Source organism: Vitis vinifera, chromosome 8 (genome assembly GCF_030704535.1).
Source record: "Vitis vinifera cultivar Pinot Noir 40024 chromosome 8, ASM3070453v1".
NCBI classification, from domain to species: Eukaryota; Viridiplantae; Streptophyta; class Magnoliopsida; order Vitales; family Vitaceae; genus Vitis; species Vitis vinifera.
The window spans coordinates 8,873,809-8,945,897 of NC_081812.1; the positions used below are offsets into that span (position 1 = coordinate 8,873,809).

The 72,089-nt window shown below is 32.8% G+C and overlaps 3 protein-coding genes and 1 non-coding gene across 7 annotated transcripts in view; 3 read left to right on the forward strand and 1 right to left on the reverse strand.

The window, feature by feature from the left end:
- The first annotated feature begins 15,409 nt into the window (after positions 1 to 15,409).
- LOC100252223 (selT-like protein) lies at positions 15,410 to 22,082 on the forward strand. Its single transcript, XM_002264229.5, has 5 exons — positions 15,410 to 16,839; positions 17,403 to 18,213; positions 18,303 to 18,376; positions 20,418 to 20,736; positions 21,688 to 22,082. The coding sequence occupies exons 2-5, from the start codon at positions 18,052 to 18,054 to the stop codon at positions 21,814 to 21,816; spliced, it is 684 nt and encodes a 227-aa protein (XP_002264265.1). The 5' UTR covers positions 15,410 to 16,839; positions 17,403 to 18,051; the 3' UTR covers positions 21,817 to 22,082.
- Positions 22,083 to 22,599: 517 nt separating this feature from the next.
- LOC100257563 (uncharacterized) lies at positions 22,600 to 39,065 on the reverse strand. Of its 3 annotated transcripts, none has more exons than XM_019221691.2 (24): positions 38,825 to 39,065; positions 34,728 to 34,858; positions 33,867 to 33,951; positions 33,519 to 33,572; positions 31,509 to 31,600; positions 31,313 to 31,416; positions 30,040 to 30,115; positions 28,853 to 29,312; positions 27,958 to 28,296; positions 27,630 to 27,836; positions 27,422 to 27,514; positions 27,257 to 27,329; positions 26,344 to 26,471; positions 25,925 to 26,219; positions 25,595 to 25,818; positions 25,388 to 25,512; positions 25,075 to 25,192; positions 24,816 to 24,871; positions 24,631 to 24,724; positions 24,368 to 24,557; positions 24,215 to 24,289; positions 24,034 to 24,137; positions 23,868 to 23,930; positions 22,600 to 23,103 (listed from the first exon to the last, which is right to left on the reverse strand). In XM_019221691.2, exons 1-24 carry the CDS (start codon positions 38,906 to 38,908, stop codon positions 22,996 to 22,998), a joined length of 3,378 nt encoding a protein of 1,125 aa, XP_019077236.1. In that variant the 5' UTR covers positions 38,909 to 39,065; the 3' UTR covers positions 22,600 to 22,995. The 3 variants fall into 3 exon arrangements, with proteins under 3 accessions (XP_019077236.1, XP_010653303.1, XP_059594907.1); XM_010655001.3 differs by having other exon boundaries at positions 27,422 to 27,520; positions 38,825 to 39,064; XM_059738924.1 differs by lacking the exon at positions 34,728 to 34,858 and having other exon boundaries at positions 27,422 to 27,520; positions 38,825 to 39,060.
- An 8,946-nt stretch (positions 39,066 to 48,011) lies between these two features.
- On the forward strand, positions 48,012 to 48,084 carry TRNAA-AGC (transfer RNA alanine (anticodon AGC)). The gene has a single exon. It is a non-coding gene; the product is annotated as a tRNA-Ala (tRNA).
- A 10,645-nt stretch (positions 48,085 to 58,729) lies between these two features.
- The window catches only part of LOC100257352 (acyl-coenzyme A oxidase 4, peroxisomal), an 18,637-nt gene continuing 5,277 nt past the window's right edge, over positions 58,730 to 72,089 (forward strand). The window contains exons 1-9 of one of the 2 annotated variants that reach the window (XM_003632534.4): positions 58,730 to 58,926; positions 59,781 to 59,885; positions 60,180 to 60,286; positions 60,552 to 60,629; positions 60,714 to 60,837; positions 60,939 to 61,012; positions 61,113 to 61,172; positions 61,285 to 61,394; positions 62,874 to 63,033. In XM_003632534.4, the coding sequence (XP_003632582.1) occupies positions 58,899 to 58,926; positions 59,781 to 59,885; positions 60,180 to 60,286; positions 60,552 to 60,629; positions 60,714 to 60,837; positions 60,939 to 61,012; positions 61,113 to 61,172; positions 61,285 to 61,394; positions 62,874 to 63,033 (846 nt within the window). In that variant the 5' untranslated portion in view covers positions 58,730 to 58,898. Of the gene's footprint in view, positions 58,948 to 59,780; positions 59,886 to 60,179; positions 60,287 to 60,551; positions 60,630 to 60,713; positions 60,838 to 60,938; positions 61,013 to 61,112; positions 61,173 to 61,284; positions 61,395 to 62,873; positions 63,034 to 72,089 lie in introns of both variants that reach the window. The other variant, XM_002264050.3, reaches the window with a different exon arrangement.

A 72,089-nucleotide genomic window follows, 5' to 3' on the forward strand; every position in this document is an offset into this window, starting at 1 on the left:
TTGATAGGAGGCCATCTGGATGACCGCGTTTCCTCTCACCTGATCTACCCAATCCAGGTGCCTTCCAAGCTCATGATTTTCATCATTTTGACCTTGTACGATTGTTTTGGCGGTGGACATGCCTATCTCAGTTGGAATAACAACTTTCATTCGATAGGCAAGGGCGAAAGAAGTGGTTCATGTAGGCCGCCCGAGTGTTGTCCGATATGCCCACAGGACTCCAGGCAACTCGTCTACCCACTTTCCTTTGGTCAATTCCAGCCTTTTCTTTAGTGCAGTAAGTAGGGTTTTGTTTGTCACCTCTGTTTGTCCGTTACTCTAAGAATAGCGAGGCGTGGAATATAGATTCTTGATTTTTAGCTTCGAATAAAAGGTTTTGAAGGCAATGTTGTCAAGTTGTGCCCATTATCTGCTATAATTGCTTGCGGGATCTTAAATCGGCAGACGATGTTTTTCCAAACGAACCTGGAGACTTCTTTGTCTTTGATGCTAGCATAGGCTTCTACTTCTACCCATTTGCTAAAGTAGTCAATGACTATGAGCAAAACTTTTTGTGTGTGGTTGCAACGGGCAAGAGACCAACTATATCCATCCCCCATAGTGTGAATGACCAAGGGCTTGTGACCGGATTGAGGACTTCAAATGGCATACGAGGAATTGGAGCGTACCTCTGACACCGATCACACCTCTTGACATAGTTTGCAGCGTCTTGCCTCATAGTGGGCCAATAGTACCCCTATGTGTGAGCAGGGAAGAAAATATCGTCGTTGAAATATCGGTGTGTTGGCGGGTGGCGAAACAATATATAGCATGGGTATATCGGTGGTCAACGGATGGTTAACATGGTCAAAGCTCAAAATTGAGCTTTTCTTTGCTGTTGTTGAAGGGATTCGAACCCCCAACAAAAGGTTCAACATGCATCCCCAGCTCCACTAGGGTAGACTTGCCCTTTGACATATAATATGCACTAAAGAAATATATATAAAAAGTTATGATATAAATAAAATATTAAAAAAACACTTTAAATAACAGATTAATTATAACTATTTTGTAATTGAATGAAAAATTTTCATTTAATTGATTAGTAAAAATATATTATAATTTTATTCATAGTGTTTTTAATATTATTAATATATTAAAAATTTATACATTTATCATCATTTATTTTATAATATATCATAATTTTAATATTAAATAGATTTTAAAATTAAACATATTATAATCACATATCACAATATTATCATAAAATAATATTTAATATAATTTAATAATCAATGTACATGTGGACCCCGCATTTCGACTCATGCGTTTCCCACTCGATGGCGAGCTCGATTTTGATTTGAAAAATGATCTTTATTGATTAAGAAAATGACTTGAAGTCGCTACTTATTTTTGTTTTATTTTTAAAAGGGTAAACAAAATAAGAAAGAAAACCCTAAGTGCGACTCCTAGTTTTGGAAAAGGTGATCTACGAAAAACTGGATCGAGCTCGGGGGTCAAATTACTTATCGGGAAGGTACGGTGAAGACCATAACACCCCTCTAAGTCCCTAAAGTTGGGTCTTTACTAATAAAATGAAGCTGACGTGGCAATTGATGAGTAAGTCAATGAATATCCTGAATGATCATGCACACATAAGAATCGAGACATGCATAGACAACGATTAGAGGGAAAATGGGTACATACCTGGGCAACGAGCCACCATGGCTATCAATAGAGAGGGTTAGTACACCATATAGAGCACAAAACATATCACATGCATCACTAAACAGGGATTAAAATTGTTCGAAGGAAAACTGGATTTTTGAAATTCATTTGAGAATCGGAATCTTAGAGATTATTTGAAAATTGGATTCTTAGGAATTAAATGTAAGAATGAGAACTTTTAGAAATTAAATTTGAAAGAAAATTGGGATTTTGAAGAATTATTTGAAAGTTCGGGATTTTTAAGAAAAATTAAGTTACGAAAATTGGGATTATGGGAGTTAAATTTTGAAAGGGATCAGAATCGTAAGTTATTTGAGACGTAGAAATTATGAAAGTTGATGTATAAAAATTGGAAATCTTAGAAATCATTCGAAGGCATAATTTATAGAAATAATGAATAAGATGATAATGATAATGATAATAATAAGTAGCGGAATAAATACGGGAATTGGAGCATGGGAAACTGAAAATTAAGTTCGGAGATAGGACAATTGGAATTTCAAATAGCTAAATTTAGAAATCGGAAATTTGAAGAATTAGACTTTAATGATTGAAATTTTTAAGAGAAATAAAGGGGTAAGTATGGAATAATGTTACTAATTAATCAAAACGATATTTGGACGGATGAATAGTGAATAGTGAGATTAAAAATTAAATTGGAAAATCGGATTTTGACGAAAGTGATATTTGAACGGATGAAAGTGAATAGTGGGATTTTGAAAATTAAGTTTGAAAGTCGGACCTTTGAATAATTGAACTCTAATTATTGGAATGTTTAGAAGAAAGAAATAAGTAAATGTGGAATTTATAATAATGATAACAAAGATGATATTTAAATGAATAAAAGTGAATGGTGGAATTTTTTTAGTCTAAAGGTTAAATTTGGAAATCCGGTTTTGAAGAGTTGAATTTTAATGATTGAAATAAATAAATAAACAAATATGGAATAATGATACTTATTAACAAAAATAATGTTTAAACGAATAAAATAAATAAATAAAAAAAATAGTGGAATTTTTCTAATTGAAAATTTGAATTAGGGCGTTGGATTTTTAAAGGATTAGGCTTTGAATAAATAAGTAGGTATGAGATTATAATACTAATTAACGAGAATAATATTTAGGCGAATAAAGATGGGTAGTAGAATTTATGGGATTGAAGTTTTAATTCAGAAATTGGATTTTTGAAGAATTGAATCTTATATAAATAAATAGATGTGGAACAAGAATCCTAATTAACAAAAATAAAATTTAGACGAATAATGGAATTTTTGGGATCAAAAGTTGAATTAAGACAGGGGGTTTTCGAAAGATTGGACTTTGAATAGATATGGAATAATGATTCTAATGGGTGAGGATAAAATTTAGACAAATTGTAGAATTTTTAGGATTGAAAAATTAAATCAAGACATGAGATTTTTGAAGAACTAGGTTTTAAATAAATAGATGAATATGGGATAATAATCCGGATCGATGAAAATAAGATTTAAACGAATATTTGAAGAATTAAATTAAAGCATGGGATTTTTGAAGGATTAGACTGATAGTAATTCCTCAAATTCATAGAAAAAGAAAGTCTCATTACAACATCAGAAAGTCAAGTAACACTAAGGTAACACAAAAGAAAATGGGAAATGTGCATGAGATAGATGTCCCAAGAACCATAAGAATAATTGTTATAGATGATCGCTCAGATTTTCGTCGTTTATTGAATCAAAACACAATTTATAACCTAATTCACTATTCTAGAGCAGCTTATACCCGATCAAAAATGGTTTTAGTACAAACTATTGTAGTATAGTTGTTTTTAGGTGTCGTCCACTAGGATGGATTATTTTCGGTAATTAAGGCTTGAATGAGAGGAGAAGAAATGATTGTGATAAAGTGAAATTGATTTGAAAATTCAATTTGAAAAATCAAGGTAACAATGGTCTCAAATTGAGAAGAAAAATAAAATGTAAAATAGAAGAAAATTAATAGGAGATGAAATTCTCGGAGTTAGGATTTTCTAGAAAACAATTTATATGGTGAATAGATGTTGAGATCTAATTTTCATCAAGTTAGATTGACAACCTAAATTTTCATCTAAACCGATTTTTGATTTAGCTTTAGGTCTAGATCTAATTTATCTTCAAATTAGGTCATTTAATCCAAGAGATCAATTCAAATCATATATTCAATTCATCTTAAATTATTTTCCAATGATTCACACAATGCAACTATTCAATCTCATCAAATATAGCTATAAGAATTTGATGAATATACTTAGCTTGCATTGTAGTAATCATCCAAGACAATTTGAAGAGAAAAATCCCCAAATTTCAATTAATCAATCAATTGGATCAAATTACCTTTGCAATTCAAGTTCATTTCTCTAATTCCACCATAGATCTTGCCTCTAGATCCTCCCTCATCCGAGAAAAATGAGATTTAGCCACTCATACTTGGAGATTTAGTCTCACAAGGCATGTTTAGCTAGCGAGAAAATGAGAGAAAATGAAGGAAAGTAAAGAATTTTCTAAAGAGAGGAAATCTGAAAAATTCTACAATTAGAAAATGTCTAAAAGTCTCCCAAAAGAGTAAATCAAGTTTCTATTTATAGGCTAAGGTCAAGTGGACACTTGGCATCATCTAAGAGGTCTTTCGGAGGCTTCCTCACCAAGAAATCTAGAAAAAATGCAATTTCGCATGAGCTCCAACAATTTCGCACGATTGTGCAACGTGGAAAATTCATCAGCACCATTTTCGCCTTCCTGGAGCATTTCGCATGACTGTGTGGGATTTTCGCATGGTGATGCAAAATCAGTTTTCACTTTTCCCCTTTGAGCTGCAGCCAAATTCCCATCTAGTCCATTTCGCACAATTGTGCGAATTTTCCGCATGTTCATGCAAAATTGAAAAACATGGGTTTTCAACTCCTTTTTACCATTTCTTTCTCTTGATTTCACTTCAAACAACTCCAAATCAACTCTAAATCCAGGTCCAAACCAACTGCATTACTTCTTTCATTATGCATTGGATCATCATCAACTTTATTTGTTCTCTTCAATTTGATTCATCTCTTTTATCACCAATTTATCCAAATCATACCTTGAAATGACTCCAAAACTTCATAAAACTTGTTAGTAACTCTTGCAAAGGCAACAACATGTTGATTGAGTATTTTAGGCATAATTACTACTCAAAAGACGTGAAACTCATGAGAATTATTATCTAAAATATGCTCTTTTTGAGTAGTAATCAATAGATGTGGCATGAAAAGGCATTGGACACATACCTGTCATACACTCAAACATTTGGCCAACCTTTTCCAAGCATCAATGAAAGCAAAAAGAAAAGAGATAAAAATGAACTTCACCGATGATGATGGATTAGACCGAAACTACTATGACATTGATTTCTTTGGATATCCTAATGAAAAAAACCAACCATTTAATAAATGATGAAAATACTTGCATTGAGTGATGTTACTTTTGCTAGGAGCCTCGGATTGCTCCATTCCCAAGCCTTGGATCTCATAAAGTACATGCATTTATCCTTAGACATCCCTAAATCTATCGCAATGGAATAAAATGGCAATAAAAACCATTATTAACTATAAACATAGAGATGTAGTACTCATACCTTTGATTCAGATGTTCCTAAATCAAAATTCATCTTGATGATGATGAAACTTGTAATTTGGAAAGGTTTTGTACAAGCAAGATCTTCTACCCGATGACTCGAAGCATGATTTTGGCACTCTAAAGTGTGTGCTTTGGAAGGGTAGAAACCTAAGCTATTTCTTTCTCTTTCTCTGGAGGTGAAAGATGACTATGTGAAGCCATGGAAACCTTAACCCTAACCCCTAAGGGATATTTATAGTGTTTCCTTACTAGGCTTAAGTGACTTAAGCCCACCAAGGCTTGGGTCACTTTATCTAGGCCAAAATGAGTTCTAATTGATTAATTAATCACATAGGGTCATCTAATTAATCAATTAACCTAATCTAGAGACTTTGTTCACTATTCCCTATGCAATCTTACATAATTCCCAAAAATGCCTTTATGCATAAGAGTGAAACTAGAGTCAATCCAACTCTTATAAACCATCTTAGCATGGTATATGAGCTTAAAATAGGGACCACTAAGACCCATAGGAGTATTAGCTCCCTCAAAATCCAATTATGAAGTTGATTCAACATCTCACTATAGAAAATCAACTACACTCTAGTATCCTATGTAAATAACAATGAGATAAGCTTAGGCCTATGATCTACTATTCACTACATATAGACTCTACACAAATTGGTGTTCATAATCTAACAAGGTAATGCTATTAACTATCAAAATTAAAATTTCAATTCTTAAGTTATAAATCTCACTTATTATGTAATCAACTGACATACTTTAGTTTCAAGAAGTATAAGTTAAATTCCACTAAAAAAATTATTGCGACCATAGATTTCATGATCGCATGTCCTTTAGATCACCCAAAGGGACATATTGTCTCAATTCCATAAGATTTCGTGTTACATCTATTGAAAATATCTATTGCTACCAACCTCCATTAACAGTGACCCAATCCATAAGGATATATGACTACTTTAATGTCTCACCCATAGGTTAAAGCCTCTTTTTATTTTTTCACAACCTCAATATCCTCTCAAGATTGAGAGTCCATGTAATATAGTAGCTTAGTGAATCATGACAATCAATAATCTTACTTTATGATTCACCATAGGTCTTATTCAGTGCGCAATAGATATACTAGTGCACTCATCCTGATGACTATAGATCCTCCATTTTGTTCCCTTAGCACATGCTTTATTAGGTGTTCTTTCAATATTTCACAACAGTTCCTTGGTATTTCATTGCTACTCATACAACTTATCTTTTTTAGCCACCTTGGAGACTCCAATTGAGGGATTTATTTGACTCCTTATTATAATCCTTAGCAACCCCGAGTTAGATATAATTTTTTTTTTAGAATAGCTCATTTAGGTATAGCTTTAGGATAACATACTTAGGCATATTCAAGTACACCTATTTTAGGTTACTTAAGCACATTTCTAATCATCCTAGGTCACTTAGGCATATTTCTAGTCACCCTAGGTTTTTTAGGCATTTTTTTTTTCCAAATCACCTCAAGTCACTTAGGCATCTTTCTAATCACCCAAGGTCACTTATACACCTTTTTATCACTCAAGGTCACTTAGACGCCTTTTTGATCACCTTAGACACATTTAGACACTTTTTAGATCACCCTAGGTCACTTAAGCAATTTTTAGGCTTACCTAGGTCCATATAGGCACACCTGATCCATTAAGCACCACCCTAGGCCTACCTAAGTTCACTTTGGTCAACTTAGATTCACTTGGCTCACTTAAGTTCACCTAGGTCCACTTAGGTTCATTTAGGCCTGTTTAGGTTCATCTAAGCCCACTTAGGCACACTTGGCCCATCCAGGTTCACCTTTGTCCACTTAAATTTATATTATCCACTTAGATTCATCTAGGCCCGTTTAGGTTCACCTAGGCACACTGGGCCCAACTAGGTTCACCTTGACCTACTTAGATTCACTGCGGCATACCTTGACCCATTTGTCACCTTTAGGTACCCTGCATAGCTTACATAATTTGCATGATTTGCATTTTTAACACTTGCATGTACTTGATTTCTTATTTATTTATTTATCTATTTATTTAATTAACTAATTTATTTATTTAATTAATTATTTATTATTATTTGTTTAGTTATTTGCTTATTTTTATTTATTTATTTATTTTTAGAAAATTGCATTTTTTTTATGTCTTTATTTTTTTGTTCTTATCGTCTTTTTAAAATTTGCATCAGATTGAAGTTTTTTTTAAATTATGTGAACTAGTATTTTGATTTGTTTTATATAAATGCATACAATTCATTGTTTTTATTTATTTATTTATTTTCATGATTTCTAATTCTAAATTTTCATTTCTTTTTTACATGAGATTCAGGTGGTTTTCAAATGGAAAGAGTGGTTGCATTGGGAAGCAATTTTCTACATGGCAGGGAGAGTAAAGAGAAAAAACCCTCCATATGAGGAAGATATTCACATGATAGAGTTTTTTTTTTTTTTTTGAGTCCACGTCGTTGGAAAATTTGAAAAAAGATGATTCTTTGAGGCACCATTTTTGGATAAGGAAATTGAAAATTTGAAGAAGGGTTGAGATGTAGTTGATTTTTTTATTATTATTTTTTTAAAAAAAAGTCCACATGCATAAGGACATCATTGGAAGGTGTGTACAAGTTGCTGCTTATTTGAGAGAATCCATGCTATTTTGGAGATATTTGGAGATTGACTTTGAGAGTTTTATTTGAGAATATGAGGGACTCCAACACATAGAGGATGTCTCATGAAAATTCTTGTAACTAAGAACCCTATGTGTTAGATATTTTTTTAAGATTTATTCTAAGAACCCTATTGTTCTGGTTGAATACTAAAACTTTTGTATAACACTTACTCTACTCTTTAATCTAGAGTTTTTAGGCATGTCATGACTTGACTTTGACTTGTTTTTCGTAATGTAGACATATTAAGAACACTGTGAGATTTTTCTTGCGAGTAAATAATGTTTATAGTTATATATTTAGGATTTTTCTTGTAAATGTTACAATTCTACCCTTTTGTAGTTTGTTTTGCTTTAGTTTTTAATCTTGGTATTCCTTGTTGTTTTATGCATTAGATTAATCTTAACAATGAATTACATGCATATCTTCTTTGAATAGATGATATTTTCCTTAGACTCGACATTTACTTTATGATATATATACACACATCATCCATGCTAGGATTTAAAATCTCACTATTTTACATTGCTATTTACTCTAACCATCTTTATCTTACTAAAGCACTTTGCAAATTACTTATGCTATCTAGGTACGCCTCTTCACACCATTGATCTTTTAATTCCATAGATATACATAATTCATGTGCGAATACCTCTATGTTGAATGTTGTTATTAGTCAATTTGGTTGTTATTTGATTCTTTTCTAATCTAAATGATAATGCATGTTGAGTGATATGTTATTTGAACTAACTTTGATGTCTTGTGCTAGCGCTTGAGAAGTAGCTTAGGTACGTTTGCTAACTTTGCTTTATGTTTTTTTATTGAGAATGCTTGTATGTTTGTTCAATTTATTATTACAATTTAGGTTAATACCTTAGCCTTTCTTGGTATCCTATCAATTAACTAATTGTCGTACTTCCCTTAATTTAGCCAATAAAGACCTATTTAGTGCTTAGAGGGGTGTTACCTTTTTAAGGTACCTTCCCGATAGGTAACCTGATCCTCTTATCTAAACTAAAGTTTTTCAAAGACACGTTTTTTCCAAAATTTTAAGGAATCATCTTTTCTTAGGGTTTTAGTTTCTTATTTTATTTTCCTTTTAAAAAAATAAAAATAAGTGGCGACTCTAGTTTTCACAAAAATAAGAGTTTTTCACAATGAAAGTGAGTCTTGCCAATTGAGTAGGGACGTAGTGAGAAATGCAGGTCCATAACGGCCAAGACAAGTCATCTCTCCAATTAGGAGGTAGTGCACTACAGTCTTCACTGGATTGCCCAAATCCATAAACTAACTGTGAATAACTTATCTACTTATAAGGAATCCGTGACGTATATCATTTGTGCAACTCCTAATGCACCTAAGTCATGTACCATATAAGAGATATGACTTGAATGCTCAAATCAATATCAATGTATAAAAAGGATAGTAAGGGGATAGTCAAGTTTGACCTTATTACATCATGTCTTACTTTTAGGGTCTCAATCCCAACAACTTTATATCTTGTTATATCAATTAATACATTGTTATGTCTTATATTTACATCTTGTTATTATATTTATTATATTGTTATTTACTTTGTCTTTTTTTCTTTAAATATTAGTTATATCTAAAATCCATGTGTTATTAGGTCTCAAGATGAATGAGGATGATCTATTTCTCGCAAACTGTGCAAAAATGCACACAATTCTTCGAGATAATAAACACTTCCTTGAATTAACCTTAACAAAAGTTGATGTAAGTATCATATTTGTTACTATAAACTTGATTGAAAGCTCTGGAAGAGTAAATATAATGCTATCAAATGGAACTAAATTTCATATAAATAATTCTTTATATTCTAGCAAATCCAAAAGAAAGTAACGTAAAATATTTTTATATTACTTCTATTATTTCTAGTCAAAAGCTAATAGTGGAAAAACTCTTAGCTTTTTCCTATAGGTTGTATCATACAACTATAAAGCTTGTTGAATCATATGTTGTCGTGAACTGGAAGTTCAACAACCCAAAATTTTTTATTCTTTGGCATGATAGACTAGGTCATTTGAGGTCTTCAATGATGCATCAAATAATAGAATACTCACATTGGCATCCACTAAAGAACCATAAGGTTCTTTTATCTAATGAATACTCATGTGTTGCTTGCTCACAAGGTAAATTGATAGTTAGACCATCTTTTACTAAAGTCATATCCAAGTCACCAATCTTTTTAGAAAGAATACATGATGACATATGTGGACCTAGTCACCCATCATGTGGACTATTATGGTATTTTATGATCTTAATTGATGTCTCTACTATGTAGCCGCATGTTTGTCTCCTTTCTACGCATAATGTTGCCTCTATTATGCTCCTTACACAAATAATTAGATTATAAGCATGATTTCCAAATTATCTAATTGAGATAATACATCTTGATAATGTTGATGAATTTACTTTTCAAACATTCATTGATTATTGCAAGTTAGTTAGGATTGATATTGAACATCTTGTTGCTTATACTCATACCCAAATGGTTTAGTAGAATCTTTTATCAAACGTCTCTAATTAATGAAAACCAAATTACATGTTTTTGCTTGGGGACTTGCTATTATGCATGTTGCAGTTTTAGTTTGTATTCGATCTACAACTTACCATAAATACTCTCCTTCACAACTTGTACTTGGAAAATAACGAAATATCTCTCACTTATGGATCTTTGGTTGTGCATTGTATGTACCAATCGTACCTACACAATGCACTAAAATGGGTCATTAAAAAAGACCTAGGATTTCTGTAGGTTTTAATTCTTCGTCTATCATAAGATATCTTAAACCCTAGATAGGAGAAGTTTTTACAACTTGCTTTATGGATTGCCATTTTAATGAGGGTATTTTCCTATCATTAGGGTAAGAAAAGTCGATTTTAGAATAATGACAAAAAATTAATTGAAATGCATATATTTTGTCTCATCTTGATTCTCACACAAATTAAAGTGAACTAAAAGATCAAATGATCCTTCATTAAAATCTTGCAAACCAATTACCAGATGCATTCATTGATATAAAGAAAGTGATGAAGTCACATATCCTAGCTACAAATACTCCAATATGGATTGATATCCTAATAAGACAGTTAACAAATGAATCTAAGATACGCCTAAAGAATGCTAGACTTATTAGCTTAAAGGACGCAATTCCCTTAGAAATGATAACACGAGGAAAACTCAACACTCTAAAAAAGGCATAAAAATGATTGTCAATCCAAAATTAATGAATTTATAACCCTTGAAGAGGCACAAATAAAGCATAAAGCCCTTGAAGATGCACATATTGAATAAGAAGCCCATGAAGAGATATTGATTAAACAACTAACCCTTAAAGAGGTACAAGTACCTAAAATTGTGAGATTTTAGTAAATTATGTACACATAGGAGAAAAGTGAAATCAAAATAATATTGTTATTAATAATATTTTTGTTTTCCAGGTAGCCTTTGACATCATAAGAAATGATGAAGATTTTGAACCACAAAATATGAAAGAATTTTGACATAGAAATGATTGGTGAACATGGAAAGAAGTTATGTAGACATAGTTAAACTCATTAACAAAACAATAAGTTTTTGAAGACGTAAAGCCTTTTGGGTACAAATGGGTATTTGTACGAAAGCACAACGAGAATAATAAGATCATAAGATATAAAGTGCAATTAGTAACACAAGGTTTTCATAGGGACCTATTATTGATTATGAAAAATATACTCTCTTGACATAGACGCAATCACATTTTACTTTTTAATTAGTTTGCAGTCTAAAAAACATTGAATATACGTCTCATGGATATTATTACAACAAATTTATATGGATCCATAAATAATGATATATATATGAAAATCACTGAAAGATTTAAACTGCTTGAATCAAACAGTACAATGTCTCATAGCATATACTCAATCAAGTTACAATGATGCTTTGCATGGATTAAAGTAATGCGACACTCATTTAATTTTTCTTTGCGCAGTTTTCTTTAATCATCCATATCTTCCTCGTTTCAACTTCAATTTATGTATTATTCGAAGCGTTGGATTCTTGACTTCTCGAGCTTCGAAATGATATACCATGCCTAAAAATGATCTCGAAAAATACTTAAAATTTCACCTCAAATTCATAGTATATGTTATTACTAAATTTTGAATTCCACTTGGACTGGGTGCGACTAGTGGGTATGAGTAGGTGCAGGGAAGTAACGCTGGTAGTAGTGCAAAGGAGTAAGTGATCGTGCTTCCAATACACTGCAATGGCCAATGACAGTGTCGATGAGTATGGACTATAAAAATGGCCATGGGTTTCGAAAGAAATTAAAAAAGAAAGAAAAGAAAAAGAGAAAGAAGGGCGTCACATTTGCTACCAAGAAGGAGACTTTAAAAAAAAATTATTTTCTTATTTCCTAAAAACATATTTTCCTTTGTTTCCTAAAACATTCATATTTCCTCTTACAATATATATATATATATATATATTTATTTATTTAAGTTTCTAATTTATTTCCATCATTTTAAGTTTCTAATTTTTAAAGTTTTGATTTTTAAAATTGATTTTAAATTTTATATTTCTAATTTGGAAATTTCTCGAGGTAAAAAAATTTGTGAAAAAACTCAACAAAAGGAAGAATGCCATAAAAATTTTGGTAGAATTTATTATTTTTTATTTTCTTATAATTATTTTAAATTTTATTAATATATAAATTATATATTTATGATATCATCAGTTCGATCGCGATTCGACCATTAGTTCGACTGGTGAACTATGAACCAATAACTTTTTTGGTTCAATGATCGGTCGAGTTCTTAAAACATTGTTTATAACCATGGGGATAATTGTGAAGTTTGTAGCATTTGTCGATGGTATGGCCTTAAACACCACAATGCAAGCAAATAGGTTTTTCATGTTTAGATTTGGGACCAAAATTAGTTGAAGCAATAGTTAAGGAATTTGGGTCTTTAAACAATGTATAGAATAAAGGAGAAAATCCATTATTGATGGTGTGTTGGCATTCTTCCTGAACAACGAGAGTAAAGACTTTGGTGATGAAAGACAGAGGATCCATTAGAAGAATTTGAGTGCAATTGGTTCATAGGAATCATTCAAACTCATGATAAATTGCATTACGTACTCCATTCCTAATAATGTATCCATGACTTCATGGCTCTGCATTGACAAACAGGAACAAGTTGAAAATTCTTATTCTTATTCTCATTCCAGAGAATTTTGAGCTAGGGCACCTTGATTTAACAAAATTAAGTATTTCTTGATATGAAAAACTCATGGACCATTGTCTTGACAAAATTGTTGATGCAAATCATTCCAAAATTTGACAACAGTGAAGATATACAACAGACTATCAACTATATCACAAGTTACAACATTGAGAAGCCAAGAAATCACCACATTATAGCAATGGGTCCAAATACCCAAAAGAAAATCATCTGCTACTAGTTGAGAGATGCTTCCATCTATGAAGTCGATTATGTTCTTGGTAGTAAAGAGTTGTAGATAGCACAACTTCAAGAGTTATAATTTGATCCTACAAGCTAATTGGAAACGAGAATAAGACTTGGGTGATCTCCATTGTTCAGGAAATAAGGGTTGCATGAATCCTCCATGGGAAACAAAAATGAGGTCCCAATAGTCTACCAATTTGCAACACTTCTCGCCATCAACTTAGAAGAAGGAAAGAAGAAAGACGTTGAAAGGAACAATGAATCCATTGCTCATATACCATATTAAAGAATAAATAGAAAAACTTATTTTTGTCTTTTATTGAAAAAAAAAAAAAACAATTCAGAGGGGAATATATTGAGGCAAAAAAAGATTCTATTACACATGATAACTACTTTCCTATAACATCTCTAGTTTTAATATTAATATTTTTAAAGTTTCCTTTTAATTACCTTTATGCTTATCCTCAACTAAGCACGAGGTGTGTAAGGTAGACAACCAAGTACGAGGTGTCTAAGGCAGGCAATCAAGTACAACATCTCTAAGGTAGGCAACCAAGCATGACGTGTCTAAGGTAGACAACTAAGCACATGCCACATTTCGCACCTGCCAAGCAACTACAAGGATTAAGCACGTGCCACATGTCGTCTCCATACAATAAAAGAGACACTAATCACTTCCCTTTGTTTGGCACCTAGCAACGAGTCACTTATGGGCTTTCTGACTTAGATTCCTTTAAATAGGGCATTCACCTACCAAGAAAGAAAAGTAAAGAAGAATGAAAAGGCTCCTATGGTGGTATTATTTTAAGGGTTGGATCTCTGAGTCCTTGTAAAGGATGTAGTGCGACAATTCTACTCTAAAAGGTGAGTGATCTTATAATGAATGATTTTATATTATTTTAGAATTATGTATCTCATATTTCAAATGTTATATATGTATTCATTATTTTTTAATATCATGAGATATGCTTTGAAAACATGTTGGTCAAATACTATGTTTATAATAGATATGTGTTTTGTAGAGATTGATTGGAACATGTAACTTGTGTGGATGGATGCTATTACTTCCCAATGGTACTAAACCACCTCCACTACATTGATCAATCTTCCTATGCTAATCAAAACTTTAAAAAAAAAAAAAAAAAAAAATCCTAAAGAATATAGAGAATGCTTATTGATTTAAAGGAAATATATAGAAACAAATAACTCAATATTCTCCATTGATAACTTGTAAGTAACATAAATTAGCCATACACCTACCTAAAAAAAATAAATACAGAAAGACGATCATAATCAACAACCAAATGATAAAGATGCAACTATGAATTTGGTTGAGTTGATCTCTTGTATCCCTTATTTGAGTTTTTCTCTTATTTATGGCAATAGGAAATTCTCGGTAACTCATCAATTTCAACAATAAAAATCATCTTCATGGATATTACCACCCTAATGCCCTCTCCTCAATTATTATCATTATTACATCATTAATCATATCAACATGTTTTTTGACTTTATAAACCCTTCAGTTTAGATCTCATTGAAGTGTGATGTTATCTCATTGAAATGTGATGTTGACCTAATCTTATTGGCAACGTATCCCTTGTCAACCTCCTATCACGATATATACTCATATAACCTTGTCTTATCAAAAATTTATTATCCTACTATTGATTGAAAATTTATAATGTCTTAGGTGGTGTTTTTTTTTTCCACTTAATTCTAAATAGAACTTAAAATTAAATAATACTTAATAACATTAAGTATTAAGTTTTTTTTTAATATTTTATTTATATTAAGCATTAAGAAATAACTTTCTCTTTTTCCATTCAGTAAATTTTTTTTAAAATAAATAATAAGTTAACAAAACAAACAACCCCTTCATCCATTAAATTTTAAGATTAATTTCCCCTCACGTAACGTTTTTTTTTTTTTTTTTCATTCACGCTATACATCAAGGCCTATCAAGGTAAATGCCTAAACAAGGGTTGTTCCTTTAACCGCAAATAATTAGGTTAGTTAAAACAAGTTTGTTGCATATCAATACAATAGAAGTGGCCCACAATGTAATGGACATATTTGACCCTTCAAATAGATTGGACCATGACATACATGTCCAAAATTGTCAAGGGTGTGCATGCTTCAATTGGTTCCATTTTTTATTTAGTCAATTTGGATGTATTCGTGAATGAACTAACCAAATCTAAAAGCAGAAATGATTTGTTTGGTTTGATTCATGAGCAATAACCAACTAAATCCTTAATCCATTCAATTTGGTTTGGGATAAGACATAAAATGTCTAAGATATACAACCCAAAAGTATTAACAAAGCCCTATTCAAATAGTTCCATTATAGCTTCAACCAATAACAATTAAGTCGATGTTTAATGAAATTTAATACTTAATGTCTAATGATTTAAGTTAATTTTAAGATAAATTATATTTAAAATTATTGTTTACTTTAGGTTTTAACTATTGAGGTCATCTCCCTAAAATTAACTTAAATTTTTTTTCTAAATTATATTATTAGTTTGTTTAGGTTATGTTTGGTTCTTAAAAAGTATTAAAGATAAAAAAAAATATATTAAATGATTTTCTCATATTTGGTTATCTTATGAAAAATTTCATGGAAAATTTTAAAGAAAATTAAATATAATTAAAATTAGTTTGAAATTTATATATTTTCAAAATTATTTAATTTTTATATTAATGAATTAAAATAAATAAAATGAGTTTGAAGTAATAAATAAAAATAATTATGGACTTTTAGCTTCTTCTTTTTTCTACTTTTCCTTTCTTTTTTTCTTTACATTTTCTCTCAATTTTTTCAAGAACCAAATATAACCTGAGGGTTCTAAGAAAAATATGAAAGAGATATGGGTTTCTAGGCAAATGATGTTTAGGATTTTTTTTAAAAGTTAATTACTTTTTATGCGGATATTTTGTAATTTTTTTCCATACGCCTACAATTTGGATCCCGCAGGCCCAAACGCATGGTCTTGCCTTGGACTAAAAGGCAGTGGGCTTATTTGTTGTTCACCATATCCTCCTTGGGCGTTATTTATGGGTTGGAACTTGGAAATTGGCCCATTAAGGCCCACCACCCACATATTATTATTTTAAAGACCAAAACACCCCTAATAAAAAGATAAATATGGCACGCCCACCTTCCTCCTCTTCTTCCTTTCTTGGAAGAAAGTGTTTTTGAACGAGGGATAACCAATAAGCAAACAATCCTTAATGAAGACCGAAGAGAATAAGGATGTCCGAACTTTCACGACCAGATGCTCTTTGAACCGTCCGATATGGAATTCCAAGTGTTTGGATGTTAGTGTTTTGAACATGTCCTCGATGTTGGAATTTTATGTGTGGACTTACATAATTAATTTGATAATATCATAAATCAGTGTTAATTTATGTTTTTGCATTGTGGTCCATAATGGGACTGGACACAAATTGTTGCTTGATTTTTTATGGGCTCACCCTAATTCACTTGACTGGCCCATTAAGTCAAGTCGTCCAACTAAAGTGTGTAATGTGCAATATATATATATATATATATATATATATATATATATATATATATATATGTATTTATTTGTATATATATATATAGAGAGAGAGGTGTTTGCATTTTTTAGAGAGCATCCTTTCTTCTTTTTGAGAGCTCTCCCGCAAACACACTCACACACTCCACTTTGGACTGAATTTTGGGGATTAAAGGGAAGAGCTCATTGATCGTTCATCCTCGGAGCATCACGCACCCGGAAAGCAGATTATTGGACATCAAAGGTAGCAGAAATGGCTTCCCAAAGCACGAACCAAGGTAACGGGTTGAATTTTGATGAAAAATGCATGCTTAATTTGTCAACATGTGATCCTATGAAATTTAAATTCTCATCACTCGAGGCAATAGTTTTTTTTCTTTTTACCCCCACATTCATACTATGCGTTCACAACCAAAAGTTACCTAAATGATATGCCCAAAGGCATGAATTAAAATGATAAACATAGAAAATGAAAGTAAATGTATACATTAGTTCTAGCTTCTTAACGGTTCCAAAATAATTATGAAAATTAATTTTAATAATAAATTTTTTAAATTATTTTTTAATATTTTATAAAATAAAATTCTGTTTGAAAATCTGAAATATTTTTAATTTATTTTTAATAATTTTAAAAATAATTTTTATATTTAGTAATTTATTTTTAATTATCTGATATGTTATATAATTATTTTATAAAACAAGTGAATTTAATTAAAAAATATTTTTTTTTAAATATCATCGCTTTTATTCTTTAGTATAAAAAATAAAGTACAGTATTTAATTATCAAATATTTTTTATTTTGGTTTTTTAGAAAACGCTTATATCTTATAAAAATAAAAAATAAAAAATTAACATTTTTTTTCTTGATTTCTTTTTGTTTTAGATTCTCTTCTCGAAAATAGTTGCGAAAGAGGGCTCAGACTCTCGTTGAAGAAGCTCGTTAAAAAACGCTTATACCCTTCCACTATAGTCAAATTCACTCTCTCGCTCGCTCGATCACCCAGCCTTCTTTTCCAATGGATCGAGCTCAGCTTCTTCTGGTAGGGTTACCTCTGTTTCTCTTCTTCTCAGACATCATAAATCTCTTCACGCCACCGCCTCCAAAGCCACCGCCGCATCATCACCACCAGCAACCCCAACCCAAACCCCAATCGGCTCCTCTAGATTTCCCCACACAGGTCTGTTCTCCTTGATACCCGTTTTTCTATTCTCCTTATTTAGGTAAGTGGGTGTTTGATTAATTTTCGATTGCTTCTTTGAATTGCAGAAAGAGAGTGGTATTGGAGGTATTGGCTTCGGCAACACCGTCAATATTAATTTCTGTTCCTCTTGTTCCTACAGGTTTTGTATTATTTTTATTTTTATTTTTATTTTTTTATTATTTGTTTGCTCGTATTAAATTCAATTGTAGATATCTATTTCATCTTTGGATGTTATGTGAAAATTATACTTCTCTGTTTTCTTGGATGGATCTAATTGTTGAGATGGGTTTGTAAATAAAGATTTGATGGTTCATTCTAATAAGGGTTTTGTCCAAATGGATGCTGTTTTGGTTGTGTTAACTTTATGTGTTGGAATTGTAAAAGGGAAGAACTTGTTTGTGGAGAAACATATTGGGAATAAATTCAATTATTTATAATATAGAATAAGTTCATTGCTTCTTTCAGCACTTGAAATGATGTTAGAATCATTTTAAGTGTACAAAAAAATTGTAGATCTTAAATGCTATCACTAAGGTTGTGGTGCTTAAAAATATCCTATATTTCTACTCGGAAATCAGAAAATTTGTGGGCCTATTGAGAGAGAATTTTCAGTTTACGGTAGAAAATTTGTAGGACTGGACCTTTCTTGTCATATATTGATAAATTAATGACAGTATCTGAAAAATCTTCCTGGTGATTACTAACCTTCATTAGTTGGTGATTAGTGGCCATAACTGCCCATTCCTGTGCAATTTGGGAGTACACTCTTTGATAAATTCCACTGCATGTTATTTAAACCTCTTTAATTGCTCAGGACTAGGGAATTTTCACAGTTTGGTGGTTGCAAACTGTTCTGTAGTCTATATGAACCAGGGCACAAGGTGGGTTTTGGTGCTTATTTAGGTGTCAGATTCCTTTAACCCCAAATACGTGATCTCCACTTTTCTTTTTCCCCTTTCAGTCTATACGTTTGAAGCTTCATTTGAATCTTGGAAAGTTTGAGGAAAATTAAGAAGTAAAGAAAATAGAGCAAAGAAAGGGAGGAAAGAAAAAATAAATAAAGGAAAATAAAAAATAGTTTTGCTCTGCTGCACATGAGAGCAACATGTTTCCCATGTGGTTCTATTGTTCTATCCCATCTCCCTTCCCTTGGAGATCACCTGCTGCACAGAGATTCTAGTACCCTGCTCCTCTATAGTCACCCATGGCTGTGGAAGCCAATTATGTTACTGGTTGTTGAGGAAATTGCTCTGCTGAGGGACCATCCTCTCTCTGAAGGCTCCTGAGGCACAAAGGTCCCTGATATTTAGGCATGTTCCAGATCTGGATCAACGTTTGTGTGGGTTTGTATGAGAACGAAATGCACTTCAATGGTGTGTTTAACCTCCTACGGCCAGTAATTGAGATGCTTTGAGGTTTTGGCTTGATGGTAGTACGAGGTGCAATGGGCACAATATCTAGGTTCTTAAAGCTTACAAGGCCTGCTGCAGCAAGATTGAGAGGATAGGGCATCCCATTTCTATCTATTGAATAGGTGTTAGCCCCAATTTGGTCCATGCTTTATGGGGGCTGACTGGTTGCTAATATCAACAACAACCTCAGCATCTGGATTCCTGACTCACAAAGCCTGAACACAGCAGATCTACTCTTGGCTTTAGGCCTGCAATTCAACTGGCTGACATCCTCCTAATCTCTGTACACAGGGAAAATGACCACCATTCAAGTGGACAATAATCTCAATTCTATGCTTGGGTGCCTGACTCGCTGAGCATCCTATAAGATCCCAATGTGTGGTCTACCGCCTGCAGCACATCACACCTTTCCTCTCAAAGGCTGCCTCACTTTTCCCAAGTTGGGACACTCCACCGTCCATATGGCTGACATCATCAATCCCAAAACCTATTGAAAACAGTGGATAAATTTTTTTAATGTTTTGGACAGTCCCATAAGTCAAGTTTGCTATGTTTGCAAATTGCACAATTTTAATCCTTTCTTTTATGTCCTTGTAAATTGAATTGCTCTATTGGGTTTTGTGTAGCATGGCAATAGTTCCATTCTCCAGTTTATGAATTTAAACTACTTAAGATTATTATGCTATATGATATTGTATTTATAAAAAAAAAAAAAAAAATGTTAACTATTGCTTTGTCTCTGATCTTGATAACTGTTGCTTTTTGCAGAGGAAATGCAGTAACAATGAAAAATATGCTGGAGAGTCAGTTTCCTGGGGTCACTGTTGTTCTTGCAAATTACCCTCCTCCACTTCCAAAACGCCTACTAAGCAAAGTGGTACCAGTTGTTCAAATAGGAGTTATAGGGATTGTAATGGCGGGTGAACAAATTTTTCCTAGGTTGGGATTTATAGCACCACCTCCTTGGTATTACTCATTGCGAGCAAATAGGTTTGGAACCATTTCAACCACTTGGCTTCTTGGAAACTTCCTTCAATCCTTCCTACAAAGTTCTGGTGCTTTTGAAGTGTACTGCAATGGTGAATTGGTAAAGTCTTATCTTTGCTTAGCTATTTCTTTTTTCTTTTTGTTCTTTTTATATAAATTAAGAGGTTACTACTCAGCAGGGTGCTACTTAGTAAGGAAAATTTGATGTTAATAAGAGGGGGACCTAACTCCTCCTCTAAGGACCCGTTCTGAATGCCTAGAAGTTCTTTCTAACTATTAAAAATGCATTATAATGTGTGGTCACAACTTAAGCACTTTAAGTGGAAGAGGTTTGATGCCTAAAAGCTTTTTGCAATGAAGCTAGGGGTAAGATGCTTTTAGAATTTAAATTTTTTACATATTAAATGGAAACCTTTTCTTTACACGGATTTTTTGGGGGAAGTATCTCACCATAACTCATAGTTGCAACATATAGGCCCTAAGATTGTATGAACAGTCTTTTTAGTACATTTTTACTGGTGGAACAACCTAAATCTCTTCAAACAAAATTTTTATTGTCATTGGAATTTGGAAGGTCTAATAATCCAACAGAAGTAGATATATTGGATCATATTTCTTAATTCAAGTAAGTTTATATCAGCCTGCTAAACTGGAAAACCATTACATTCTTCCACCATGTTTACCAATGCTATAATCCCACCATGTTTACCGCTTCCCTGATGAATTGTTTCAATGTCTTTTTCCTCCCAAACAACAGAAAAACAAAGTGCTGGCTGGAGTTTTCTTTATCTCCTCATGCCCATCTTCTTGGAGTTTTCTTGTGGCCTTGCTTTCCATTTCTTTGCATCTGGCCTCTTAACCTTTCCCTTGTCAAATGATGCTTTAACTTATTAGCTTAATTTGAGACATTTGGTGGTTTGTTTGTTAGTTTGTTACTCATGTCCCATGTCCCATCACAGTTGGCATTAAGCAAGGCAATGAAGATAATTAACTAGTTGTGTGCCTTTTCATGATAATGGCTTCTAACTGGCCTGTGTTTTGACCATTTTAGGTTTTCTCTAAGCTGAAGCAGCAAAGGTTCCCTGGGGAAATCGAGTTAAAGGATCTTGTTGGCCAAAGACTTGTTGCTTCAAGAATTGTGGACGACGTTGGAGCAGGTGTCTGGTCCCAGCCCCTTTGAGAGCTAAAACATTTGAGATCCCAACCTGATCCAAGCAAAAACTTACAACCATATTATGAAATTACAAATTTAGACCAAGCAATACTTATTTCACTCAAATTGTGCAACTGTGACTTGGTAAAACAAATGGAATCCAAGGCTTCACATCCTTCCTTGTAAATTTCTGCCTTTTGATTTGTCAAGGTAAGGGATTCTGCCCTTTGATTTCTCAAGGGGTCTAATTGTGACAGTATGACATTTACAGCTAGCGTCATTTTGACTAGACATTTTCATTGCTCTTTCTTTCAAGGGTGGTTATTTGTTTAAACATAAACCTATGTTATCACCTTGTTTCTGGTGTGCAATCCATGATATGCATGGATCAGCATTCAGCACCTTGGTTATAGAATTCTAACTTCCCAGGAATGGTGGGAATTATAGTTGGGACTTCGTGATAATTGAATTTGGTTTCAGAAGCATGTTGACCTTGGCCAATATGTATGCAAATAATAAAGAGAAGAAGTCACCCACATGCACTGTTTTCTTCATTTAACCACATGGAACTTACCATTCCTAGCCATGGATCTCTCTCTGGGGCAGACTTGTTGAGGATTCTCCATTTGGTTGTATTTTTACATCAATTTTGGGATGTTCATTTATATTTGCATCTCACATTTGTAAAGATTATACTCCTGCTGATCGGCACAAAAACCACATAACCTGAGGGTTACTTAAGTAATGGAACTGACACAACTGCATATCAGAAGTATAATCTGAATACGTAAGACAATTTGATCATGGAACTGCAAAGTTTAAAACCCTTTTGAGCATGCAGCTCTTGCATATTGGCAAAAAATCAAGTACATAAATACACCGCTGCAGCGGCAAAATAGGAGTAAAAAAGAAAATGGCACACCTCATAATATCAATAATTTGGTAGGGCAAACAATCGAAATGTGGATATCAGCCTAATGTCCCAGTGGCATGACATTCCAGTAACATGATGTACCTAAAACACATCCAATTACAAGGATCTGCAGCTGGTTGATCTGTACAGCATCCTGGAGTGGATTTCATCATCCGTGATCCACAGGAACATAAATCATGAGGTAACCCAAGGAATCCCCTCTTGACCCCAAGACAGAACAAATTACACTATACCATGAACCATAAGCCCATGCAGAATATGCCAACCCGCTTTCATATCTGATACCATTTTCGCCCTTCCATTGCCTTGACAAGCTCATTTGCCAATGATGCAAAGTCTTCTGCTCCACTTTGCAGCTCTTCGGTGCGCTTACTAATTCTCTGATGAAGAAAAGGAAATAAAAGAGAGAGAGAGACAGAGAGAATGAACTTGTTATTTACTGGTCCAATGTGCAATGGTATGAATACAAGGATACAAGTTGACAGTTTATCAAAGCATTTCATGACAAAAGTCCCATATCAAAATATATTCTAATGTAAAAGAAAATGAATTTTTTAAATGTAGGTGATAATGATCTCAAAACATTCCGACCTGTCCAGATGGAAGATATAGAGGCTACTTAATACTTCAATATTTCACAGAACCATCACTAAATAAGTGTTGTAAATACTAGATAGAACTGAGATGTGAAACATTTTCATCACAAAATTGGAGTTGCATTCTAAAGATCATGTATATCTTCAATGCTCTGTCGAGTTCCTAGCAAAGGATGGGGAAAGAAGAGAAAATCCCCCAAAGGGACTTTTCTCTTTGTTTGGCTGTTCCAAGAAAATTATGAGCATCAATATGATGGGAGGCAATATTCCTGTCTGGCTTTCCTATTTTCTCATGTCAAGGAAACTGATCTGTGTCTAAAACACTCCTTTCTAGGAATAAACAAAGTGTAAGGCAAGTCTATCCATGTCAAATGAGCTCCAGGGCAGTCCCTGAGCGTTCCTCTACCGCTAGTTTTTCCTTGCTCTCTCTCTCTCTCCCTCTTACACAAGGGCTTGTACCCCCACACAATCTTTTCTGGGAATAAACAAAGTATAAGGCAATTTATCCATATCATGAGCTCTAGGGCAATTCCCAAGTGTTAATCTACCTCTAGTTTTTCCTGCCGCTCCACAAGCTTGTCTCTTGCATGTGCAGCCACTGAAGAGGCATCCTGGAATCAGGTACCAAGCAAATAGAAACAACCAATTAAAGAAGCTGCAAAACTGAGTTGGAAAAAAAGGAGTTGATAAACTAAAGCTGTCAAGTGAAATTACTCCTGTTTTTCTGTATTTAGCTATAATTTCTTCACGTGTTCTCATTCTGGGCTCTATATCAGCAGTTGTGCCTTGAAATAATCTCTCTCTTTCAGTTCCCTTCTCTGAAGTGACAAATGAATATTATATTACTAGTTCATAATACTTCTAACATATAAGAATACAGAAATAGCTGACTTACCTTTCTTATGATTTTTCACTTGTCGGGAAGAGGTAGATGCCACAGGTAAAGGTTCATCATCTATTTCAATTTCATCTGTACCAAATAGAAGTATGCAGTCAGGGAGAGCAAATGAAGAGAAACTGAGTGTAGAAGTAGAGAGAGAGAGAGAACCTATGTTAAGCTCCACAACTTCCTGATTATCCGTAGCAGTTGGAGATGGGTCTGGGAATGGACTCCTCAAAAATATGTCCTCTAAGTGTGCAAAATTAGACTTAGCAGATGCAGAAAGATCCACATTATGGATCACCTTTCCTCCTTTAAAGCCTTTAACAATACCACTCAGAACCCCAGGAGCAGTTCCCTGTATCAACATAGATAAGCTGCAGAAGCAAAATATATATTTCATGTGAAAGTCACAATTGAATCCTCTGTACCTGCTTTTTCTTCTGGTTTGAAGAGAGACCGATGGCAGCATCTGCAGCAGCTGCAAGAACTTTATCATGGAGACAAGGAAAAGATTCCGGAATCCTAGAACAACCAATATAGTTCTTTTAGAATCTTTCATTTCACTTTGCATTCACATTATAGTTTTTAGCTAACCAACAAGTAATGAGGATACCTGAAACCATTTTCACCTCCTAATAGAGAGATAAAAGCCAACTCACACCCATTTGCCTATAAAAATTCTCAGTATTAGATCATTGGAAGTACTAAACATACAAAGAGCGCGAGTACAATAAAGCCAAACCATGACTATAGTAGAGTATACATAAGCAGACTATGCATAATGTGGCCTCAATTATCTTTTTAAATTTTTTTTGACATGTTTTTAGATAATTGTTTTTCTAAAAATATTGAGAATACTAATAATACAATACCAGTGCAATCTGCCCATCATGAGAAGAACTGATTGTCTTGTCCATGTTTGCCTTGAAGGCCCACCTCAAAATTGACATCAAGGAGCTTTCACTGACCACTTCTAGATCTGGCAAAGATCTACCAAAAGACAGGTCTCAGTAATATCCATCATTTGAGAATAGTACTAATTAGCTGTGTGAATATGTGTGTGTGTCTGTGTTAGTTTGTGCGAGAGAAAGAGATGTCATATGATAAATATCATTTTAAATTTGTTGTAACAAGATACACGCATTATAAATAAACACATAACAAGTATAGGAATAAGCATTTTACCTGATTTCAATGGCTCCAGTCTGATAAAGTAACATCAGTCCATAAACTTTCTCATCTTTCTTGAAGATTGTAGTCCAACAACAAGGTTTTGCAAGTTCCACTTTACAAATGGGTTTATTGTCCCCCTAACAAAATTATATCACCTTAGCTTGCAAAAACAAGTACAGTACAATTAGAAATGGAAAATAGAAGTCCATGACCACGCACTTGAATCACAGATTTTGTAGGGTATAATCGCAGTGCATTTTCACAACATAGCAAAACATGTGAATCCAATAATCTTGCCCCAGAATACATAGTTTCTGAAGAGGAGCCAGGGGAGTTAATTCCAACTGGAACAGTGTCTTGCACAGGCTCATTCTTGGTAGGAGCCTCACTGGATGATTGTAGCAGCTTTTCATTTGATGATCCAGATACTGGAACATTGTCCTCTGGAGTACAAGAAAAGAATTTCTTAGAATTCTACAGATCATAAATTCAATCCAAAATTAGAAATACATTTCTAATTATTACTTCCTAGGTTAAAATTGCACTTGCCTATAACATACATGGAAATCGCAGTTGATTCTTTTTTCAAGTGCATTGGCCCAGAGTTGATCATGTTACCAGTACTACCATCAATAACAACAACCTTTGAATCCTTGGTCAAGATGAACATTAATTCTTTTGGAGGATCATTAGAAATTTCTGATTCAGAGTGCTTAGGGCTTTTCACAAGGGTATGATTGTTTGTAATGGCTTTCCAAATAATTGAAATGACTGGAGAGCTAGAGCCAGATATGCAGTCCATTGATAACAGGACTGATAGTGAATTCATATCAAGCACTGCAACCTGAAATTGAAATATTGAATTCAAAAATCCTTGAGAATAAACAAACTGAAAGCATTACCCACGGACCTAACTCCTGAAAATGATGAAAAGGAAATAAAAAACAAACAAATAAATAAATACTCACACGACCACATTCAAATCCTACTGCAAGCTTGCCTCCCTTGTTTGTATATTTTAGTGCCTGAATTGGGGAATTGAGAAGACAAAAGGCAGCTCTACACTGAGGCCCTTTCTGTTGAGGCAAGACATGAACTATGGAAAAATTTGAAAAATGTCAACTCAAGAAAAATGATGGTACTGTATTAGTGATTTGAGACAGGAAAATGATCTAAAACAGAAGCTAAAATCTTATTGTAGTGAATGGAATATGTTACTTCCATAAATATAAATAAATAAATAAAAACTTCCCAAACTAATTCCTTCATTAGTTGCAAATCAGTTGGCTAAAAAATGTGGTTAGCATGAGATTGCATGTGTTAATTGCTGGATTCTAGCAAAGCACTGGTCCCACTCTCATTTCCAGCCGTCAGAAGCTGGCTAACCTAGTCACCACAAAAAGGGATTTTCTTTTTCTAATCAAAGCACTCATGTACTTTTTCTTTCAATCTTTACAGATCCTAAACATGAATTTTCAAGATTTGTGGTTTGCAAATATATGAGCATTGCATATACATGAGTTTAAAATCAACATTTCTTTTTTTATAGCTCTACCACTCAGTTTTTTCAAAATCAACTCTTCTTGATCAGCACTAAACAAAATATTTATTTGAACTTCCCCAAATTTGGAATTTTGGGATCCATTTTGATTTTTGGCCACTTAAAGAGTTTTAAAATTTCAAACTCCAGCCAATCTCATAGAATAAACCTCCCTTTTTTTGCATGATTCAAAAGATGGGCATTCAAATTTTTCCAGGGGGGAATGATCACACTCACACCAAAACCAATATTTTAAACCTTCTCATCAAATCTGCAATCAGTTGATAGGAACAACACTTTGGGAAAACAGGCAGTAAGCTTTTAGAAATCTGAAGAGTCACCTTCTTGATTACTTTCTGTAACAAAGTGGAAGCTTGTCTTATCTGAATTGTCATTTAGGTCATAAACACGAACCTACACAAGTTCAACACAATAAGCAAATAAAGATAACACCAGATTATTCTCAGCCTCAGAAAAGATATTCAGCAAAAGAAACATTTCCTGACCAGACCACAAGCATTGCCAACAGCCAAGCTTAATGTTAAGTGGCAAAAGTCCAATTTTGACACTGAGGCACTTGAACCAGCCACTTTTATACCCTGTACCTGCCAATCATATGAGATAAGTTGGGACACCATAGGTCTGATCTGAAAAAAGATCAGCCATTTATTAAATTTAAGGACAAAAAAATGATGGAACTTGAGGGACTCTTACCTCGCCTTCTAAAACACAAATTAGTGACAGGACGGGGTATGTGGCATCCCATATCCGAACAGACCCATCTTGATAACCTGCTACATACACTCGCTCCACCCTTTTGCCCTCAGCAAAAGATAATTGACTAGGCACACCACCAGTCAATGGCCACTTTGCACGTCCAGTCAGGGTTGGTGTTGAGACATGTTTCATAACTGATGCTATCTAATTGAAGACCACAGAACACAAATTAATAATTTAATTACAAACAAAAAATTAAAAGATTTCAAATGCAAGAAACAGGAAACATTAAAGGCCCGGTCATGCCATGACAGAAGTTCAATACCTCTGACAAAGCCTTTGATGAGTTTCCACCTGTGTGTAGAAAACTGAGCTTTGCCACAGTCATATATGGATCAGATGTAGGTACAGCAGCAGGAAATTCCACAGCAGAGAGAGATGATTTCCTTTCTTGCTGAGATATTAAGGCAGACAAGCTAGCATCATCATAAAAATGCAGTTGTCCAGGGTTTGTCAATACAAATAGAGAAGCATTCTGATTAATCCCTGTAGCCCCAGCAGTTGGTAACAAAATCATGTCTGCAAATGAGCCAACAAGTGTAAGCTCCACACGTCCAGCACATCTTAAAGTCTCCACTCCAGATGACCATTCAAGACTCAAAATCTGTAGTAGCCACATGGAGAAAATATTAAGAGCACATGCTACAATTAAACAACAAAAAGCTAAACATGTAAATTGATGGAGACATTGAAGTATCAAGTTTACATTTTCAAAAGCCCTAGGAACAGAAAAATTTTCAGTACCAAATTGATTGTGAAAAAAGGAAATTCCCGCCACATTGTGCTTACAAATGTGAAAAAAATTGCACTTAATAGTACAGTGTTATGCCAGCCATCCACAACCAACTTTGCCATCTCCAAAAAAGCATTTGACCATTTTAACATTTTCACATTTTTAAAAAATACCTCTCCAGTGTACTAGTGTTTGCCCCTCTCTGGAATTTATTTATTTATTTTTTATAGGTAAGGTCAGAAAGCATATATACTAAATAAAACATATTACTGTGTTAAATACTTATAAAAAACTTACACCTTTCGAATCAATATTACGATGTGCTTTAACTAAGGAGTTAGCTTTTTGTTCCAATGTAATAGAACTCTGTGCAATAGCAGATTGATTATGAAACAGAATCTAAAACAGAAATTGAGTTAATACCCACCGTCAGAACTTCTTCAGATCCTATTGCATCACCACCATAAATAAAAAGAAGGCCATCACGATCATTATGGGGTTTATTACTTGTGGACCAGTGCAAGACAATGATAGGGAGTCTCCTTTCAGCAGATGATAGTTGGAGCTTAACAACATTATTGCCTAAAGATCCAGTTTGTTGGCCTTTAGTAGAGGCTGCACTTGATAGATTCCAAAACAAAATATCTCCATCTATATATCCCACAGCAAGAATAGACCCATCAGAAGAAGCCCAACAAAGAGCACTGATCTCTTTCTCTTCTAGATGTTGTTCAGATGCATCGTCTGGCAGATTACTATCCGCTTCACTTGGAGAATCAACAGCTCTATCGTTCAACTGAAGATTCTTATCACCCTTAGCAACAATAATCTGAGCTTCAGAAACATCCCAAAGAATGATCAACCCATTCTCATATGCAATCAATACTCTGCAAAAGCACTGCAGTTTTAAAAATCCAAGTAGAGGAAATCAACTGAAATTTCTAATCAATTTTTTGTTAGTCTCATGTGACAACAATATGACATCCTCTCTTACCATGTGATGGACATAAACATGGAGCATGCTGCACAGGACCAAAACACAATAAATCTTTATGGTATTTAGAAACTCACATCTACTGACTCGACATGGACACTGTTGGTGTTTGTTTGCTGGTGCCCCAAGTTGTTTACATATAAAAAATTACTATAATCCGTCCATTATTTATTAGTTTCTATCAGTCTCTATAATAGCCATCTCACATGTACCTGTGTCATAAAAAAGGCTCATTTTTTGATGCTTTGAAGTTCAAAAGTTTTATCTCTTGGATTGAGGAACATAAAGTAATTGATTAGCTAGTAAAGAGAGAGGTAGAGACTCCACTTAGCATTCTCTTTGTTTTCTCTGTGTACGAAATGATTCTTCACTTTCAGATACATCATTCATATCTTAAAGAAATGTTGGCAAAGCACCTTAAAACCCAAAATGCAAGATGATAAGACACACTGTAACCAATGTTTTCTTTCAGATTAATTAGCCATGCATGATATGGTTTCTAAAGCTTAAGAAAAAGATAAATGAATTGAAACAATAGAAATCAATAAGGCCCAATTCTGGTTTCAAATTTCATAGCAATAAAATAATATGATAAGCTTTAAGCACTCTTTGTATCTTGCCTGTTGCCAGAAGAACAAGGCTGGGGAAGAACTCCAATAACGGGTTGGTGATTAAAAAACGAAAACCCACCTGCTTCTGTGAAATAGAACACAACAATGGCATTATATAAATATTGAAACAAATTAGACCCACAAAGATATTAAAAAACAAAACATATACATATCATAGAGAAGTAAACAGATGTTTTACAGGTCATTATGGATCAACAGTCAGGCAATTAAAAACAGGCAACAATTACTGATAGAAAACTAGAAAATTTTGGTGCTTTAATGTTACAAGAAGCCGATTATATAGGTGCAAATGCTTGACAAGCAAAGCTCATTTGAAAGGGATGGATAACGTTTGAGAAAGATTTTGGCTTCTTGTGGAGGAGTATAGTCCTACTGTGATCAGGTTTTGTATTTTGTGGGAAGGACCTCTCATCCTTCTCTTGAACTTTACTATTATCAATATATATTTTGTTTCTGATATAAAAAAAAAAAAAAAAAAAAATGCTTGACATGAAAAGCAATAAAAATTGAGTCTCCTACCAACCAGGAATTTGAGGTACAACTGATATATAATTGCCTTGGTGTTGAATCTAAAGAAACAATGTTCAAACTGGCTATAGACCAGAAAAATCACCCTTTCCTATGAAGCCCTACAGAAATAGCACCCACTTAGTTTTCAGTTTAAAATTTATACGCAACTAATTTTATATGTCAATCAGAAGATGATAGATTACACCATTCTTAACCTGCAAAAGCGACTTCTAAAAAAAAGTAAAATAATATAATTGTTAAAATCTCGTCTCATGCCCTGTTCATAATTGTAGGATCGTTGAATACAAATTACTACCACCAAGAGTGATTTAATGCACTTGAAGGGCTGGAGAAAGATCAGAGGAATGTGGCTCAAGAAAGTGAGAAAATAAATTATAGCATATGATCTAACAGGAGATGCTGCTCTGGATAAAACTGCACAGCAAGAAAGGATTCATGTGGTGAAGCCCAAATGGTTAGAACATAAGGTTTTCCATCTCAGTTGAGTCAAATATATGTTTTATCCATTGTATTCATGCAGATTCTGTTGAATTCTCTTCACATCTTTAAATTTGGAATAATTTAATAACTTCAGTATAAAATGAAGAATAAATTCTAGGTGTGTATGGAATTCTGAAAAAAGAATCCAAATATTAATAAAAGCAAAAAGATTAAGGGATTAGCACAAACAGATATTAAGTACTTTGAACAACAATGTAAGCATCATTAATCATGAGAACAAGGAAATTACCACTTATGGACTTTGCAAAAATATTATATGGCAACTGCAGAAGCTTTCCATCATCAGCTTCACACTTCAATACAGAAATTGAACCATACTCATCTCCAATGTACCTGTATGTTGTGACAGAATACCATGTTATTCTTTTTTAGCTAATTTGTAGCCTATTAAAGTAAGATTTGACAAGCACAAATTTTTGCATTACATGAAGTTGGAGCCACTGATTACTGAGAAAGCAGTAATATTGGATTCCCAATGTAAACAACAAGAAATACATTGTCTCTCCAGATTCCAGACCTGCCAAAATTGAGAATTTAATATACATATATAACAAAAAAAGTACCACAGAGTTCAAGGCATCTATGTATTTGGACCTTCTGCAGCACCTGATGTTCAGGCAAAAAATAGAAGGAATATCTAATATTTTTAAGACATAAAACTACATGTTCAGCACGCACATTTGAAAAGTCAAAATTATCTAAATGTTCAAAGCATCTCTGGCAAGTGGCACTCATTACTCTTCAACCTTGAGCAACCATAAAAAGGTGGAGTTTGAAGGGCATTCCCTGCAGAATTAGAGTAAGTTGGGGAAGTGGAGAAGTGCTTCTAGAGTGATGCAATCAGAAAATGCTATATACACAGAATAATAGAAAATTGGAAAACCAAAAAACAAAAAAAGGTAAGAGTAAAAAAATCCATGAAATTAGCAAAACAGGAATGAAAATGCTACGATAAATTAATAACAAATTAAAAAAGGCAAGAGTAGACCAAGGAAGGGGGACATTAGAGATTAATTTGAGGTAGTGCAAAAATAAGGATAAGATGAGTTAAGTAAGCTAAGTGGCCTGTCATGTCCAATCAAGATAAATAACTGCACCAAAAGAAACAGTTTGTTTCATTTCAAAGGCATGCAAAGGACAAGAATAAGTTACAAAGGATGTGGTTAAGGATAAGAGAATTGGGAAAAGGGCCTCTGCAACTCAATCCAAGTAGCTTTGATCAGTTTGGTCAAATAATTGTTACCATTTATTTTGCTTAGACGCTCACATCAAAATACTGTCACTTGTGAAGTTCCATAGCTTCCCTCATGTTGTTTGCTAATGTTATATAGTTTTAGACAAAAAGCCCAAAATAGAGATGATGTAGGACAACCCTAGGATGGTTGCCTATACTCAAAAGTAGGTGGGCAAGGGTTTTTATTTTTAGGGTGTAAGAAGAGGAACGAGGAATAAAGTTCATGTAAAAAAAATAGAGAGAAAGAAGAGAAGATACAACAAAGAAGAGATGGAAACCTTAAAGTCTCACTAAGGCCTTTTAGAAGTTTTACCTAGAAGAAAATCAATGGAGTCTCACCATTGAAGATTGCAATACTTGCAATAAAAAAAACATAATATTATTAACATCAATCAATTCATTCATTTGATTTACATCGATTAGCCTTATTTATAGGCTTCTCTACGAAATCCAAAGTCTACAAGGATTCTAATAACCTATTATGACTCTAATTTTTATTATCTTATAACCTAACTAGCTAATCTTAATTTGACTCCAACAAATACTAATCCTAATTTAATTCTAATTAATACTAATCTTAATTTAATTCCAACTAATACAAAAGTCCCTTTCTTGATATATATCTTAGAGATTCATCCTCATCAAGGAGTAGATGCCAATTTAAAACAGAAAGGATATTTACAAGCAAATGGTATAAGTATAAAACCAAAAGCAGAAAAGAGCAATCCCAAACTGCCTGCTTAAGGCTTCCCTGCCCAGACATTGGAGTACTTTATTTGTTGGAAAGTTAAAAGTAACATTAACTTAAAATAACTTTATTCTTCTAATAATAAGAGTTAAAAATTATTTTGGCAACTACCATAACACCAAAAGGTCTTAGCACTTGACCAGCTACTGTGATCAACCTGTCAGCTGCCTTGCTACCACCACCACCTAAATCCTAATAGTGCTGGTTTCCTTTCTATGCTTTAATTACACTGGTAAGAGTGATCAGTGAAAACTACAAACAAACATAAATGCCTTTGATGCTTCATGGTACAAGAGACACTGCAATGTTGTTGAATAACAAGAAGGAACTTGAGGAGGCACACTAAGATGGAAATTCAACAAAGTTTTTCTCTTATTACTCAATAAGACCATATGAGGAAATCATCTCTAATAAGAAACAGAAACTGTGCAGTAAATAGGGAACCAAATGTACCTGAATCTCATCATCATTTGAGATGCTGACTAAAAAACCCTGGTTTTGTAGAAACTGCCAAAAAGGTAAATGTTAAATTTCAGTAGAATAACTTTTCTCAGGGGGTAATGGAGTAAAAAATGTCATAAATATCGTCAAGGAACTAGACATGAAGTTTGCATGATCTCTTGGTGTAGCTGAAACATTTCATGTTAACAAAAATTTCTCACATACCAAGCTACATGAATAGCAATTAGCAATTAATCTGAATTAAGATTCATGGCCACTCCAAATGGTCAATCAAGTCTCTCACAGTCGACAGTAAACAATCATTAAGTTCAGTGCCAGTTTGCATATTAAGCTACAAACCTCTAGGTATTTGTAAGGTAATTGCTTTGGGGATATGAAAAGTCCTTCAATATTATCACCACCAATCACTTTTATTCTACCATCCCTGCAGCAAATGGGAAAGAAATGTGATAAAGCCACCATGTTGCACCATATATAAATACAGCATAGATTAACTAGAACAGGTATGCATAAGATTGAAAATATGTAATTTTTTTCTATATTTTGGAGGCATATCTCATCTTTCACTACTCACAAATTCATTCTAGTGAATATGTTGTTTCTTATAAAAAAGAATAAGTTGAATGGCTTAACATGATTCACGCAGCCAATCAAGATGATGAACTAGTTATGATGATGATAATTATACCATGATGACATTGGTGCAAATGAAGATTATGATAACTTTTCAACATTTATGCATTGTACATGAAGAAGACATTTTGGGAGCTAGATGAGCATGTACACATCAACCTGAAGCAAGAAGACAGGCAAGCCTAGGCCTAAGCTCAGACAGTGTTGCAAAAAGCATGGACTGTGGTTATCTAGATTTGAGTGTTGCCTATTCAACCTGTAAAAAAAGAAACTAACTGCTGCCCTACTTAATTAGACTCAACCCTCCATATCAGCTAGACAGAGGTAAAGAAACAGTGACACTCCACTATTTATACATGAACCATATTTGAGAGAGAGCTCAAAACCTGGAGTCATGTGGAACTTCATCAATATCATAAGGATTTAAACCATGTAACAAAACTTTCACTCTAACAGAATAGAAAGGTAGGCAGTTACTTATGGAATATTATATATAAACATTTGCTATTTACTCTTTGATTTGCCTCAATTTCCTATTAAATTTATTATGAGAGTGTCTCAACTCACAGTGTCCCAATGGCTAAGAGGCGCTGAATGGGGTCAAAAGCCAGGATTGATGCAGTTGATGGGATACCATAGTGAATAGCAATTCGCAGATCTAAGTCTGTTAATGCCACACTGCTATGTTGTTCATTCGGCTGCATCATGAAAATGGGAAAAAAATTATTTGCCAGCAATTAATTTAGTGACAGAAAAAGGCAACAAGTCAAAGAATGGAACAACGTAATCAATCTCCCAAGAATAATTTTTTTCTCCTCATCATGAGAGCATTGTTAAATTTAAACAGTTTAAGCAAATGAATTTTCCACACATTGCTTGCATTACAGCTCAATGGCATTTCCTTAAGCATGAAATCTAAATTTTTCAGAAATAATGGAGTGGTCATACTACTTCTTGATGCCTTTGATTCCCCTAATCACATCCGAAAAAAAGGAGAATGTACAAGTGCAAGGTCAATATCAATTCACACCCACTTTTAATCCATGTCCATTAAAATATATTGTTTGAACATGCTATAGGTGTGCAAGATTGTAAACATTATGAGATACATGGTAAGTGGCCAAAACCTAGCAAGTCTGGAGAAGGCTACAAAGACGTAAGCTTATCAATAACTGCATTTGATAAAACTATATGCTTGGCATGGCTTTTGAATTTGTACATAGGTGCCTAAACAATGGGTAGGGCCCTAGATGTTACAGTACCAAAAATCTCAGGTTTAAATGCTTGCATACATGTTTACATGCACAGCTTCAATTTCAACTCTATCTCTTCCTGCAGGTTGACCAATCCCTATTCTTTACATCTAACCTGTCCTGGTGATAAAATCTTGCAGTATTTGAAACCAAAATATTGACAGTGTGATGTAGGACAACCTTGGGATGGTTGCCTACAGTCAAATAGGTGGGCTAGGATTTTTATCTTTTAGGGTTTAAGGAAAGGAACAAAGTATGAGGTTTTATGGTAGAGAAAATATAAAATTAAGACTAGATAAGACGAAGAGGAGCTGGAAACCTTAAAGTCTCACTAAGGCCTTCTAGGAGTCTCACCTAGAAGAAAATCAAGGGAGTCTCACCATTAGGATTGCAACACTTGCAATAAAATAAAATAAAAATGTCATACTATTAACATCAATCAATTCATTACTTTGATTTACATTGATTAACCTTATTTATAAGCTACTCTAAGAAATCCAAAGTCTACTAGGATCCTAATAACTTATTAGAACTCTAATTATAATTGTTTTATAACCTAATTAGCTAATCCTAATTTGACTCCAATAAATACTAATCATAATTTAATTCCAAGTAATACCAATTCCCTTTCTTGATGTATATTTTAGAGATTCATCCTCATCAATTCCCCCCAACTTGAAAGAAACAATCAACCTCGAATTTTAGTGATTTTCCACGATCAATTGAAATTCTGAGCAATGTCTTCCACCCTTTCTTTCTTCGTCGTCTCTTGACCACGATAAGACAAGATCTCAAGATCTCTTGAACTTATTCAATTTCATGTAAGACAAATACTAGACTTCGAAAAACTTTTCAATGATGTAGAACAAGTTGATAGTTCTCAAAATAATTATGTGTCTTCAACAAACTTGTGGAGAGTTGCTTCTCACACTCTTCTTGTAAACTGTCTTGTAGAAGAATAAGATTCTTGAATTCCTAATATTTAAAAGAAATATCAACAATTCTTATTATATCATAGGATTCTTCATGTTTGCCACCAATCATGATAATGCTTTGCCTTGGCAATTCAAGCACCGATTCTTCTAAAGTTTTTACAACTTCTTTGAGCTCTCCTACAAATTGCTCTAAGATCAATTTCATCCTCTTGCATTCTAGATTCATCATTGACAATTTTTTCCTCCTCTAGTAACTTCAAATTGCTTCTTAATGGGAGTACTCAATGGCCCTTCTAATTTCAAGGATGCTAATATTTCCTCTTATTTCTTAAGTGGTGGAATTTCCTTCATTTGATGAAGGATCTTCTTATGCCCATTGCATGCAAGTGTGTAAATGTTTTCATATCCATCATGTTGGACTCTTTCATCAAAAAGCCACCGTCTTCCAAGCACAATATAGGCAACTTCCATTGGCAAAACATCACACCATGTTGATAACTCAAAATTATTACTGAAATTAAATGTCACTAGACAACAAGAACTCACCAAAATAGATGTGACATTTACCCATGCTATTTGATAAGGATTTGGATGCTCTTTTGTCTTTATATTAAGCTTCTCAACAAGCTCCTTTGAAGCTAGATTGGAACAACTACCTCTATCAATAATCAAAGTGCATGGTCTCCCTTGGCAAGCAACACAAGTTTGGAAGATGTTAAGACATCGCCAATCCTCCTCTTCGTTTAGCCTTGGTATGTTCACCAATGGTTGCATAAAAAAGTCGTACCCTTCAACCATGTTTGCATATGTTGCTCCACTCATCCATTGCATATGCCTTTATGCCAAGAACGTTTGCTCTTATACCAAAACTGATGTAGGACAACCTTGGGATGATCGCCTACAATCAAATAGGTGGGCTTGGGGTTTTATCTTTTAGGGTTTAAGGAAAGGAACAAGATATAAGGTTTTATGGTAGAGAAAAAATAAAATTAAAAATAAACACGACGAAGAAGAGATGGAAACCTTAAAGTCTTACTAAGGCCTTCTAGGAGTCTCACCATTGAGGATTGCAACACTTGCAATAAAAAAAACGTAACATTATTAACATCAATCAATTCATTACTTTGATTTACATCGATTAGCCTTATTTATAGGTTTCTCTAAGAAATCCAACATCTACTAAGATTCTAATAACTCATTATAACTCTAATTCTAATTGTCTTATAATTTAATTAGTTAATCCTAATTTGACTCAAATAAATACTAATCCTAATTTAATTCCAAGTAATACTAATTCCCATTCTTGATATATACCTTGGAGATTCATCCTCATCACAGTGACACCCAAATGTAGCGTTTCATGAACTATTCTAAGCTTGTGTGAAAGAACACAACAGTAAAAATTAAAGCGAGTGCAAGATAGGCAAATGATGGCATCCATTTGGGAGCTTCATTCATCAAATTTACTACCAATGTGTGATCTCCTATATTCTAACTTATTGTTAGAACACTTGATTGATGATCAAATATGTTGATAGTCGTGACCACTTTGATTAGCACCCAACATTTCTAGTCAAAATATTTAAATTATGTATTCACTTCTAGCCAACCATGATAAATTGGTATCATAAGGCGCTGAACAGAATCCACATGCATGACACAATGGAAACTCGTTTGATATGCATTTAAAGATTCAGGGAAGAAATTCCTAGTTAAACCCACCTCCAATTATCAGTGTCCCTTTAACTTTCTCTCCCCTTTAGCCTAGGCACTGTTGGGATTGTAGGGAGTGAGAGAATTGAAATGCAAAATGATGAGAAATACATTTAAACAGATTTCTTTCTCATGCTATTTTTGGTTTTTATTCCCCTTTGCTTTTCACCCTATTTTTTCCATAATCCAAACAAGCCAAAAACTGTTCAAATATTTTAGCAACATAAAAGTAAACTTTAGCCCAAAAACTCAGCATTGATAGATTTAGCAATGTTGAAAAGGGGAAAAAGACAAACAAATGAAAACAAACAAACAAAACACAAATTTCACGACTTCATTTATCACTTTTCTTACCCTCATTCTCACCATACTTCCTGTTAAAGAACGAGAATATAAACCTCCGTTTGGTCGCCGAGAAAAGTAACCCAACTAAAAGAAAGAAAATTTCACATCGGCTACAATTCATTCTCTAAGAAAACATAAAAATTTCCACTCAAATCAACGCCACTATACCCACCCAATCACACCACACCAGTGGAGTAAAATATCTAGCAAAATTTTCCATATTTATCCTTTCCCTTCCTTTTCCTCCAGTTTCTTGGCAACCAAAAACCGATCACCATTGCCGTCAATAAACAGAAAACAAAATAAAAAATTAACATTCCAGCAGAAAACAAAAAGAATCAACACACAGAATCCAAAATCTGCCACAACAACTCCGCCAATGGATGATCTGAGACTGGCGATTTTAAGTTTACCATACCTGATGATGATCTTGATGTTGATGATGTTGATGATGATGAAGATGATGCTGCGTAGCCTTCTGTATAAGGCGCTTGGCGAACATAGCGATTCAGCCTCAGCTCCAGCTCCAAGGTTGCTTTTGTTTTCAGTGTTGGTATTTGGACATAGACTCTGCTCCAATTGCACGTAAGTCAATGGATATCATCGGCGCCCGCTTCCTTCCTTGTTGCCATACTGGGAATGTTTTTAAATCGGACCGGAGTCACCAGGGCCAACTGATGGATTCGTGGACCGCCCGGTTCATGCTTTTCAGCTTTATTCTTTTATTGTATGTAATATGTTAGCCATCTTATTGTTCATTAAATTCGATATTCAATTCGTGGTATGATTGCTCGTGAGTTGTGACAGCTTGTGATGCTTTTGATTTTCAAACGTTTTTTTTTTTAATTATTTTTTAATTAAATTTTGAATTTATAACAAGCAAATACTTAAAATATCTTCTTCTTCTTTTTTTGATCAACGGTTCAAATTGCTTGTTCAAATGTCCAACATTTCCACCATAACATTTTCATTTTAAATGAAAATATTTATTGATTGCATAACCTTAAAAAAAAACCAAAAAGAAAAAAAAAAGACTAGTAGAATAACCTAAATCATTATACCTTGTATCATAGCAAAAAAATGCATCATTAGGGGTAGGTCCCATAATGGGGCTCCCAAGGGTATAAGGAGTAATGATCAAGATTTTGTAAGAGTTATGGATGAGGAAATTTTTAAAAACTTGAATTGGGAAAGGCAATCTTATTCCCTGTCCTAACCATATGTAAATTTATATTTAAATTAAAAAAATTAAATATAAAGTTATGAAATTAAAATTGTTAAGGAAGATTACCCACATATGATTAGGAGTTTATTCTTCATAAGGATTATGAACTTATTCCCTTAATGGGTTCCTCATCTAGACCTTATTTGATCTAATACAAAAAGAGAGATGTGGATAAAAAATAAATTTACAAGTAGGGATGGTGATAAGAATTAGGGAGGGTTTCCTAACCTCGTCCCATGTCATTTACATCCCTTAATCATATATATATATGCTAATTATAATTTATCTCATTTGAGTGAATGAAAAATAAAATTATCTATATTCACCCTTAAATAAGAACAATTTGTATGGATGAAATCAAATGGGAAAATATCATGTGGATGTGAAAAAAATTTATGGATTTAATGAAGTACTAAAAATGCCATGTGTCAATATTATTGAAAATTTTTAAATTTGAATTTCAAATGAATTGTTTGCCGTTGTGAGCAAATTTGAAGTTAGAATTGTTGATGCAATGCCAACCAGATTTGGGTTTGTTGTACTGTTACAAAGCCATGTCGTTCGAGCTTAAGAATGTTGATGCTACCTACTAGAGGCTAATGACGCAAATTTTCAAGCCCCTGATTGGTCGAACTGTGGAAGTCTACATTGACAACATTGTTGTAAAGAGTGAAACCCGAGCCGAGCATGCCCAACACCTGGAAGAAGCATTCTGTCTGATGCAAGCCTACAACATGAAGCTCAATCCAGCTAAGTGTGCCTTTGATGTCAGCGTGGGGAAGTTTCTAGGGTTTATGGTAACCCAAAGAGGAATTGAAGTTAATTCGGCTCAAATGAAAGTCGTCCTCGAGACACTTGCTTCAAACAAAAAGAAAGAGTTATAACGCCTCACGAGTCGTCTCATAGCTTTGGAATGTTTCATAGCTTGTTCCCACAGACAATGTTGATGCAGTGCCAACCAAATTTGAGTCCACCTAGCTTCTCTAAAGGCAGACATACTTTTTCCTTACACAAAAGGATGTCCAGACATGTGGTTCGAGCATGCCCCTCCGAAGCTTAAGACACAAAGTAATAAAGATGGGCCTAATTATTTCAAATGGCTTTGTATGCACATACCTTTTTCATGCTTCTCGAGGAGTTTTTATAGAGCGGATGACACCATTGCCATAGCGCTAATAGTGCATTCATGCTTTTTTGTGTGATGATGATTGTCATCAGGGTAGAAATCAAGCCTTAGCAAGAGAGTCAACGCCATCATTTTTGTGCGGATTAGGCAATCATACCAAACAAAATCCACTGACTGGTGTCATATGTTGGCTGTCGAGCAAGAGTCTCGGACAATGTAGTTGACTATGCATTTACGTTTGTCCATGTTGCTAATTGTGTATAGCAATTAGTATTCATTGACTTTTAGACGTAAATGTCGTCTAGGTTGTTGCTCAGGCACTAGGGGTGATTATCCATTTGGTCAATGCTTGGAATCTCCAGTTGTGTTGGTTCATCTGTTTGGAAATCTCAGTTGGCATGGTTTGTCTATTCCGTATGGCATCCAAGAATAAGGAAATCTCTTTCCTCTTGCATCAGATGGGGTTTGTTTTGGTTCAGATGGATTGATTTTAGACGGATCATCTACTTACCTTGGATGGATCAAGGGTTTTTGATTTGGGGAAGGACACGTGGAGGGAAACCCCACACAAGAATCAAATTTAAATTTTAAGTGATAATAGGTTTATTATGTCGATTTTTTTTATAAATAATCTCTCAAAATGTTATTTAAGGATAAGAGAAAAAAAAGAAAAGTGTGAAAATTTTGAAAAACCTTGGCAAAATCTTAGAAGAAAATTAGAATGTATAGTGGAATTGTTTTCTTTTTTAAAGATTGATAATTAAATTTATACAATAAAATTTATTAAAATTAATACTCACATTACATTAATCTTGATTGTTAAATTAACATTTTTCCTAAGGCTATGTTTGGTTCCCATAAAATATGAGGGAAAATGCGAGGGAAAAAAAGTATAGGGGAAAAGTAAAAAGAGATAAAAAAAAATGAAGGAAAATAAAAACCAGATTTAAAATCAATAAATTATTTTATATGTTATTTCAAACTTATTTATCTTATTTTTCCTATTCTATGTAAATGTTAAATAATTTTAAAATGTATAAATTTCTATCTAATTTTAGTTATATTTTATTTTCGTTTCTATTTTCCATGTTGAAACCAAACATCATAAAATCATTTTCCTTAGCATTTTTTGTCTTTCTTTAGTATTTTTTGTTGGTGTAGTGCCAACCGGATTCGGGTCCATCTAACTTCATTGGAGTCAAACGAACTTCTTCCCTACACAGAAAGATGTCCAAACAGGTGGTCCGGGCACGCCCCTCTGAAGCTTGAGTTAGAAATCGAAGGGGATGAGTCCAACTATTTTGGAATGGCTTTGTACACACGTACCTTTTTCATGTTTCTTGCGATGATGATTGTCATCAAAGCGAAAATCAAGCCTTAGCAAGAGAGTCAACACCGTCATCTTTGTGCGAATTGGACAATCATACCAAACAAGAGTCGCTAACTGGTGTTATTTGCTAGTTGTCTTATATTGTAACTGGATCCCATTATATAGGTAAACTACACTAGAATTGCACTGAACATACTTACCATATCCCCCAAAAGGGTTAGCAGGGAAAAAAACCTTGTTGATTAAATTAAAGGACTAAGGGTTTAATGCTTTTGTAAATGGAAATGGGAAAGAAGTTCCTTCCCTTGAGAAGTTGGTTGGGCTACACTCTTACAGAATTAGCGGATTTGTCTCAAAGAGGATTTCGATGGCCTTAGCTTTCTTCTCTAAGACTAGATTTTTTTTAAGGAGCGGCGAAATAGATTGACCATTCATTTTGTAATGCTACTATAATAGCAGGAAAAGAGAATTCATCATTTAAGTCCTACACTATCTTACTCATATTCTATCTCTCTGCTTTTCCTATTGTGATATATTTTATAGTTAATGAATTTCCTATGCCAGTAGGAATACAGGTAGTAAAAGTGGCTTAGTATGCTATTTCACCATTTTTTCTTATCTTTTGCCTGTCGGCTTCTCTTTTGTCTCGTACAAGTCCAGTTTTTGTTAATAAGGAAGGAATTTGTCCATAATCATTAGAGTAGTACTAATTTTGTTCTAACTAAGCAAGAGTCTCAAACCATGTAGTTGACTATGCGTTTACGTTTGTCAATGTCACTGATTGTGCGTAGCAATTAGTAGACATTGATTTTTAGGAGTAAATGTTGTCTAGGTCGTTGCTCAGGCACTAGGTGTGATTAACCATTTGTTCAATGTCTAGAATCTTCGATTGTGTTGGTTGGTCCATCTTGAAGTCCCAGTCAGTTTGGTTTGTCAATTTCGTTTGGCATTAAGAAAGAAGGAAATTTCTCTCCTCTTATGCCAAACGGAGATTGTTTTGGTCTAGACGGATTGATCTTAAACGGATCATCTACTTACCTTGGACGGACCAAATGGGTTTTTAATTTGGGAGAGGACACGTGGAGGAAAATCCCCCACAATGTCCCCTTAATCCATTTGCTTATATTCAGTCAGGTAGTTGACGGGTTGAGACAGAACAGATTATTTGTCTCTTCAAGTTTTTTGGGCCCCTAAAGACGCGTGTCATTTGGGGCTGTAGTGATGGGTCACATCAATCGAGGCTAGCTGTCAGGCGGCACATATCTTCATTTAGCTTTGGAAAGCGTTTCCAAGCGGCTTGTCCCTTGGAGTACCTAAGTTTTTGGACCCCTATAAATAGCAGGACTCCATACTTTTTGGGTCACCTTTTGGCTTTCTCCCACTTTGGAGTTTTCCTATCCATATTGCCCTTTTACCACCATTGCACTTCCCACTAGTCCCTGTTCTTCGCCTTCTTCGTCACCAACTTTTGACTTGCTTTCAGCTGATTTTTTTCCCACTAGAGAGTGTTCATTCTTGACTTTGGTAAGTTTTCCGTTGCTCACTCTTCACTTTGCAATGTTTGCTACTCCTCTTTGGACTACATTGGTTGTTGTTTGGTTAGAGAGAAAATAGACATATCGGTGTCCAGATTTAAGGTTTCTCATTTTCTTTGCTTGTTTTGGATGCTTTGTTTGATAGTGGATGAAGGTGTCGATGGTCGGATTTAGGGCTTTTCGATCTCCTCTTTTGTTTCTATGTTGTCAATGCTTTTGTGTTTTTGTCATCGATTCATGTTTTTTGTTGTCGTCACGCTGGGGCGATGGGCACGATTTTTCATCTGTCATTGGCTAAAAGACTTGCTCTACAAGTTTCAGTAGCCAAATTCATTTAGTTTCGGGTTATGGTCCCTCTAGGTTCCTTTTTGTATTCTTGAGGCAACGCTAAACGACGAATGGGCCAAGTGATTTGTTCTCATAATTGCATTGACCAACGCAAGTTTCCACACGACCCAGATCCACTTAGTACAATGGCAAGAGGAAGATTTGCTTCTACCAACGGAAGACCTCAGCAAAGTGGACGAAAAAAATACTAGAGTCAGGTGCCTTAGACCAGAGTGTTCAGTTAGTGTCCTATCCAAAAATTTTGGGCTCGTTTCATGTTCCGGACAATATCCCAATTCAACTAACACACAACAAGGCTCTATCATCTGCTGACCTTCCGAGTAACAAATGTATTTTACCAAGGAGCAATTCGTTGTTGGGCTCCGTCTACCTATTCGTTCTCTTTTCAAGGAATTTCTTCATTTCACACAAATTCTTCCATATTTTCTTCATCCAAATGTTGTTCAGGTATTGATGGGGTGTAGTGTGCTAGACATGCTCTTCCAGCTGGATCTTTCCCTGCTGAAAGTCTTGTTCATCTATACCATCAAGATGAGTTAGAAGGAAAGGTTCAATTTGTTTACCCATATTTCTTCACTCCAACTGGTAATCGTTTTTATGGATTCATACAAAGTTGGCCCAAGAGGCATGTTTTAGTGTCTGACCCTTGGAGTGGTTCATCTAAGGATCCAGACGGAGTTTTTTCTCTACAACATTTGTTGGAGATTCCGAGTAGGTCATGATATTATCACTTTCTTTATATTTTGTTGTTATTTTAGTTGCTCCAGTTGAGCCCAAAAATTAACATTTGGTCCATATAACTTCCATAATTGATGGAAAAGATATAAGATGTTAAAAGACCAATATATCTTTCAAATTTTTATATATTACCTTTTAAGGATATAAAATAATGATGGACTAAAATACCCAATGACCTTTCATATAAGTTTTTTTTGTCTTTATTGCACCACTATTCATGCAACCATAATAATTATATTTTAACAATTTGAATTTTTCATTGTTTTTAATTTTTTTTATAAATAATTGAAAATCGGCATTATTTTCTATTTTAAATTATAAATAAAGAAAAATTATGTTAAAAAACTATTGTAAAAAATACTTTCTAAAAAAATGCTAATATGATTTATATTTTTTATATTTTCTTTTTGAAAAAACATTTAATTAAAAACTAAAAACTATTTTTTTAAAAATGATAATTGAAAACCTTGTTTAGTACTATTTTTTATATGAAAATAATAAAAAGAATTAAATTTTATTCATTGATTATCCATTTTTATTTTTTTCCATTAGTTATTTTAATAATAAATAAAAAAATATAGTATGTTTACAATTAAGCAAAGAAATTGATCAATTATGTGTTTTTTGTGGGACTATATTTTACATGAAAAATAATTAAATAATTAAATTATATATATTTATTACTCTTTTTAATTTTATTTTCTTTATTTATTTTTTGTCTAATAGAAAATGTTAATATATCCATAATTAACAAAGTAATAAATCAATTGTGCACATTTTAATCTATTAAAATAAATTACTTTCTAATTTAAATAAATAAAATGAAATAAGTAAATAAATTTGGGGTTATTTTCTATTTTTTAACATATCTTATATCAATATTTTTTATGGTTAAATAAATTTTTTATTTTTTATTTTTTTAATTCTAAAAATAAAATGAAATAAATAAATAAATTTGGTATTTTCCAACTGATCTTATATTCATATTTCTTATGGTTAAATGAATTTTTTATTCTTTTTTCTTTATTTCCAAAAATAAAAGGAAATAAATAAATAAACTTGGCTTAAATAATAGTTTTTAAGTAATTTCTTTGTCTTATTTTTAATTACATTTTGCATTGCAAATAAAATAAAATAAAGTTTTATTTGAGTCACTGTACAAGGTATTTACACTAAGTGTACATGATAAATATACTAACTGTACAATGGTGTACAAGACTATTATTTGTGAAGGATTTTAAGTGATTCTGAAAAAGTTGTTTGTTTATTTTCCCTAACCGATGATAAATGATATTCCTTACACATATTAGTTAAGCATACATTCATCTCATGTGCTTTATCTAACTTGTATATGATCATTTGAATAGGTACCTCACTTATGATGATTGTAAAACAAAATTATACAACAATTTTTCTTTTTCTTTTTTTAAACCAAACCAATGCAAACATGGTTAATCGACCTATTATCAGATATTCATGAGATGATGTATGAAATATGAGTTGTTGTACAAGGATATTACACTGACTATACAAGACAAATTTACTAATTGTATAAGAGTGTACAAGACTACTTTTTGTTAAGGATTTCAAGTGATTTTGAAAAACTTTCCCATTTTTTTTCATTCAAAGTTTTTTGTCCCCACTCAAATTCTCTCACTCAAGAATTGTTTTGAATTTTATTTTTAAATTTCATTATCAAATTTTTGTAATCGCATATTTTGTTTTTGTAGTTTTAGTAATGTTCTTTTTTTCCACTATTTGTTTTTTTTTTTTGTGAAATTTTATCCAAATGAATCTATATTTAAAATTATAATCATATTTATCAAAATTTTTACTAAGATTATCTTTAATTATTTTAATATATTTATACTCATTTATTTAAAAAATGAAAAACTAATTTTTTTTTTTTTGTAAACATGTTCTATTACCTTTCAAGTAAAAAATTAGATAAGTTTGAAAGTCAATAAAAAAATTAAATACCACTTTCAATAATTTTTAGATAAAATTTTATATAATATATTTTATTTGAAATTTAATTTTTAAAGTTTCACTAAAAAATTGTATTGTCAATTTTCTTGTTGTGAATAAAAATACTTTGCATTAGTCTATCTAGATAAGAAAAATTATTAATATAATATTAGAACTTCATATCTTAGTTATTTTTTTCAATAAATTTATCTTTTTTAAAATTTTAAAATGAAAACATTAAAAATTAAAAAGCTAAAAGGATATATATATAATAAAGTGAAGTGATAGTCAATTTTTAATTTTTTTAAAATATGGTTAATGTGGAAAATATAAAAAATAATTAAAAATAAGATAAAAATATAAATGAAAGGGTAATATAATTTTAAAATAAAAAATTAAAATTAAACCAAAAGATAAATACAAAAAGATAAAAAATATTTGGATGAAAAATCCCAAATTTTTTATCATTGTTTATAATAAGAGCAAAAAGATTCAATATATTTAAAAATGAAAAACATAAAAACATTATTGCTTTTTATTTAACATAAAATAGAAATATAGATTAGAAGAAAAAGAAAAAAAGAGTTAGAAATGAGTAATTCTTAATATGGAATAGAAAAAGGGAAAAAAAAAATTGATATTCACACTCACTTATATCTGTGTAAGGGTTAAGGGTATTTTAAGGATTAATGAATGACAATATCCTTCGTATTAATTTTCATACTTTGTTTAGGTCTTGGGCTTAAATATGCATGATATATGGACCAAATATTAATTTTTGGGCCCAAAACACAATTCTCCCAATATAATTTTGGTCAAATCAACAGTTCACATAGAACCCGATGGTTCGACAGTCGGACTGCTAGTTTAGGCAATTCCAAACTGGTCCAATTAACCAGACTGAACATTTGTTTTGGTTCTATTTAAAATTTAGTAAAAAAATATAAAAGTATAATATATTGTACAAAAATATAAATTTATATTATATTTTTAAAAATAGTTTTTAAATTTTTTAAAAAAAGTTTTAGATAATAAATTTTTTTTGATACTTAAATTTTTTTAAAACTATTATTTTTTAATAATCTCAAATTTTATGTAAAATTATAACATTTTCTAATTTTAAAAAAAAATGTGTCAAAATGGACACTCAGAAAAGAGTTCGAACATTACTGAGTGAAAAACCTACAGGTGAAGCCCATCAAGATTCATGGAGGTATACTAATCGGTTAAATATATCCTACGTGTACCTGTCGTGAACATCGAAAATCAAGCCAGGAGCAGTTGTAAAATAAATAAAATACAATATTATATAAATGTCTTGATTACCAATGCAATGGGGATGTAGCTCAGATGGTAGAGCGCTCGCTTAGCATGCGAGAGGTACGGGGATCGATACCCCGCATCTCCAATACTTTTTTATCATACATACTGATTCGTGGTCCGTTCCAAATGGAAATAGTCATGGTCGATTTTCTGGAGTTCAGTCATTTTTGGTGCTTGTTTATTTGTTCCATTGACAACAAACAAGAATCTCCACAGTATTCATCAATGGACTCTTGAAACGACTGATTTTTGTTGAAATAGTGCTATCAAAAGAGAGACAGCTTATGAAAGAGGAGAAGGTGGCAGTTGTCTTGATTTCTGAACTTATATGCACAATTATTTGGGATTGTAATCGCATATAAGTCCTATAATACTTGTGCATTACAATCCCAAAAAATTGCAATATTCCAACTTCACTTTCTTCTTCCTCCTTTTTCTAGGCAACCAAACAAAAGAACATGTTTAAGAGCCTTTGATTTTTATAAAGCATGTTTTATATGATGTCAGCCTACAATTTGAAATTATATTGAATGTGATTGGTGTGCAGCTTGTGGGCCATTTTCTTGAAGAAACTTGCATACATCCTACTTTCGTCATTAACCATCCAGAGGTGAGCCCATTGGCAAAATGGCATAGATCAGAACCTGGCTTGACCGAAACGCTTTGAATTATTTCGACACCAGCTAATGCATATACAGAACCGAATGATCCTGAAGTGCAGTGTGGACGGTTTGCTGAGCAAATAAATGTACAAAACAATGTTGATTTAGCATAAAATCAAAAGGATTTCACTAATGCGGTCATAAGGGATTTAGACTATTTGATCAGCCAATTCCACATATTGATTCCTCACAGAGAACCATGAACTATCCATACTACTCCCGACAGTTCTCTTATGTCCAACCAAATGCTCTGCAAATATGTTTATTGTTACAGGATCGTCAATCATATTTATGAATCAGTCCTCTCTCTCATCCATAAATGGAAACATGTTTGATCCATCACATTAAAACTTAAAAGGCTATATTTGGTATCTCGAAAATTTGAGGAAAAAAATATAAAAAATAAAAAGATAAAAGGAAATAAAAAGACGAAGCAAAATAAAAAAAATAAGTTAAAACTTAATAAATTATTTTTATTTACTACTTTAAACTTATTTTATTTATTTTAACTTATCGATATAAAGGTTAAATAATTTTAAAATACATAAGTTTTTAACTAATTTTAATTATATTTGATTTTTTTTTTCATATTTTTTATATGATAACCAAACATGATAAAATAATTTTATTTAACATTTTTTTTCCTGCCTTAATATTTTTCGCAAACCAAACGTAGGTGGTGTTTGTTTTTTTTGTTTTTTGCTTAAAACAATTTAGCTTTAGAATTTAGATTTTTTGTTTTTCTACTTTTTCATGACTTATTATAAACATTTTACTAAATAAAAAAAGTCAAAATATGTAACTTTTTCTAAATAAAAAAAATAAAACATTGGTTTTTTTTACTTTTTAATACTTAATAAAAATAAAATACTACAAAAACAAACAACCTACTATTTAACACTATTAAACATTAAAGTTCTATTTAGAATTAAGTAAAAAAACAAACATCACCTAAGTGTATTTTTATTCGTGGATAACTTTTTTTGTAGTCATAATTGCATTATAATTAAAAGCCTAAAAATAGTTCTCAAAAAATGTTTTTAAGAGAATCACCATTGAAGTGTTTCTTCGAAAAAAATTATAAGTGATTTTTCAAATTTCTAAAAATATTTCTTAAATTTTATCAACACACGATATTTTTTCAAAAATGATTTTTTAGGTTAAAAACGTTTTGTATAATCATTGACAAATGAACTTTTAATGTGATGATAGTTGAAATCCCTTATAGCTACCAACTTTTGTTAATTAGAGCTAAAAAAACAAATTTTGGATTTTTATAATCTAATTTATGGTCTTTTAAAATGATTATAGTTCCTATATAAAAATAATTCTTTGATATTTACCTTTAAAATCTTTTTTTTTTTTAAATTGAGATATTAAATTTTTTTATCTCCTTAAATTTTAAAAATTTGAAGGTTATTTTTAAATATTATTTATGATGAGATAAAATATTCTTGGATATAATATTAGATACATACAATATCCTCATGGTAGTATCCAATAAGATATTATATTTGATTACTAAAAAAAAATTTAAAATAAAATAAAAGACATATTGTATTTCAATGTTTAATATTTATTTAAAATAAAAATAACATTACATAATAATACTTGGAAATCGTTCTATAATTTATAATTAAGTAATTAATTAATAATATTCATGATTAATAAATGTAAATTTATGATTTATAAATATTTATATTTCATAAATTTATTTGAAATATTATATAGAAAAAAAGTGAGATGCCACTAACCTTATTCTATATTCATTTGAATATTAGAAATAACAAAAACGTTTTCTTTTATTTAGAAGTTAAAATAGGAAGTGTATACATATCGACACTACTTTCTATGCTTTTATTTTTAAAAATATTTTTTCTTTATACAAAATATAGAAACCATATGTAGAAAGCACAAATTTACTTTATATTAATTTTTTTTCTAAATTTTAAAAATTTAAGAAAGAGAAAATTTTATTACTAGGTTTTATATGGGGTAGAAATGAAAAATACATACATGCTGAATTTGTAATAAATGAAGAAAATAAATATTTTCTTTATCATACAAAATAAATTAAAGAAATATATAAAAATAATTCATTGATTTTAACTCAATTTTTTAAAGTAATAAATGAAAAAAAAGTATTTTCGTTATCATGAAAAATAAGAAAATATATATAATTAAAATTAAATAAAAATGACATATTTTTAAATTATTTAATTTTTATATAAAAAAATATGAAAAAAATATGTAAAAATAATTTATTGATTTTATATCTATTTTGTGGTTTTTTCTTCTTCAATACATTATTTTATTTATCCATTTATTCCATCCGATACTTTGTCATACATAAAATGGGATAAACGATGAAATAATTTGTTGTCATCCATGCATATATGACATGACGTAATGTTTTGGAACAATTGTGTTTTGGGCTCAACTGGGCCCAAAAATTAACATTTGGTCCATATAACTTACATAATTAATGAAAATAATATAAGATGTTAAGAGACCAAATACCCTTCAAATTTCCATATATTATTTTTTAATGATATAAAATAGTGATGGACTAAAATACTCATTGACCTTTCACACAAGCTTTTTTAGTCTTTATTGCACCACTATTCATGCAACCATAATAATTCTATTTTAACAATTTGGATTTTTCATTGTTTTTAATTTTTTTATTATAAATAATTGAAAATCAACATTGTTTTCTATTTTAAATTATAAATAAAGAAAAATTATGTTCAAAAACTATTTTAAAAAATACTTTCTAAAAAAATGGTAATATAATTTATATTTTTTTATATTTTCTTTTTGAAAAAACATTTAATTAAAAAATGAAAACTATTTTTAAAAATAAAAATTGAATACCTTGTTTAGTACTATTTTTTATATGAAAATAATAAAAAGAATTAATTTTTATTCATTGATTATCCATTTTTTTCCATTAGTTATTTTAATAATATATATATATATATATATATATATATATATATATATATATATATATAGTATGTTTACAATTAAACAAAGGAATTGGTCAATTAGGTGTTTTTTGTGTGACTACCTTTTACATTAAAAATAATTAAATAACTAAATTATATATATATATTACTCTTTTTAATTTTATTTTCTTTATTTATTTTTTGTCTAATAGAAAATTTTAATATATCCATAATTAACAAAGTAATAGATTAATTGTGCACATTTTGATCTATTAAAATAAATTACTTTCTAATTTAAATAAATAAAATGAAATAAGTAAATAAATTTGGGGTTATTTCTATTTTTAACATATCTTATATTAATATTTTTATGGTTAAATAAAATTTTTATTATTTTTTTCTTTAATTCCAAAAATAAAATGAAATAAATAAATAAATTTGGTATTTTCTAAATGATCTTATATTCATATTTCTTATGGTTAAATAATTTTTTTATTCTTTTTTCTTTATTTCCAAAAATAAAAGGAAATAAATAAATAAACTTGGCTTAAATAATAGTTTTTAAGTAATTTCTTTGTCTTATTTTTAATTACATTTTGCATTGAAAATAAAATAAAATAACATTTTATTTGTTTTAATTATTTTAAATGTCAAACTATTGGAAACATAGTTTACACACTCATATGGATATAATTTATACATATATATGAAATTTATATCATTATATAAGGTTATTACACTAGTTGTACAAGGGGTGTACAAGACTGTACATTTTGAACAACTTTTTTTTTTCTTGTCATATAAGACTATACGCTCTCCTACCACAAAATTCTTTTATTTCATATACTTTATTTAGCTCTATAGGCCCTCCGGGAAGGAGGGGTTTTTTTGGACCATTTTTATTTTGCTATCATTACTCTTCTGACCAGCCCGGGAATTAGGCTGATGGGGGCGGCCAGATTAGACGAAATGCAGAGAGTAGGTGAGGTTTGGGAATGAAAGGAGTGGGAAGAAAAAAACGGAGATAAGAGGCAGGTAGGACCAGAGCAAAAAGGAGGAAAGATCTTTTTTTGGGGACGGAACGGGAGAGAGCAAGCTGGGGGGGAGAAAAAGCTCGTTGGCGAGGAATTTCTTTAGGAGTTTTCAGGTAAGCCTAACTTGGGTTTAATACATTTCCTTCCATTTGATGTCTTACATTAACCCATGATATAGTTTTGGTGATTTTTCTGTGGATGCCTCGGGTCATCTGGTTGTTTGGGTTTGAACGCGTTTGCTTGCACACGCTTGCCCTGTTCTTTGTTCTCTAACATCCATGATCTATTTCTCCTGTTGCCGGTTAGATCTTGGTTTGTTTGATATTTAAGGATTATACTGGGTTCGCTTAACCCATCCGTTTGAGCCTATGATGAGCTTTGTGAAGCCCCATGAGGGTGGAAGAGAGAGTCATGCCCATGAACACGCTCAACACCCTCCATGCCCATTGCCAGACATTACCTCCACCTCCAAGCCTTCGTTTTTAGTTTTCATAATACCCATCATGCTTATCTCCATACCTCTCATGCTCATTCTTTCCTCACCATCCCCTCTCCCCCTCTTGATGCCCACTCCCGTCCACACATGGCTGCTCACAATCCCGACATCTCCCGTTCCGTCGACCAACGCACCGAAGGTCGCCTTCGGCACGCCCAGGAGGCTACGGCTGCTGCTGCTGCTGCCGCCACCACCCTCCAATCTGCTGCCATATTCCAGTATCATTCAAATGGCGACGACTGCGGTGCCCAAGTCCTCTCCGGCGCCGTCGACGATGGGGTAGCGGAGGTGATGAAAGGAAAGCTTGAGATTTCACTTAGTGATCTGTGGACGAAAAAGCCATAGAGTGGAGACCTAAAGACGTGGGTTGCTGGGAAAGTGCAGGGCTGCTTTTTTTTTTTTTTTATCCACTTATCCTTGTTTTCTCCTCCTCGCCTATTGTTTTTGTTTGGGCTGCTGCCAGGCCCAAGGCCCGCTAGCTTTCTTTGGAACTTCTTCCCACCTTAAGCCCATTAAAGGGCTCAATTTAAGTAGCCATTGTTTTAAACCCATTTCTAGCCATTGTCCTAAGCCTATTTCTATTATTATTACTTAAATCTTCAAATTCAATTTCCTATTATTATTATTATTATCATTATTACCACTATTAATTCAACTTTCAAAACCTCACTATTATTATTATTATTAATTCAACTTTTAAAATCTTACTATTATTGTTACTATTAATTCAACTTTCAAAACCTCACTATTATTATTATTATTAATTCAACTTTTAAAATCTTACTATTATTGTTATTATTAATTCAACCTTTAAAATCTTATTATTATTATTATTATTATTATTATTAATTCAATTTTTTAAAAATCTTACTATTATTATTGTTATTAATTCAACTTTCAAAATCTTATTATTATTATTATTATCATTATTATTATTATTAATTCAATTCTTTTAAAATCTTATTATTATTATTATTATTAATTCAACTTTCAAAATCTTATTATTATTATTATTATCATTATTATTATTATTAATTCAACTTTTAAAATCTTACTATTATTATTATTACTAATTCAACTTTCAAAATCTTATTATTGTTATTATTATCATTATTACCATTATTAATTCAACTTCCAAAATCTTATTACTATTATTATTATTAATTTAACTTTTAAAATCTTATTATTATTATTATTATTAATTCAATTTTTAAAATCTTACTATTATTATTGTTATTAATTCAACTTTCAAAATCTAATTATTATTATTATTATCATTATTTCAAAACCTTATTATTATTATTATTATTATTATCATCATCATTATCGTCATTCTCATCCTAAGCCCTTCTAATTCACCCTAGGCCCCTCTAATTCCAAAACCTTATTATTATTATTAGAATCCATTTCCAAAGCCCAAGCCCGTTCCCAAAGCCCTTCTAATTCACCCTAGGCCCCTCTAATTTCCTAAAGTTCATTATATTATTATTATTATTATTATTAAAAAATCTATATCCTCGCAATTTAATTTCCTAAAGTTTATTATATTATTATTATTATCATTATTAAAAATCTATACTCTAGCCGTTTAATTTCCTGATGTTCATTTATTATTATTATTATTATTATTATTATTATTATTAAAAATCTATATCCTTGCAATTTAATTTCCTAAAGTTTATTATATTATTATTATTATCATTATTAAAAATCTATACTCTAACAGTTTAATTTCCTGAAGTTCATTTATTATTATTATTATTATTATTATTATTATTATTATTATTAAAAAATCTATATCCTCGCAATTTAATTTCCTAAAGTTCATTATATTATTATTATTATCATTATTAAAAATCTATACTCTAGCCGTTTAATTTCCTGAAGTTCATTTATTATTATTATTATTATAATTATTATTATTATTATTATTATTATTATTATTATTATTATTAAAAATCTATATCCTCGCAATTTAATTTCCTAAAGTTCATTATATTATTATTATTATCATTATTAAAAATCTATACTCTAGCCGTTCAATTTCCTAAAGTTCATTATATTATTATTATTATTATTATTAAAAAATCTATATCCTCGCAATTTAATTTCCTAAAGTTCATTATATTATTATTATTATCATTATTAAAAATCTATACTCTAGCCGTTTAATTTCCTGAAGTTCATTTATTATTATTATTATCATTAAAAATCTATATCCTCGCAATTTAATTTCCTAAAGTTCATTATATTATTATTATTATTAAAAATCTATACTCTAGCCGTTCAATTTCTTAAAGTTCATTTCTTATTATTATTATTATTATTATTATTATTATTATTATTATTAAAAATCTATATTCTCGCAGTTCAATTTCCTAAAGTTCATTCCTTATTATTATTATTATTATAAATTCAACTTTCAAAATCTATATCCTTGCATTTTAATTCCCTAAAGTTCATTTCTCATTTTCTTTGGCAAATTTCATTTTAATTACTGAAGCTCTAATCTTTTGAATTTAATTCCCAAAATCTCCAATTTTCCAATAAACTCCAAGAATCTAGTTTTCACCCGAATAGTTTTAATTCCATTTCAGTTCCTAAATAATCTTCCGATCTTCTTGATTTTACATAAGCAATAGTGAATTCTTCATAATTCTAAAACACGGAATTTGTGAGACTAGTTCGTGAATAATAAATTGGGTTTTGGTGGGAGGGCCCTATGTTTGATCCCTATTGATTGTCAACTGTTGTGCTTAATATATTTTGCTTGATCTTCATTTGGCACTCCGATATGCATGAGCTATGATTTGCATTCATTAATTGTGTATTAATCTCATTTCTTAATAGCGCATTGTGGCTCGTGGCCCAGGTATGCATACACTCTCAATCTGATACTTCACTATACATGTTCCGATTCTCATATGTGCATGATCATTCAGGATATTCATTGATTTACTCATCAACTGCCACATCAGCTTCATTTTATCAGTAGAGACCCGACTTTAGGGACTTAGAGGGGTGCTATGGTCTTCACCGTACCTTCGTGATAAATAACCTAACTCCCGAGCCCGATCCGGTTTTTCGTAAATCGTCTTTTCCAAAACAGGAGTCGCATTTAGGGTTTTTCTTTCTTATTTTGTTTACCCTTTTAAAAATAAAACAAAAATAAGTGGCGACTCCAAGTCATTTTTAATCAACAAATCAATTTTTCAAATAAAAATCGAGCTCACCATTTGAGTGGGAAACGCATGAGCCGAAATGCGGGGTCCACAAACTCGCATATAAAAATTCAAATACTTACCTTAATAATTATGTTTAAGGAAAAATTTTGTTTTTACATTTTATATCATTTTTTAAATCAAACCATTGGAAACAAGGTTCACACATCATATGTAGCACATAATATATGCATATGGATGAAAATTGCACAATTGTATAAGAGTATTATACTAACTATATAAGGTAAATGTTCAATTAGACAAGACAAATGTTTTAACTGTATAAGACAAATGTTCTAACTGTATAAAACAAATGTTCTAACTATACAAGGGGTATACAAGACTATCATTTGTGAAAGATTTCAATCAATTTTAGACAACTTTTTTTTTTTTGTCTTGTCATCTAAGGATTGCACACTCTCAAGGTACACATTCCTCTATCACACACTCATCTTATACACTTTATTTAACTCGCATATGACAATTCAAATACTTGTCCCACTAATGATGTTTGAGATAAAATTTTGCTTTTCCATCTTCCACTATTTTTTGAACCAAACCAATGAAAACATAGTTAATCTACCTATGGTTATACATTGAATAGGGGGTATATGGAATTCGAGTCACTATACAAGGTATTTACACTAAATGTACATGATAAATATACTAATTATACAAGGGTGTACAAAACTATTATTTGTGAAGAATTTTAAGTGATTCTAAAAAACTTGTTTGTTTATTTCCCCTAACTAAGGATAGATGACATTCTTTACACACATTGGTTAAGTATACATTCATCTCATGCATTTTATCTAACTTGTATATGATCATTTGAATAGGTACCTCACTTATGATGATTGTAAAACAAAATTATACAACAATTTTTCTTATTTTTTTAAAACAAAACCAATGCAAACATGGTTAACTGACTTATTGTCAGATATTCATGAGATGATGTATAAAATTTGAGTTATTGTACAAGGGTATTATACTAACTGTACAAGACAAATTTACTAATTGTACAAGGGTGTACAAAACTACTTTTTGTTAAGGATTTCAAGTGATTTTGAAAAACTTTCCCATTTTTTTCCACTTAAGAATTTTTATGCACTCAAATTCTCTCAAGAATTGTTTCGAATTTTATTTTTAAATTTCATCATCAAAATTTTGTAATTGTATATTTTGTTTTTGTAGTTTTAGCAATGTTTTTTCTTTTCACTATTTTTTTTTGTGAAATTTTATCCAAATGAATTTATATTTAAAATTATAATCATGTTTATCAAATTTTTTACTAAGATTATCTTTAATTCTTTTGATATATTTATACTCATTTATTTAAAAAATGAAAAACCATTTTTTTTTATAAACATGTTTTATTACCTTTCAAGTAAAAAATTAGATAAAAATAATTTTTAGATAAAATTTTATATAATATATTTTATTTGAAATTTAATTTATAAAGTTTAACTAAAAAAATTGTATTGACAATTTTCTTATTGTGAGTCAAAATGTTTTGTATTAGTCTATCTAAATAAGAAAAATTATTAATATAATATTACAACTTTGTATCTTAATTATTTTTTTCAATAAATTTATCTTTTTAAAAATTTTAAAATAAAAACATTAAAAATTAAAAAGCTAAAAGGATATATATAATAAAGTGAAGTGATAGTCAATTTTAAAATTTTTTAAAATATAGTTAATGTAGAAAATATAAAAAATAATTAAAAATAAGAGAGATATATAAATGAAAGGGTAATATAAATTTAAAATAAAAAATGAAAATTAAACTAAAAGATAAATACAAAAAGGTAAAAAATATTTGAATGAAAAATTCCAAAATTTTTATCATTGCTTATAATAAGAGCAAAAAAATTCAATATCTTTAAAAATGAAAAACAAAAAAAATATTATTTCTTTTTATGTGACATAAAATAGAATTATAGATTAGAAGAAAAAGAAAAGAAAGTTAGAAATGAGTAATACTTAGTAGGGAATAGAAAATGGGAAAAAAACACAAAAAATTGAAATTCATACTCACTATGTGTCTATGTAAGGGTTAAGGGTATTTTAGGAATTAATAAAAGATAATATCCTTTATCTTAATTTTCATCATTTGTTTGAGTCTTAAGCTTAAATACGTATATGGACAAAATATTAATTTTTATATATAATTGGGCTCAAAACATAATTCTCCTTAGAAAATAATGCTGATTTTCAATTATTTATATATATATAAATTTTAAAATAATGAAAAATCTAAATGGTTAAAATATAATTATTATGATTGCATTGATACAGTAAAAACAAAAAAAAGTTGATCGGGTATTTTAGTACATCGCTACTTTATATCTTAAAAAGGTCATATATAGAAAGCACGACTCCCCATGAGTTTTTCAGCTGAATGACGACAGTCTCTTTTAAAACTAGTCCTAAAGATGCGTGCCATATTTCTAAGCTTTGACTCTCTTCTCTTCTGCGAAAACCCTTAACTTCACCGGATCTTCCATTTCTCTCCGTCCTTCGTCAATCCCCATGACGATTTATTCATCCAATAACGCAGGTTATTCATCCAACAATCCAGGTCTCTTATTTCCACTAAGTTTCCACGGTTTCTTTTTCTCTGATCTCTGATTTCTCTGTTTGGTTGCCGAGCAAAGGGAAGAAAAAAAAGTAAATTTGGAGTTTTACATGTTGTTCGTGGGTTTAGATTTCGATTGTTCAAGTTCTTTGAACTCATTGAGTTGATTAATTTGGTTGTCTGTGACGAGACAGCTGATGGTAGAAGGGTTGTAATTGAATTTTCCTTTTGGTTTGTCTCGCCAACCAAACGTTGTTCTGTATTATTAGGTTTTTCCCTGTCAGATTGATTCATTTTACATTCTAGTTATGCGTTTTCCGATCACATAAGAGGCAATCAAGTGTTTCTAACAATTGTCCTGATTTATGTTCTTAATTTGGGATGTAGAGGAGGAGTAGTCTTCTCGAATTAACAGAATGACTGTGCTGTATTCATTGGTCTTCATGTAGTTTTCTTGCTTTTGAGATCCAAATTGCATTAATTTTAGCTCCTAAAGGAAGAAAATCAATACGCTAATGGAACAGTACTCAAGTGTTTTGACCTTGATGGAAGATTGCTTTGATATTTTAAAAATCTGCAATTAGAATGAAAACTAGGTTTTCAATCAATCCGACTCCGATTGTATGCATACCATTATTTACTGCTGGGTTGATCTTCTGTAAAGCTGGATTCATGTTATATTTACCATTAAAATGGAGGCTTTCTTATTCTCTCTCTCTTTTTTAAGCTTAGTTTGGTCAAGCTATTCTGCAATTATTATTAGCTAGTTTCATAGTTGTATTCTTTCAAGTAGTAATGGTGGAATTCTTTTGCTAATTATCTTCAATATCTTACAGATGATTCTGAAAAGGCTAAAAAGGGTTCTTATTTTGGTTTACCATCCTTGGATGTTTCTGTCGCATTCCCCCAAGCAACTCCGGCATCCATATTTCCTCCCTGTGGTAAGATTGATGATCATGATTCTTTTTAAGCAATTCAAGATATTTGTACATGTTAGGTTGGACTTTTCTGATCAAATTTTAAGATTTCACCATTACTATAATCAATTAATATATCTGGAAACTATTGGTAGCGGAGCAAGATTGTTATTCATTGCTCATAGGAAAAAAAGGCGACTTCCATTTCATCATGTTCCCTACATTTATTTATTTTTCAAGGATATTGATTGTGCATGCTCCCAAATTGAGTATTAAGATCTTCTTTTATTCCTAATGTTTTGATCTTTAAAATTACAGCTTCAGACTATTATCAGTTTGATGATCTTCTGACTCCCGAAGAGCAAGCCCTCCGGATGAAAGTGAGAAAGTGCGTGGAAAAGGAAATTGCTCCGATAATGACAGAGGTATTCTCCTCATTTTGTTTCAAACTCTTAGAAGATTAGATGTTGAGTTTCTTAGTGAATATAGAATAATGATGGATGAATGATGGAACAATTTTTAGGATTTCTTGTCATGCTATGTTAGTAAATACACATACTGTTTAAAAGATGCTACTAAAAATATACAGTTCCCCTGACTTGATGTTTTTACTATTTGTGGTTGTCTAGTTGGTCCTGTATTTGATTACCAAAGGGAAAAATGATACTTATGCGATACTATTTTGTTCAGTACTGGGAGAAGGCAGAGTTTCCATTTCATGTTGTTCCAAAGCTTGCTGCCCTGCGTATTGCTGGTGGAACAATCAAGGTACTTTATACACTCCATGTCCTTTTTCTTTTATCTGTGGTCAAAATTATGGAACATGGAAGTTTAATCAGCTTGGGCCATCAGGGTTATGGGTGCCCAGGTCTTTCCGTTACTGCAAGTGCTATTACTACTGCAGAAGTTTCCAGGGTTGATGCGAGCTGTTCTACTTTCATTTTGGTCCATTCTTCTCTGGCAATGCTTACTATTGGTGAGGTCTTGATATAAGTTGATTCTTTACTGTTGATAGTGTATTCATTGCTGGTTCATGAATCATGACATTGTACAACTTATGTGGATGGCCAAGGATAGCACTGTGCGGTTCAGAGGCACAAAAGCAGAAATATCTACCTTCTTTGGCACAATTAAACACTATAGCTTGTTGGGTGAGCAGCTCATTGTTTGGGCATTGTATGGATCCTGATGCATTGTTGATATCTGCTCCTGCTATCCTTGAATCACTTGAAATGTTTTTCTACACTGCAGGCTTTAACTGAGCCTGACTATGGAAGTGATGCAAGTTCTCTGAAAACAACAGCAACAAAGGTCCAATCCATTTTTTAGTTGTAGCAGACTGGTTACTTTTGCTTATCCTGTCCGCATCAGAATTCTTAATTTCACCAAATATCATCTTATTGCTGTGTCATTGGATGGTCAGGTGGAAGGAGGTTGGATACTTGAAGGCCAAAAGCGTTGGATAGGCAATAGTACCTTTGCTGATGTGTTGATTATTTTTGCTAGGAATACGACCACCAATCAGATAAATGGGTAAGTAGAATATGAGATTCTTTTTTTTTTTTTTCTGATAGATAAAGGCTATTATATTAAACAAAAAGAGGAAGCACCAAACCAGTGCCCTCTAAGTATACAGGGAGTATACAAGAGTAGCCCAAAGGTTCGAAAACAAGGGGGGAGGAAAGAAACAAAATACACTTTACCATCCCTTACTTAGAGCTTAACCAATCTAAAAAGCTAACAAGAGAAGAAGGGCTCGAAACTATAAACACCCTCACCCAAGACTAAAGATTACATACAAAAGAATATTTCAATCTTTGAAGCGAAAGCTCCTCATTCTCAAACGCTGACAAATTTCTTTCCTTCCAAACTGACCAAAAAATACATAAGGGGGCCATTTGTCAAGTCTTTTTACGAGTTTTCCCCACAAACGCTCTATGCCACCCAAGGAGAGTATCCTTCACTGAACCTGATAGAACCCAATCCACACCAAAAAGGGAGAAAATAAGACTCCACAAAGCCCGCGTCTTTGCACAATGAAGTAAAAGTTGATCCACCGTCTCTACTTCAAAAAGGCATAGAAAACACCTATTTGTCAATGAGTACCCCCTCCTCTGGAGTTGTTCCAAAGTTAAGATTTTACCCCAAGAAGCCTCCCAAGCAAAGAATGCTACCTTAGGCGGCACATTCGCCTTCCAAATACTACCACAAGGAAACAAAAGAGAACCTCCTGGCTCCAACATAGAATATAGCGACTTGATTGAGAAAGCTCCACTCTTAGAAGCTGTCCACACCACTTTATCCTCGTCCTCCCTTTGCACCCTAAAGGCTTGGATCTTAAGCATAAAACGCTCCACCATCTCAATCTCCCAATCATTAAACGCCCTTGAGAAAAGAGGGGTCCACCCATCCCCAACACCGTCTAAGTAGAATATGAGATTCTTCTTCTCTCTAGCACTCCCCATAAGTCGTATAAAAAAGAACAGTTAAGCATGCATTAAATGGAGCTCCAAGGGCAATGACAATGCCTCAATGAAAAGATTAAGAGGCTTGAAATAAGATACTAAACAAACTGGAAACCAGGATTAGAGGTACAGGAGCACCGCAAAAAGATGGGAAAAAAAACAAAATATCTTGCATAGAATACTTGACATTTTGGGAAACCCAACAGCTCATGAGGGTGTCAATAATCAAGGGCCATGATCCACAGCATCACGTTTTGGAAGAAAATGAGACCTAAAAGAGGAACCATAGAAGTAGTGAACCAAGAGGTGAGCGAGAGTGATTGGGGTCATTAGTTCTATAGATTTGTGGCATAGAGATTTTTTATGGGACAGTTTGCCATAGTGATTTCCTTTAATTTACTGGTATCGATGTACTTATGTTTCTGCTTACAACAACTACATGTGATAGACTGTTCCCTATATTGGCATGGTTGTTTTAGTTCTTTGCCTGTTTTATAGGAGTGCTCATTACTTAACATGCAGTTTGGCTCTGGTTTTTCTGCTTCAGATACATCGTAAAGAAGGGTGCCCCTGGGCTAACTGCTACAAAAATACAAAATAAAATTGGTCTACGAATTGTTCAAAATGGTGATATTCAATTTAAGAAGGTTTTTGTCCCTGACGAGGACAGACTACCAGGTGTTAATTCTTTTCAGGATACGAACAAGGTATGGCAGCATAGTAGTTCTCTTAAATGATGATTTCTTTCCTTAAATCATTGATTCATTTCTTATCCCGCCTGCTTTGTAATTTTTTCAGTTGACCATCATCTGAAAAACGGGTAGCATGTTATCTCTGGTTGTGACCTATGAGAGTTCCTTGTTTGTCCCTCTCTGTTTGATGCATTGGCAGTTCTATTAATATGTTATTATAGCCCAATTTCTGATGATCTTAATAAAAGACTGACATTGTTTATCAGCCTTATTGCATAACTTAAAGATAAATTGGTTTCAGTTTGATGAGAGGCTTGCCTTTTCCCCCCATATAGTTTTGTGTAGGATTGTCTCTTCATGTATTGTATTTGATTGTATTCAATTGACAGAATCACAATAGTGTAGAAAGAGAACTTCTGTATAATGACAATTTTATGTCATTAACTCAAAATTATGTGATGTTGGACAACCCTAGGATAGTTGCCTACAATCAAATAGGTGGGCTAGGGTTTTTATTTATTTTTAGGGTTTAAGGAGAGGAACAAGGGATAAAGTTTATGGTAAAGAAAAATATGGAGAAATAATATAGAAGAAAAAAAAATATAGAAACCTTAGTCTTACTAAGGCCTTCTAGGAGTTTCACGTAGAAGGAAACCAATGGAGTCTCACCATTGAAAATTGCAAAGTATGCAAGAAAACATGATGTCATTAATCATCGATCCATTACTTTGGCTTACATCAATTAGTCTTATTTAGAAGCTTCTCTAAGAAATTTAAAGGGTACTAAGATTCTAATAACCTAATATGACTCTAATTCTAATTCACCTATTACCTCATTAGCTATTCCTAGTTTAACTCCAACAAATACTGATCTTAATTTAATTTCAAGTAATATTAATCATACTTTAATTAAAACTAATACTAATTCTCTTTCTTCATGTATATCTTGGAGATTCATTCTCATCAAACTCCCCTTCAACTTGAAAAAAAACTTGACCTCGAGTTTTAGTAATTTTCCACAATCAATTGAAATCCCGAGCAATGCCTTCCATCCTTTCTTTCTTCGTCGACACTTAAACATGATAGAACAGGATCTTAGAATCTCAAGATCTCTTAAACTTGTTTAATATCATGCAAGACAAGTACCAAGCTTCAAAAAATTTTTTAGTGTTGTAAACCAAGTTGATAGTTGTCAAAATAATTATGTCATGAACAAGCTTGTGGAGAGTTGCTTCCTACACTTTTCTTTGTAAATTGTGTTAAAGGATAACAAGATTCTTGAATTCCCTATATTCAAAAGAAATTTCAGCAATTCTTGTTATATCATAGATTTCTTCATGTTTGCCACCAATCACGATAATGTTTTGCCTTGGAAAGTCAAGCACTAGTTTTTCTAAAGCTATTACAATTTCTTTGAGCTCTCCTACAGGTTGTTCTAGGATCGATTTCATCACCTCTTTCATTCTAGATTCATCATTGACGATTTCTACCTCCTTTCTAGTAACTCTGAATTGCTCCTTAATGAGAGTATTTGATAGCTCTTTTGGTTTTAGGGATGCTATTTAACCTTTTGGTTGTTTAAGTGGTGAAATTTCCTTCCTTGGATGGAGGTTTTTCTTACACCCATTGTGTACGTGTGCAAGTGTTCTCATATCCATCATGTTGGACCCTTTCATAAAAAAGCCATGGTCTTCCGATCACAATTTGAACAACTTTCATTGGGAAAACATCACACCATATAGACTCTTCATAGTCCTTACCAAAAAGGAATGTGACCAAGCAATGGAAACTTATTGGAATAGATGTGTCATTAACCCATGCTACTCAAAAGGGATTTAGATGTTTCCATATTTTAAGGTTTAGCTTCTTAACAAGTTCATTTGAAGCTAAGTTCTATCAATAATCATAGTACATAGTCTTCCTTGGCATGCAACACAAGTTCGAAAGATGCTAGGAAGTTGTCAATCCTCTTCTCTTTTCACCTTTGGGACAACTAACAAAGGTTGCATTGCAAGACTATAACCTTTTGTCATACCATCATAGTAATCACATGTTTCACTAAGTTCATCTTCACCATGGTTCTCTTATTCCTTTGGATAACTCTCCAATTCAGATTCTGGTTCTTCAATACAATAAGTGTAAACCCAGCTTATGCTCACAACAACATAATGATCATGCTCACCACACTTAAAGCATAAAGGAGTCATACCTACCTTTTCATCTCCAATACTAATTGAAGTTTGACCCTTTTTAGCATCTCTATTACCACATTTGAAGCTTGTTGATTGTTGCACTTACCATTTACATGGTTAGAAGTTTGGAATTTGTTGTGCTTAATGGTTTGCTTGCTGTTTGATTGAAGAAAGTAGTCTCAATCTGTGAACTTGGATGTTAGGAAGGCTGAAACTTAAGCCCTCTTCTATTTTAAGGGCTAGTTGATAAATATCATCCACGGTATAAGTGCATGCAACTATCATCTCAAGTTCAATCTCCATTTGAAGTCTAGATTTATAACGGGTTGCTAGTTGAGCCTCACTTTCCCGCACTTGATTCCGAGTGCTCAACTCATGAAATTCTTTTGTATATTCTTCAACTTAGTACATTGTTTGAGAGAAAACAATTTTGTGTACATGAGCTATTTACAGTCAGTTGGGAGAAAGTGCTCCTTCATCTTGTTCCATGTGTCTATAGGTTGTGTGGTTCTATAAAGTTCATTCTCAATATTATGCCACCATAGCGTGTTGCTCCTTTCAATTCTGTCTTCACAAAACAGACCGTTCTGCTTTCAGGCATATCACACCAATCAAAACAATCTTCCATCGACATAATCCAATCAAAAAAAGTTGTTAGATGTTATTTTCTTTAAAATTCAGCCACTTCAAGTTGTACCTTTTTTGTCACATCATCATCCTGCTCAAAGATTTTGCCCCTTCTTTGATTTCTTGTCATAAAATGCCTTGTTTGTCACATGGTCTATGAGACTATTGTCCGAATTGGTGGCTTGCAATCTCATCTTCAATTAGGCATTTTTCATGACTCTTTTCTAATAACTTCATGATCTCATTAAGTTTGCTATTTAGTTGTATTATAGCATCTTAATGGGATTGTTGTATGACAAAAATTTTCTCTAACAATGTTGTAATGACATCTTGATTGTTAAAAGTATTTTTTGAACTCATGTTTGTGTAATTTGCTCCATTCCTTAATTGTATATGCCTTCAAGCCAAGAACTTTTGCTCTAATACCAAAACTGATGTAGGACAACCCTAGGACGGTTGCCTACCATCAAATAGTTGGGCTAGGGAATATATATATTTTTTTATTTAAAAAAAGGGGTTTAAGGAGATGAATAAGGGATAAAGTTTATGGTAGAGAAAAAAAAATATAGAGAAAAAATATACGAAGAAAAAGAAATAAAAACCTTAGAGTCTCATTAAGGCCTTTTAGGACTTTTACATAGAAGAAAATCAATGGAGTCTCCCTATTGAAAATTGCAAAGTATGCAAGAAAACATGATATTATTAATCATCAATCCATTACTTAAGTTTATTTTGGTTTACATCAATTAGACTTATTTATAGGCTTCTCTAAGAAATCTAAAGTCTAGTAGGATTCCAATAACCTAATATGACTGTAATTTTAATTCTTCTTTAACCTCATTAGCTACTCCTAATTTAACTCTGATAAATATTAATCCTAATTTAATTTTAGGTAATATTAATCCGACTTTAATTACAATTAATACTAATTCCCTTTCTTCATATATATCTTGGAGATTCATACTCATAGCTAAGACTTGAAATCTTATTATGACATAACAACTTAGTCCCTGTAAAGGACAACACAGTAAAAAAATTGATTTTGTTTGCTTTCCAATTGAAAAAAAAAAAAACACTTATTTTTATTCTTTAGGTTCAATGATAATTGTATTAATTTTTTTTTTCAATCCCTAGATTTAAAAGAGAAAAAAAAAAAAAAAACCCTCTTTTGTTGCCATAAGTTGTAGGACAAAGAAACTCGGAACCTTAATGAAAGGTGAATTTCAATAATGGACTACACCTAGGAGGGGGGTATATAGGTGTTGTTGAACAATTTAAAAAAATCTCCCAACAAAAATTACCTAACCTTGGAATTTCTCAACGTCAATAAATTTCTCTTCTAACAACTTTTCAACAAAGCATAAAATTTACAAGCAAGTATGAATGCAACAACACTCTCCCAACAATTTATAGATGTAATTCACATGCAAATGCTTCAACACTCCTCAAAATTAATTTAAAAGAACAATTCTCTCCTTAACTCATTTCCAATTACTACAAGATATCATTACCAAAACGAACAGAAAAATTATTCAAAATATCCAATGGATAATCACACCTATTTAAACTCATTTTTCTTCCATTAAACATATATGCCCAAGTACCCAATGATATTAAAATCTGAAAATAAATTAAAGAGTAGAATGAGAGAAAGAGACGATGTAACCAAATTTTAATGTGGAAAACCTCCAAATAAATTAAAAAACTACAGACTTACAATCAATTGAAAACATCCACTATGAAGAACAAAAAATTGAATATAAAGTTTTACCTAGCTTAAGTCTACCAATCATTCCTGGACCACTTGACTAGAACCTTTCACTTTCAACAAAAATTTGAATGCAAATGGGACGAGAGAGCGAGCGTGAAGAGAGAGAAAATCGATTGGAGATTCGGAGGAGACTGAAGAGGCGTAGATTTGTAGTGGAATTGAAGGTATTTGAGATTGAAGTAGAGGAGAAGAAAGGAAGACTGCAAGCTACTTTAGTGGAGAGAGAGAGGAATCTCTTTTTGGATTAGGTTGGGACCGACGAGTCTAGGGGTCTTCCTGGAAAGCTTGAATCAATGCATTAAAGAAGTGAAAGCTAGAAGATGTGAAAGGGGCTGGAAGGAAAACGGGAGATCTTCATCCCGAAAGGTAGAGGAGAAAGGGGAGGTTAGTTTACTATGGCGGAGATGTTATGAAGTATGGGAGTAGTCACTGGAAGGAGGGAAAGAAAGCAGGAAGAGACGCTACCGTTGAAACCTATTTTGGAAAAGTCTTATGCGGAGGTGGTTAAGATGCCGAGAAGCATAGACAGAGATTTAGTTAGGGTGGAGATAAGATAGAAGGAAATTAGCAGAAATTTGAGAAACTTGGAGCATTGCCTCGTCGGATGTTGGAACCCTAGTTCAGCGAGAGGAGAAGATTTGGAAAAATTGGGGATTCTAATGGCAAAAGCTTAGGGGCTGAAAGGTAAACTAGGGATGGCAAAGATGGAAAAGGGTAAGGTGCTGTTGGAATTTGAATCGTTGGTTGAAGCTAAGCGAGTGCTCAATTATGGGAAGAGATCGTTTGGAGGGATTCATTTGTGTTTGGAGAGTTGGAGCCTTAAGACTGGGTGCTTGGTTGAAGGAGAGAAAAAAAGTGCGGCTTGGGTAAAAATCGTGGGGTTACCGGTCTTCTTATGGGATCCGATCATATTGAGAAGGGTGGGGGAGGAGTGCGATGGATTTTTAGCAGTTGATTCCCAAACGAAGAAAATGGAGGAGTTACAGTGGGCTCGTATTTTGGTGAAGACGAACGGCGAAGACCTACCTAATGTGTTGGAGATTTGGATCGAAGAGGTCTATTACTCCCTGATTCTATGGTGGGAGATTAGGCCATCACTGAGAAAGGCATCGTTCGATAGTCGAGGGAAAACAAACAACTCAAGAGATGAGGTCGGGGGTGATGTTAACGCACGCGTTGGCCCGCGTGTGGTGGAAGAGGAGGGTGATGTGGGGCTCAAGGTTCTACAGCGGCTAGTCGAAGGGACGTGTGGGCAGGCGAGCGGGCCGGGGCGTAAAGTGGACTCAAGACGGAGCCAAAATAGGTTGGTGGCCCGACCCTTTGAAGGACTTAAGTTGGTGAGTGGGCTTTCTAAGTTAAGCCTATTAGTGGATTTAAAAGATTTTAAGTTGGTAGGCGGGCTTTCTAAGTCAGGCTCATTAATGGATTTAAAATTAAAAGGGGTTGCAGTGGCTGAAGATGGGCTGTCGTCTTCAAAGGATTTTTGGTGGGCTAGTGAAGAGGAGAATAATACGACTATTGGTATAGACGACTTGGATGGGGAATCAAGCCCAGGCCCTTCTCAGCTTCCTCTAGTGGACAGAGCCCAGAATGTTATGGCCCATTCTCCAGCCTGGTCTGGCCCAAGAAATTGGAGCAACTCTAAATCAGAGTTTATTAAACTTTGGGTGACGGAAGGAATGAGGAAGCAGCTGGTAGAAGAGCAACTGATAGTGGAGAGGTCGAAGACTAATCAAGCTTTAGTTGAAGAAGCTTTGAGGGATGGGGATGATTTTGTTTCTTGGGGAAGAAGGGATTCTTGGTCATCTCCATCTCATTCTTTTTCTTTTGGTCGGATTCCAATGATGGGGGAGTATTATGACTTTTCTGGGGCAGTAAGTGAGGTAGTTTAGGGGGAGATTCCGTTGCGTATGGTCACTGCATCTGGGATTACAGAGGGTGTAACCACTGCCTGTTAAGATTTGATAAAGGTGAATAATGGTAGCAATAAGGAAAGAAGAGTGGAGTTGTGTTCAACTCAATTTGAGTCATAGGAAGATAGGGGTTGGGAGGAGAATAGTTGGGAGGAAAGTAGCTTGGCAAGGTTCAACAACTTTCTGGGTTTTTCGACGGAGGGGTTGGAAAAGGATATTCTAGATTTTTTTTTTATATCAAAATTAGAAAAAGAAGAGAGAGAATTCATAGTAAAGGTTTATTGGAGAAATCAAAAATTGAAAGGGAGTTAAAGAGACTAGAGTGCTCAATTAATTATGAGGGAGGGAAGAAGCAGAAATGCCCCATGCAGGGAAGAGGGTGTCAGCTCTTGGAAGTCCTATGAAGATCAAATTGTTGAGTTGGAATGTGCGTGGAGCAAATGACAGCTTCAAAAGGAAATTAATAAAGGCTCTCATAAGAAATCAGAAGGTGGATTTATTTTCTCTTGAGGAGACGAAAATTCATGCAATGACTGATGGTGTGGTGAGGAGTTTGGACACTGGGAGATTTTTAGAATGGGGGACTTTGGATGCTTTTGGCTCAGCGGGAAGAATTTTGATTTGTTGGGATAAAAGGGCGTTGGAAGTACTAGATTTGGAGGTGGGTCAATATTCAGTCTCTTGTAGGTTCAGGAATGTGGAAGATGGGTTTGTCTGGATGTTCACGAGAGTATATGGACCGTTCACTAGAGAGGAAAGGGAATGTTTGTGGGAAGAGCTAGGGGCGATCAGAGGAATTTGGGAAGACCCTTGGTGTTTAGGGGGTGATTTCAATATCATTTTATTTCAAAGGGAAAGGAGTAGGCAAGGGAGGTTAACAGCAGCGATGAGAAGATTTGCTCAGATAGTTGATGAGTTAGAGCTAGTAGATTTACCTATGCAAGGGGGATTGTTCACTTGGAACAGGGGACAAAATAATCAATCTTGGCTAGATTGGACAGATTTTTAGTGACTCAAAATTGGCTTGATCAGTTCAGCGGAGTCCTTTAGAGCAGGCTGCCTAGACCTACCTCAAGTATCTCAACTGCTCACTATTGGCCTCGCAAAATAAAAGGGTGTTGTTAGCAAACAGAAGATGGAGCAGATCCCCTTCTACTCCACTATTGCTTCCCACCTTAAACCCCTTAATGAAACCCCCGCTTTTGGCTTTGAACAACAACTGGCTGAGAGTCTCCATGACTAATAAGAAGAGATAAGGGGATAAAGGGTCGCCCTGTCTTAAGCCCCTAGTGCTATGAAAAAAGTCTGAAAGGGTTCCATTAATTAAAATTGAGAAGTTAGTTGTGGAGATGCACCATCTGATCCAATTAATCCACCTCTGCCCAAATCCCATCTTGGATATAACTGATAGAAGACAGTCCCAATTGACATGATCAAATGCCTTCTCAATGTCCAACTTTAGAAGGAGACCAGAGAGATTATCCTTCAACTTGGAGTTGACAGCCTCATTTGCAATGAGCGCGACATCCAGAATCTGCCTATCTTGAATGAAGGCATGCTGGTACTATGAAATCACCTTCCCTACAGCTAGTTTCAACCTATTTGCCAAGACTTTGACAAACAATTTGTAAAGGCTCCCAATCAAACTTCTCGGTTTGAAACCTTTCAACTCTTCCGCACCCCCCTTTTTTGGGATCAAAACAAGAAAATTGTAGTTTAGACTTCTTTGGAAAGTGCCAAGGTGGAAAAAGTCACCAAAAAAGGCCATAATCTTGACTTTGGTAAATTCCCAAGAAATTGCCAAAATGCCATGGTGAAGCCATCTGGACCAAGCGCTTTATCGCCGGAGAGGCTGCACAAGGCTTTGAACACTTCTTCTGAGAAAGGCACCTCTAAACTTCTGGACCTTTTTGTCCCCATAACACGAAATTGTAAATCCTTAATTTGCGGTCTCTAGTCCTCGTTTTCCATTAACAATCCTATAAGTCCCTACACACCCTAGACTTGATATCTTCCTCATTAGTAAGAGTGACCCCATTAATTTTCACATTGGATAAAAAGTTTCTTCTTGCCTTGACATTGGCCATCTTATGAAAAAACTTAGTATTCTTATCTCCCCCCTTTAACCAAAATTCCTAGATTTTTGTCTCCAAAAAGTTTCTTCCATTAAAACGCAATTCTTGTACTCCTCCAAATCCCTCATTCAAGCCCCTGCTTCCTCAAAAGATAGGGGATTAACGCTCTCCTTTGAATCCCAGAATTGAATTCGAGAGAAGGCCTCTGATTTTCTAGCAGAGACATTACCAAAAACATCTTTATTCCATTTTCTTAGATCCCTTTTAAGAGCTTTCAACTTTTCAACAAGGCAGTGGTTGTTAGACCGTGCAACTGAGTACCTAGTCCACTACTCTCTTACTAGCTCTTTGAACTCATCTGACAGAAGCCACATATTCTCAAAGCGGAAGGGAGTCTTGTCTTTTTTAACCCCCTCCCCCCCACCTTCCAGAGAAATGGGACAGTGATCAGAGACGATTTTAAGGAGAACACATTGAAAGACACCCGAAAAAT

Excerpts from the sequence above, each read along its gene's own strand:
- LOC100252223 (XM_002264229.5), top strand. The coding sequence starts at position 18,052 with ATGGATCGAGCTCAGCTTCTTCTGGTAGGGTTACCTCTGTTTCTCTTC. Across the intron at positions 18,214-18,302 it reads CTCTAGATTTCCCCACACAG|AAAGAGAGTGGTATTGGAGG; the intron begins GTCTGTTCTCCT and ends TTTGAATTGCAG. Across the intron at positions 18,377-20,417 it reads TGTTCCTCTTGTTCCTACAG|AGGAAATGCAGTAACAATGA; the intron begins GTTTTGTATTAT and ends TGCTTTTTGCAG.
- LOC100257563 (XM_010655001.3), bottom strand. The coding sequence starts at position 38,908 with ATGTTCGCCAAGCGCCTTATACAGAAGGCTACGCAGCATCATCTTCAT. Across the intron at positions 30,116-31,312 it reads TTTTGCAAAGTCCATAAGTG|AAGCAGGTGGGTTTTCGTTT; the intron begins GTAATTTCCTTG and ends TCTATTTCACAG. Across the intron at positions 27,837-27,957 it reads CATCAAAGGCTTTGTCAGAG|ATAGCATCAGTTATGAAACA; the intron begins GTATTGAACTTC and ends GTCTTCAATTAG.